The sequence below is a fragment of the Notamacropus eugenii genome, chromosome 1 (assembly GCF_028372415.1).
Source record: "Notamacropus eugenii isolate mMacEug1 chromosome 1, mMacEug1.pri_v2, whole genome shotgun sequence".
Classification (NCBI taxonomy): Eukaryota; Metazoa; Chordata; class Mammalia; order Diprotodontia; family Macropodidae; genus Notamacropus; species Notamacropus eugenii.
In genome coordinates this window covers 693,902,802-693,974,574 of record NC_092872.1, presented here as the reverse complement: position 1 = coordinate 693,974,574, position 71,773 = coordinate 693,902,802, and the positions used below count along the sequence as shown (strand labels likewise).

At 43.8% G+C, this 71,773-nt stretch overlaps 2 protein-coding genes across 4 annotated transcripts in view; both read left to right on the top strand.

Moving 5' to 3' along the window:
- Positions 1-6,173, top strand: part of RRAD (RRAD, Ras related glycolysis inhibitor and calcium channel regulator) — a 10,479-nt gene extending 4,306 nt beyond the window's left edge. For both annotated transcript variants that reach the window (XM_072635948.1, XM_072635949.1), the window contains exons 4-5: positions 1,470-1,674; positions 5,190-6,173. In XM_072635948.1, coding sequence (XP_072492049.1) covers positions 1,470-1,674; positions 5,190-5,467 — 483 coding nt within the window. In that variant the 3' untranslated portion in view covers positions 5,468-6,173. The remainder of the gene's footprint in view (positions 1-1,469; positions 1,675-5,189) is intronic.
- A 7,662-nt stretch (positions 6,174-13,835) lies between these two features.
- On the top strand, positions 13,836-59,595 carry CDH16 (cadherin 16). Of its 2 annotated transcripts, none has more exons than XM_072635947.1 (18): positions 13,836-14,173; positions 23,282-23,342; positions 25,395-25,478; positions 26,015-26,170; positions 26,593-26,731; positions 28,918-29,076; positions 29,930-30,126; positions 34,521-34,643; positions 35,425-35,575; positions 37,128-37,352; positions 39,265-39,341; positions 39,928-40,116; positions 46,712-46,953; positions 50,715-50,848; positions 52,617-52,880; positions 53,165-53,272; positions 58,124-58,240; positions 59,127-59,595. In XM_072635947.1, exons 2-18 carry the CDS (start codon positions 23,298-23,300, stop codon positions 59,219-59,221), a joined length of 2,505 nt encoding a protein of 834 aa, XP_072492048.1. In that variant the 5' UTR covers positions 13,836-14,173; positions 23,282-23,297; the 3' UTR covers positions 59,222-59,595. The 2 variants fall into 2 exon arrangements, with proteins under 2 accessions (XP_072492048.1, XP_072492047.1); XM_072635946.1 differs by lacking the exon at positions 13,836-14,173 and adding an exon at positions 15,168-15,343.
- Positions 59,596-71,773: the final 12,178 nt, after the last annotated feature.

Genomic DNA, 71,773 nt, shown 5'->3' with positions numbered 1-71,773 from the left:
GGTGTGGTCATAATGTCCCTGAGACCTGCAGTTGGAACCATAGGATTTTAGAACTGGAAGGACCTTTGAGTTCACCTTGTCTGCCCCACTCCCTCATTTTATAGATGAGAAAATTGATGCTAGAAAGAAGTGTCACATAGGTAGCAGTAGTGCTGAGATTTGAACCCTGGACTTCTAACTTCAAGCCAAGTACTTTGTGCATTAAACCATACCAATTTAAGGACTCCTGAGTTGTTTCAATGTTCTATTTCCCCTTCTTTGTCTCCTCGTACTCCCCCCTCTCCCAAGCATTTGAATCTAAGAGATGGGGGGAAAGCTTTTTTTCAAAGTTGAAACATTTCCAAGTTAGGTCAGGGAGTAGTTGGCTGGTGTGAGCTAGTTCCCCTTTGGGATACCCGAGATTCTCCTCTTCCACTTTGCCCAAAATAAATTCTGAAGCAGGGCTTTCTTGGAGTACGGAGGGGGCCACTGTCTTCACTGTAGGTCCCAACCCCTTCCTCTCTCCTTTTCTCATCCTACTTTCCTCAACGCACTGTCTGAAATTGACAATATTGATTGTGTTTGGCGAGAGAGGACCCAAAAGACTAGCCTCATGCCACTGAACAATTCACTTACTGTCTCTGGAGTTCAGTTTCCTTATCTGCAGAATAAGGGGGATATAACTTCTAGCTTTATAATTTATATGGATTTACAACAGTGCTTTGAAACCACACAGCACTTTTATATACATGACTTCAAAGTGCAAGAGCTCTGGATTTGGAATCAGGAGCCCTGGGTTCAAATCCCAGCTTTGCCACTTACTTGGCTGTGTTACGCTAGGCAAGTCTCTTCCCCTCTCTGATCCTCAATTTTCTTATCTATAAAATAGAGATAATTGCACATGGAGTCACGACCTACTTGTACTACCTACCTCAGAGTTGTTGTTAAGGAGAACATTTTTTAAAGCTAGAAATGAGATAGTAATAGTTCCTAACCAGAACCCTGGGACAGGTTGTGCAAGTAGAATTATCCCCATTTTGTGGATGAGGAAACTGAATATCAAAGAAGGAAAGTGATTTACCTGAGGTCACATAGCAGGGGGATAGAGCCAGGATAGAACAAAGACCCCTAAATTCTTTGCCAGGACTAGAAGGTCTCTAAGCTACTCAAGGATGAGAACTGGGTCTTAGCTAAATTGCTTGCACAAAGCAGATACTTTCAAAGTGTTTGTTGTATTATCCCTTATAGCATGTGACATTTTGTGTTCCAACATTCTATGTTCTAAAATCCCTCCCAGTTCTAGCGTTCTGTGATTGGATGAGATAAGCCTGATACTTGAAAAGGAAAATAGAACTGGCTGCTCATCCTCCTCCCCAGGCTGCCTGGGAGAAATTCCACGGTCTAGCAGCAGCTAAGGAAGGAGCAGACAGGTCAAGGGCAGTCAGGGAGTTGATTCTCTGACCTAAAGGGTGAATTTTCTCCCCTGTTAGGATGAGAGTCAGTGGCTGTCCAATCATTGCATGAAGATGGGCGATGCCTACGTAATTGTGTACTCAGTCACTGACAAAGTCAGTTTTGAGAAGGCTTCAGAGCTGCGCATTCAGCTTCGGCGTGCCCGCCAATCAGAGGACATCCCCATCATCCTCGTGGGCAACAAGAGTGACCTGGTCCGATCCAGAGAAGTCTCTGTGGATGGTAAGCCTGCCACTCTGAGAGGAAAGGCCCCAAGTCTGGGATTCAAACCCCAGCAATTGCATGGTTAAAATACAGTGACACCCCTCCATTCCTCCCTCCCGGGGACCCGCCAAGTTTCTAAATATAAGACAGAAAAATGCTGGCTGAAGTCAGGCTGCCTTCCTCGGCACGTCCGTTCAGAACAGTGCTCTGTGGGAGGTTGAGGGCTTGGTGGGGATGGGGGGAAACCAGAGCAAGGCTTGGGGGGTGAGGGTGGGGTTGGGTAGAGGGAGGGAGCCAGGGCAAAGCAGAAGGTGGTTTAGTTTGGTAAGCCTGATGAGACAGCTTCCTCTGAGAGGTCATAGGGTCATAGAGCTAGAAGAGACCACAGAGATCCTCTAATCCAGCTTTCTCCTTTTACAGATGAGGAAACTGAGACCTAGGGCAATTAAGTGACTTTCCTAAAGGTACACACGTAATATTAGAGTTGAGATTCAAATCCAGGTTCTCTGCTGTGAGAGACTAGTATTCATTCTCTGAGCTTGAGAGTACAAAGACATATAACAGAGACTCAGGTGCCCTCAAGGAGTTTATGTACAGTCTAAGGGGGAGAAAGGTATGTATACAAACATCTATAAAACGAAGGAGAGGGAGACAATAACAAGAACTTCTTTCTCACACCAGCTCAGGGAGATAGTCTTCATACGGTTATTTACATTTTGTTATCTCTATTTTTAAGGCTACTCAGAGAAAGAAAGTCATTTTATTTCCCTCCCTCTACCCAACCCCAAGGTCGTGTGTTTAGGAAATGTCTGTTGTGGAGACTTGAACCCAAATCTTCTGAGTGTCCATTCTAGTGTTCTTTCTATTATACCATGAGATAAATGAGAAAGACAGAGAAATAGAGACATAGAAACAGATGGATGGAGAGAGCCAGAGAGAGAGACAGAGAAGCAGACAGAGAGACAGACACAGAGACGGAGAGACAGAATCAGAGACAAAGAGATGGAGATAGAGACAGACAGAAATAGACAGTCACAGAAAGACAAACAGAGACAGGCAGAGAGAGATAGAGAAAGCACTCAGGACCTCACCATCTCCCTTCATTGCTACCAGAAGTTACTCTGCAAGTATAGGTCCAATAGGAAAGGAAGCCATCAGTCCCCAAATGCTTTTGCTTTCCAGGGAGAGTCCCAACCACAGAGTGACACAAATGTAAATGCCTTGCAACCTTTAAAGCCATATGTATGTATGTGTGCATATATATACATATGCATTTATATATATACATATATACATATTATGTGCTACTTATTAATAATCATTAATTCTTATTAATATTTAATAATTTATCGTTATCAATATGAATGTGAGAGTGACTGTGTAGAGGACCCTCTGGAAAAGCTAGAATTTGAGTTCAAACCAGAGGGTGTCTCTGAGCAAGAAGGAATTTAGGACTCCAGGAGAACAGTGGGACCCACCAGAGAGAGGAAATTGTGTCATTTGCTTATGGGCTCCTGTGAGCACTTGGTGACTTCTGCATTTCCTGTGGGACCAGATGATTGTCCTACAACTCTCCCCACTCCTAAATTCAAAACTGAGAATTTTGAGCAGCAAGACTTCACTTTCCCCTGGAAGTAAGACGGTCAGGGAAGGCTATGGAGAGAAGGCATCTAAGTGATGTCTTGAAGGAAGGGAGGACCATTAGCAGATGGAAATGGAAGGAAGGGAAATCTATTCCAACTATGGAGGGTCAAGTGAACAAAAGTATGGAGTCTGGTGAGGGCAGAATAACAGGTAGTGGAGAGCAGTTCAGTCTGACCAGAACACAAAATATTCAGAGGAGAGGAGCTTGTTGATTATAGCGCAGGGGAACCACTGAAGACACTGAAGTATTTATTTGAAATTCAAAGCAGAATCTGTCTGTCTCATCCCAGTTGTCCCACTTCCACAGAGGAGATAAGAAACATAATCCCTTTGGGAACTTTGGGCAGAAGCTGCTCCTCTGGGGTCAGCCAGACTGTGTGCAACAAGGAGAGTCTGGGGTATTAAACTGCCAGTAGGGTAGAGTTTCTTCCATCTGAGAGGTGAGAAGAAACTTCTGACCCCTGACAACACCCTGGGGGAAGGAAGGTTTGCTTTTCCTAATTCTCTCCTTGCTCTTGTTGGCCTCACAGCCTGGGATTCCCCTCTGAAGTGGCCAATACTTCCTAGGCTGAATGGGGCCAGGGTATTCCCTACCTCTACCCCTTACCATTTACCGAGATATGATGACTCCATGTGCAATAAAATTATCAGTGGGCTTGGAAACAGGTGATCTGGTTTTGGATCCTTGTCCTGACTTAACTGTGTCCCTTAGTAAATAATCCTGTCTCTTCATGGGGATGGTTTGAGGATTTCATAATAGCCAATGGTTCTGAAAAGTATAAGATATTATACAAATACAGATAATCATTTAGGGTTATTCAATCAATCAATAAACATTTATTAAGCACCTACCATGTTCCAGTCACTAAGCCAAGTGCCAGGAATACAAAAAAAGGCAAAAGACAGTCCCTGCCCTCAAGGAGGTTAGAATCTAACCTGTTGTAAGTGGAGGTGAGGGAAAGAAAGGGGAAATATAAGTAATCCCAACCCTAGGACACTCCTATGAGGGAGCTGTCTCTTGAGAAATCACCACTTGCCATGTTTCTCATGAAGATCCCAAAGCTATGCCTCCTCACTGGCCTAACCAAGGCTGGAAACATAGAATAGAGTATGTCAGAGCTGGAAAACATAGAATATTAGAACAAAGATCTGTAAGGTTGTCTTATCTCTCTCAGCCTTAGTTTCCTCATCTGTAAAGTGAAGGGATGGAACTAAATGGTCTCTAACTCCATTGGTTTCTAAGATCCCTTTTCTCTCTCTGTCCTTCTCTGTGTCTCTCTGTTTCTCACATATATTATAGTTTTTTATTTATATAAATTTTATTATAAATTATATATAAATTTTATTGTAAATATATATTATTATAAATTATATATATTTTTTTTATTGTAAATTCTATATTTTTTCTGTTTCCCTCCTGCTCTGTTTTATTTCCTGTAAATCCCTTTTAATTCTAGTGCCTTCCCCTTGTTAATTATTTAATTATTAATAGTTGTTAATTAGTTTCTATTTATTCTGTATGTAGCTTGCTATACTATTTGCCGTTGTCTCCAGCACCTTGAGAACAGGTACGAAGTGCTTAGCACTTAGCAGAGTGCTGGTATATAGTAGGTATTTAAATGTGCTTATTGACTGACTGATTCTATATCTTGGAGATCTGGTTGAATCCTTACATTTATAGATAAGGAGACTGAGGTCAAAGGAAAGTCACATAGGCTAGCTGGTGATTGGGATGATGGACTAGGCTTCTTCAGTAAGAAGTCTCTGATGGAGTCCCTGGACCCCTCACCCCCTTACCCCCTCACTCCCTCACTCCCTCACCCCTCGACCTATCCTTTCCTCTGGTGCCTCCTCCCTCATTAATTCTCAATTTCCTCTTGGATCCACAGAGGGCCGTGCCTGTGCCGTTGTGTTTGACTGCAAGTTCATTGAGACATCAGCTGCCCTTCACCACAATGTGCAAGACCTGTTTGAGGGCATCGTCCGGCAGATCCGGCTCCGAAAAGACAGCAAAGAAGACAATGCCCGGCGAATGGCCAACACCAAGAGGCGAGAGAGCATTGGCAAGAAGGCAAAACGTTTCCTGGGCCGGATTGTGGCCAAGAACAACAAAAAGATGGCTTTCAAGGCCAAATCCAAATCCTGCCATGATCTCTCTGTGCTCTAGGCAAAAGTACTATGGGGGAGGGGGAAGGGGAGCACCCCAACGGGTGGCATAGAGGTATTCTTAATAGGCACAGGGCCCCTATCCATGGTAGAGTGGAATAAGTGCTAGATTTGAAATCCCAGGACCTGGGTTCAAATCCTAGGATTCTGCCACAAACTGTGATCTTGGAAAAGTTACTCCCCCAATCTGAGATTGAATTTTTTCATCTACAAAATGAGGGAACCGGACAACTCGAAAGTCCCTGACAGCTTGAAATCCATGATGCCTTAAGAATCATTGATGATTCTGGGAAACAAGACTGGAGCCTCTGCCATGGGAGACTGGAGGTCAAAAGCAGCTGGAGCTCCAGCCCTTGCCCCTAGGGGCCTCCCCCCAGCCAAAGGGCCTGCCCCTCTGGCCTAGTTGGGCCCTGGGTGCTCCAGATGGACATGGAGAGGGTGGCTCATCGGACATGACTGCACTGCCCCAAATCACCCCCTGAGAGAGGCCCTAGGACCTGGGTACGCAGGCCCGTACTTGTTTCAGACCCCTGTGGGGACAGTCCAAACCATATCCCAGTGGGAGAAAATAAATGGGGAGGGAGGGGGGAGACTTAGTTGACTATTTTATGCAGTAAGTTAATATTGCACTTCCATTTAGGTTGTTTGATGAATTTGTTATTTGTTTACATGCAGACTTTTATAATAAAGGATTATTTCCTGTTAAAGTTCATTCCCAGACATTCTTTTCTTCAGGACCCTTGCCCCTCTGTTCAGTATTTGGCCTAGTAAGCTATGCTAGCTGCAGGAAGAACAAAGGATAAGTGTCTGGAGATGAAGGTTCCTGGTAACTAGTACCAGCTGTGCCATAATCCTATGTGTGACTTTGAACTAATCACTTCTACTCTCTACGCCTCAGTTTCCCCAACTCCATGAAATGAGATGGTTGAACTAGATTCTGAAGGCCCTGTCTAGCTTTTACCATTTTATGCTCGAGTCTCTTCCCACTCTGACATTCACTCATCCTTGCTCTGTCCGTCCAAATTTCCCTCATTTGTAAAACGGAGTAAAATAATCTCTACCTCCCTCACAGGGGTGAGAACAAGGGACTTTAACAGTCTACATTCTAAGACCCTTCTCTGGATAATCTGTGTTGTAAAGTTCATGTTCCAAGATCTCTTCCAGCTCTGACTTTCCATATTCAAGGGTCTAAGAATTATCATCTTCAGCATTTTGGTGAGATTAGTTTTTCACTTGATTCTAATGTATACCAGAGTTAGGTCAGAATATAAATCTCTCTCTCATCATTAGGGGTGACTCTTATGGGTGGCCTGTATGGGCCCCGTCCTGTGAGAAAGCATTCAGCCATTGATATACAAGAACAGACAAGAGAAATGTCAGTCTGAATCGTCATTGGGAGGTTGTCAGGAGACGTTGAGATCCCTTCCTGGACTCCCCCAGAGCCAGAGCTAGAAGGGAGTCACTAGAGATTTGCCCTAGAACAGCAATCTTCCCCTGACTTTGGCCCTGAATTCTCTGCCAAGCCCTGACTTCAGGGGCTGGGCTGGCCTCCTCTTTGGACATAATGGAAATCCCCTGGTGTCCTAGGGTGGGTTTCTTCCTCTGGCTGCACCCCCAGCCCTCCCCTCTCCTCATAGCCTTCTTCTATATCCATTTACCAGTTCTGGGGTTACCTTCCCCTGGGCCACACCCTTAGTCAGTTTCCTATGCCCCAATCCCAACCTCCCTTGTCCTTTACCCCAGGCACAGAAATTTCTAGATACATCTCTGGACTTGAACCCTGTGCTGTATTTTGGTGGGACCCTCTCTGTGGTTACTGATCACAGCTCTCTTCAGTCCAACAGGCTCAGACTCCTTTCAATGGGCTTTATCCATCTAAACCCTCAAGTTCCCTAAACAACCCTTGGCTCCTCAGAAATAGGAACAGGCTGGGGAACAGGCTGGGGACCAGGGGAGGACTCATCATTTCTCAGTTTCTGGGGAACTCTGAGGGCTTTGCCCAGGCTTGAGGGGAGCAGGAGGTGGAAAGTGGGGTGGCACCTTGAGGAAGGGAAAGGGGGTGGAGGGGCAAGTCTTTGCCAATGACACACTAAAGTTTCCAGCTACCTCAACGTGCTTCATCTCCCTCCCCTCCTCCACACTCTCCCCCTCACTGTGTCTTCAGCACCATACTCTCCCCCTTCTCCTCCTTCCCAGCTTGGCCTTATCCCCTCCCCCACAGTAATTCAGAGCCAAGCCCTCAAGGGCACTCAAGGGGTCCAGAGTGTGCTGGGAAGTGTGAGAAAAGGCTGGGACAACTTGTGCTAACCACTTTCTAATTAAATCCTAGTAAGGACAACTTGGTTTGACTCCAATCCTGTAGGGACCACCCAGGAGACCGCCTTGTGAGTGCAGTGTGGAAAGAATGATGAATTTTGAGTTACAGGGCCTGGGTTCAAATCTCAGCTCCTCTCCTTACTCTTTGTGGGCCTCAGTTTCCACTTGGATTCGATTTGATGACTGTCAGCATCCTTCCATCTCTAAATCCTATAATTCTGTGAAAAACTGTTGATGCCATAAAGAAAAGTCCAGAGAGGAGAACAGCTTAGCCGTGGTTGTTTCTTTGGGGAAAAACTGTGGGGAGGGAATGAATCTCCTGAGGGTTTTTTCTTTTGGAGGGGGCAAGGAGGTAGCTCAGTCAACCTCAGCAAGGGCCCCCATAGGCCCATTACCCTTGAATATGGAGGGGGATCAGGAAAGGCTTTTCATGAAGAAGATGGCACTTGAGATGCATCTTAATGAAACAGGGAGTCTATGAGACTCATGCTCATACAATTAATAGTAAAGAGGGAAGTCAAAATTCAAACTCAGGACCTCTTGACATCATCTTGACATTGCCTATCTTCATCCCTCCCTCTCTCCCTTCCTACTCCCCTCCTTCCATGAGAGTGAGGCTGATGACTTTGCCCAGCTCTGCCTCACTTAAATCCAATTCACTTGCAGGTCAAGATATCACCCTCCTGATGTCATTGACCCTCTGAGAACAAAGTACAAACAACAACCCTCCACCCAATCATCCATTCCCTCTCTCCCTCTTTCTCTCTCTTCACCCTTCTATCCCTCCCTCCTTCTCACCCTCCCTCCATCCATCCATCCTTTCTCTCTCTTCCTCTTTCTCTCTCTTCATCCTTCTATCCCTCCCTCCCTCTCACCCTCCATCCATCCATCCATCCATTCCATCCTGTTTCCCACCCTGTCCTGTGAGAAGACAAAAAGAAAAGATGTGGGTCCCCACCCCCAGGGAGCTTACAGTCTGGCTAGGAATGAGGACACATAGAGAATGAGAAGAGAACGAAAACCAAGCAGGACAGGCTACAATCAGACATGTGTCAGACTAGGTGAGTGTAGTGGTGACAGTGATACATTTTTAGAGAGTTTTTAACTTTTCCAAACACTTCTAAATCTGTTATATCATTTGCTTTTCACAATCACTCTGTGAGGTATCTAGGGCATGGATTTATCTCTCCCATTTAACACATGAAAATATTGAGGCACAGATTGCAGAATTGTCTAGACAAGGGGATATGAATCTAAAAATGAGATAGTTTCTGCCCTCAAGGTACTAACATTTTAGTAGGGGCAGCTAGGTGGTACAGTGGATAGAGCACCAGTGCAGGAGTCAGGAGGACTTGAGTTCAAATCTCACCTCAGACACTTGACACTTACGAGCTGAGTGATCTTGGACATATTACTTCACCCTAATTGCCTCATCCTGAGTCATCTCCAGTCATCCTGATGAATAATTGGTCACTGGATCCAGATGACTCTGGAGCAGAAGTGAGGCTGGTGACCTGCACAGCCCTCTCTCACTCAAAACAAAGTCAAGTGCAAGTCATGTCATTATTTCTCTGATGGCATGGTCTTCTTCGGCAATGAAGGACGAACACACACTAACTATAACTGTACTATAGTAGGGGTTACAAGACATTATGGGAAGTGATGACCAGGGAAGGGAAATTTGGTCTAGGTAGTCCCAGGGATTGTGAAGGGAGCCATAGGACACTAGATTGCTGTGTCCCTTCTGGTAACCATAGCAATATTGATTTGATTATTAAACAAGTGTTGTTCCCTGAGCAGAAGATGAGAAGGGTTTGGGGGATGGGGAGGTTGGGATTTCCATGTAAGTCAACAAGGCAGATTGCCAGATTCCAGAGCTGGTTGGACCCTGGTGGCAGATGACTAGTTGGCTGGGAGCCAGGACTTTCTCCATTAAACCATGTTGCCTCCATGGAATACATGTAGTGAAGAAGGCGTTAGATCTTGAGTCAGAAAGCAAGGATTCAAATTATGATTCAGTTACTTCCTGTCTAATGATAAATCTCTTCCTTTTTCTGAACTTCAGTTTCCTTATCTGTAAAATAAACTACATTGAACTAGATAATCTCTAAGTTTCCTCCCGGATCTAATTCTATGATCCTGTGGCCTGCTGCTCCCTGAGGAAGTCAAGTCAATGAGCATTTACAGCAATTAAACCCTTGCTCCTTGGTGCAGTCCCTGCTTTCCAGGAGCTTACACTCAAATGGGGAAGATAATCATAGTAGGAAAAATCTATTACTTAGAATTACGGACACCATTTTGTTTTAAGCCTCCATCTTGTGGTTGCGTTATGACTGAGTGTTATAACAGTACATAAAACGGAATGGAAAGGGGATGGGGAAGAGGAGAAAATATGACAGCAAAGTACAGATAGTCAAAAACTAGGAAGTCAAGTCATGATGCCTCTTAAAATATCTGAGCTTTACCAGCACCCTTGCTTTGTGGGTAGAGAGCTGGACTTGAAGCCAAGAAGGTCTGGCTTCATATCCTATCTTTTATCCTTTCTAGTTGTGTAGTCATGGGCCAGTCCTTTGATCTCACTTGGCCTCAGTTTCATCATCTGTAAAATGGGAATAGTGTCTGTGGTGTCTGCTGCACCTTGGGAGGTTGTTTATGAGGATCAAATGAAATATATATGAAAAGTGCTTTGCAAATTTTGAAAGGCACCTGGGTGGTTCAGTGGATAGAGCACTGGACCTCCAGTCAAGAAGACCTGAGTTCAGATGCTGCCTCAGACACTTCCTAGCCGTGTGACTTTGGGCAAGTCACTTGACTTTTACGTGCCTTGGTTTCCTCATCTGTAAAATGGGGGTAATTATAACATGTACCTCCCAGGGTTGTGATGAGGACCAAAAGATAATGTTTTCAAAGCCCTTGTAAACCTTAAAGTGCTACATAAATGTTAGCTATCATAATTTTTGTTGTTATATGCCAGCTATTATCACTAACTTATTTTGTGACGTTGAATAACTCAGAACATCTCTAAACTTCAGTTTCCTCCTCTGTAAAATGGGGTCTTTGCTCCTTGCTCTACCTCTTTCACAGAGTGATAAGAAGAGTCTTGATAATGACATTTCTTCTCCAGAAAAACAGGGTGACTGTGAGCTCCAGTCTGTTCCAGCTTGGGTAGTTGATGTCCTATGAAATAAGCTTCCTCTTTCATGATCCTAACTCCCTGAAAGGCTAATCTCTCTTCCTGGAGAATATTTTCTATTGCTTTCCCCCATTTGAATGAAGGTCAAAAGTCTGGGCCCAGACCTATTCTGTTCATCTCAGTGACACAACGCCCCCACCTCTAGTCCCCATGCAGGTCCTGAAAACCCCAGCCCTCTTCAGAGGAGGCCTCTCTGTCTGTCTTCCTCTTAGCATGGGGACTAGACCATCACCTGCTCCATCCTTCCCAGGAGGCCTTGGGCCAGGGGCCTGCAGGGGAGAACAGGAGTTCCTGAGCCACGTTCCAGGGAAGCTTTCTCAGTGTGGTCAGGTTCAAGGTCACGGACAAGGTCCTAGGCCTTTAAGCTTGGCTAGTTGTGTTCCTGCTTTGCTCACAGTACAAGGTTTAGGTGGGGTCTTGCTATACAGGTTGGATCTGGCCACATTCTCTTTGGTGTCAGAGGATCCCAGGATCATTTATTTAGGATTAGAAGGGATCTTAGGTCAGTTACTGGATTTTACAAATAACTCCCACCCCAGTACCTCAATTTTCTCAAGGTTACATGGATAGTTAGGGGAGGAACCAAAACACAACTTCAGGTTCTCTGACTTGGACTCAGGGCTTTTTCTGCAGCATCACCCTTAGATTCAGTCCAAGATTAGAATGGCAGAAGTAGAGAGGGGGTGGCGCTTGGAATGGAATGTTAGGTTGAAGGGAATCTTAAAACACAGAGCGTCAGAACTAGAAGTAAATTAGCATTTATGGAGTGCTGACTATATTCCAGGCACTGTGCTAGGCACTTTACAAATTTTATCTTATTTGACCCTCACAACAACCCTGGGAATGTAGGGGCTACTATCTTTCTCATTTTTACAGATGAGGAAATCAAGGCAGAAGTAGGTTAAATGAATTACCCAGGGTCACACAGCTAGTTAAATGGCTGAGGCTAGATTTTTAACTCATGTATTTCTGACCTTAGGCCCAGAACTCTATTCACTGCACCTCTAGGGACCCTAAGACAACATGTTAGAGCACAGAATGTCCAAAGTAGTAAAAATCTTAGAGACCATCTACCCACTCCCCCTTTCTACAGATAAGGAAATTGAGATCAACAAGAGAGGGGCCTTCTTTAAAACGTCTCCATAACCAACAGCCTTTCCCATGCACAAAGATATTTCTAACCATCTGCTCCTCAGACCCCCCCACTTTCTGTCCTAAGTCATATCCAACAACCCTTGTCAGATCCTTCTCCTTGGCTCCCAAACTTACACTTCCTTCCCAGGGATCTCCTGTTGACTAGCCATGGATAACCTCCCTTAGAACTCTGGGAGGAGAAGAAAGGCTGACCACTTTTGGGGCTGCCCTACTGGGCTGGTTCCGAGTGGAGAAACATAGATGGAACTGTCAGTGTTTTCCTTCAAGAAATAGAAGGGGAGGGTGGGAAGGGGTTACATCTCCCGTGTCTCTGGCATCTTCAGCAGCTCTCAGACGGAATTCTGCCTCTCTCCACCCCCTCAGCTACCCAGTTCCATCCAGTCCTGGCCAGACGTTATCTCTCCGTTCCAGCTGAACTCATAATTGTGTACAAGGGGAGGGAGGGAATGGGGTGGGGTGCGGTGGAGGCTCAGGGAACCAAGAAAAGGGGTGAGTGACTGAGCTGTGGAAGGCCTATGGGGAATTCTACCCAGGAAAGGGAACAGCCTAAAGCAGAGCCTAGCCCCAAGCCCCTAGTCTCAGGCACCACTACCAAAGGGCCTCCTGCTAAAGCTACACCTATCCAACCCCAGGGCCTAGGGAGCCATGGAGAGCAATTCACATTTCCTCTAGCTCTTTAAAGCATTTTCCTCACCATAGTCCTGTAAGGTAACTGGCACGGGTATTATCATCCCCAATTTTTAAAGGAAAATATTCAAATTGTGACAAAATGAAACAATTTACCCAGAAACCCACAGCAATATATGAGAGCTGGGATTTGAACCTAAATTTTCCCTGCTTCCATGTCTAGAAGCAGCTAGGTGGTTCCATGGTTAAGTTAGTCATGGAAAACCTAAGTTCAAATTCCAATTCAAATACTTCCTAGCTGTGTGACTCTGGGCAAGTCATTTAACCTCTATTTACCTCAGTTTCCCCAATTGTAAAATGAGGATAATAATAGCCCCTACCTCCCAGGGTTGTTAGAAGGGTCCAATGAGATAATATTTATATAGTGCTAAGCACAGCACATAGTAGGCACTAAACAAACTCTTGTTCTCCTCCTATCTCTTTCCAATCCAGCTTTTAACTTCAAACAGTGGCAGTCCAAGGCCTCCACCTCTCCCAGAGTCTCCTAGAAGATCTGTCTGGGAGATTCTAAGGCAGGGGTGGGGAGCCTGCAGCCTTAAGGCCACATGTGGCACCTTAACCACACTCCTGCTTGACAGTGAAAGAGACAATGGGTAAGGAATCCCCAAATTATCCAGGATTCTTCATCAAAGAAGATGGGTCAGTCTTAATCTGCCCAAGGTTAAAGGGCCTGCTGGTCCGAGGAAATTGGGGGCCTGGAGGTTGGGGGAAATTATGGGAATTGTACCCATTCTTCCCACCCTCCCCCAAAAGGGAAAACTCATATTACAGGTGGGAACACTTAGGCTGTCATTTTATGGGAAGAGAGGCTGATAGGAGGGGCAGGCGGGGAAGCAGGAGCAAGCCTAGGGACTGGGCTAAACATGGAAGAAGTTTTGTTTAGAGATCAGAGTGCTGTGACTATACTTGGCCCTGTTTTCTGTGGAATCACTTAATCTGTCCTTATCTACCTAGGGGCAGTTACAGCTGGTCTGATGATTAAGAGGTTCCAGCCAGCCACTCTAAGGACAACAATAAGGTTGGAACAATCAGAGAAAGAAGCATCATGGGTCTTTACATGTGAAGCCTCGGAGACCATCTGAAAAACCAAGCCTTTCATCTTACAGATGAGGAAACTGAGGTCCAGAAGGTAGCTGCCTAGGAGTCAGCCAGGTGGCCTTGCCAATCAAGCCTGAGACTTGGAGTCAGGCAAACCTTCCAAGGCTCTGAGACTTTCACTCTCAGGCCTGGAGCTAGACAGAAAACGGCCATCCCTGTGGAAATACCGTCACCTGGGTTGTCAGCTCCATGGAGACCAGACTTGAAAGAGTTCAGTTCAAATCCTGCTGTGGCTGCTTCCTAATTATGTGATCTGGGGTGAGTAATGTCACTTTTCTCAGCCTCATATGCCCCATCTATCAAATGGGGATAAAAAATCAGAGTACGTATGTTCTGGGATTGTTGTGAGAGTCAAATAAGGTAAAGTAGGCATATAAGGTATATAAAACATTCGGAAAACCTTAAGGCCTTATATAAGTGTTAGCTAGTATAATTAAGTGATTTGTTCAGCAGAGGTGAAAACTCTTTCAGTCTGAACCAGTGTTCTTTTCACTGTACCACATCTCCTGGACACACTTAGCAATATCCAGGGTGGGGGATTGGTTTGGAGGGTGATGCTGAGACAGACCACAGAATATCAGATCTGGGAGGTTCTCTGTCCTTAGAACACAGAACATCTATGATGGAAGAAAGCATAGCACTCATCTACCAGGGGTTCTTAACCTTGCTTGTGTCCTACACCCTTTTGGTGGCAGTCTGGAGAACCTTATGGACCCCTTCTCAGAACTGTATTTCTAAATGCATAAAATTAAATACAGAGAATTACAAAGGAAACCAGTTATATTAAAATACAGTTACCAAGATATAAAATAGGAAAGTTCACAGACCCCAGGTTAAGAATTCCTGATATTGCCATTATTTTATAGATGTGGAAAATGAGTCCCGGAGAAATGAGGAGACTTGCTGGAAGTTAAAATGCAAATAAGCAGAATTGAACCCAGGCCTTCTGACTTTATTCATGTCCTTTCCATTGTGCCTCAATGCCCCCAGTTAGAATGGTACCCAATAAGCACTATAGCCCCCAGCTTGGGCTCTAAACTACCTTGAGGCTGAGCCTTACCCTGTCCCTTGAGGTCCTGTGCTCCTACCCCAAACACACCAGTGCCACCCATCTGGAAAAACCCCAAACCAAAGCCCAGCTCCCAGTCACACGGTTGATAATCTCAGTCACTGGCTCTTCTGAGTTAGTCATTGGGACTTTTCTTAATTAGAAAGTCAATCAGTAACTAATGAGCAGTTAGGGGCAAGCTCTGGTGAGTCAGGCCTCTGTCCTTCAGGCCTAGTAGGAGGTGAACGGAGTTTTCCTAGACTGAGGCACCCTCCAGGCTGGACACCACCCCCAAGTGAGCCTTCTGTCCTGTATCTCTCCCAGAGCCTCTCTGGAGAAGGACCAGCCTGGGAATCTCTCTAGAGTGAAGGCAATAGTAGGTAAGGGTGTCTATGACCTGAGATGGGGATGCAGTCTGAGGCAGAGGTGAGAGTCAGGAGGAGCAGAAGCTGGGGGGCAAAGGAGTGCCTGAAAGGGGGCATAAACTGAGAAGGGGCAGAGGTTAGGAAGAGAGTTTGGAGAAGAGGCAAAGTCCATCAGAGGGAGCTTAGAGAAAGCACTGGGGAGGCTTTGAGGCTCAGAGAGGAATGGTCAAGGGTGGGGGGCTTTGAAGGACAGAAGTAAAGGTGAGAAGATGGAGGTTGGGGAGAGGGCTGTCACTAGGAAGGGACAGGGGCCTCAGAGAGGGATGGAGACCTGGGAGAAGGGCTAATACTGGGGGTTAGACATAACCACCATCTCCAAGGGCTCCAACCTCAAACTTTGGGTCATAAATTCTCATTGAATTGAATTGAATGAAGGTTGAGGCTTTTGACTTAGATTGGATCCCTTGTGGCTTTTGGGTGGTCCCAGATGTACACTGAAGGGAGAATAGACCCCATGGAACTTATTGCCCCTTCTAGAATCCTGATAGTGACAGAGGAGAGGGAGAGTAGATTATAGGGAGAGCAAAGAGACCAGCGACCAGGTCAGTCATTTCCTGAGCTCTCTTTGAAGGAGGCATAGAACGTTAGGGAAAGCTGGGGGCCACTGAGGCCACATTAGCAATGAAAAGCTGCTCTGAGCCAGAGATGAGTCTGGCACTGGAACTAGATACAAGGGCTGAATATGAGGTTCTAGAACCCAATTTATGGTTGTAATTCTAGAAATTTGTTCATAGAATTTAAAGTCTTAAGGGAACTTATGAAATCAAATTGTTCCTATTCCCTCATTTGACAGATGAGGAAAATTTTTAAGTTCAGGGAAGGTAAGTGATTTGCCTAAGGTCACACAGATAGTTGTGTCAGCATTTTTCTGAATTTGAACTCAGGTCTTTTGATTTCAAAAGCAGTTCTTCCTGCTAACCCCCACGCTTCCTCCCTCCCCTTGTAGTATGTGTAAAGAGGATGTCTTTGGGTCTTTTGTACTCACTTCTTAGAGTGAGGCTAGTCTCAATGACATTGTATAAATTGTACTTCTAGTCTAGGTCACGGCCACCAAAGTCACCCACTAACCGTCTGGGCTGACAAGCTGCTTTATTTCCACTTAGCACTTAGCACATTGTCTCTAACGAGCACTTCATAAATGCTCAGGGATTTGACTTGACTTTGGAACATGCTTTGTATTTCAGCAGCAGCCACTAAAAAACATTTACCAAGCAACTGTCGGGAGCAAAGCCTTCTGGGAAAGACAAAAATGGATAAGACAGTCCCTGCCCCTAGGGAGCTCCCAATCTGGTTAGGGGGCATCATACCTGTAGCACAGGAGATATGAGGGGTACAGTGATATGCCAGAGGAGGGAGACATCCTAGTGAGGGAAGAACCCCAGCAGCACCTTCCATATAGTCGTCCCTTGGACTCTATTATGTGTTAGCTCTGTGACCTTGGGCAAGGTCCTAGGATCACACATCAGAGCAGCAAGGGATCTCATAAAGTATCAGGTCTAACTCCCTCATCTTGTAGATAAGGAAAATGAGGCTGAGAGAGATCAAGTGACTCACCCAGGGTCATACAATTATTAAGTATCTGAAGCCAGGATTTGAACTTGGGGCTTCCTAACTCTAAGCCCAAAACTCTATCCACTATGCCACCTGGCCTGCAGTTTTCTTTTCTGTAAAATGAAAGGATTGTACTAGAGAATTTTTAAAGTCTCTTTCAGCTTGGAATCCTATACTGTGAATCAAACAGGAGTAAATTGAAGTGAGGTGGGGGAGTATAAGGTATGAACACAGCATGGTAGGATGGAAAGAACAATGAATTCAGAGTCAGAAAACAAAGTTTGACCTCAGCCCTGTTATCTACTTACCTTGGGCAGGTCATTTTCACCCGCTGGGTCTCAGTTTACTCCTCTGTAAAAGGAGGGATCAGATTATATAAATCTCTTAGATCCATTCCAATTCTAAATCTACAATGCTATGCAAAGCTTTAACTAGGGTGAAGTAATTAGAGTTTTGTACCAGGGTGCCAAAAATTAGAGGGTGCTCACAGTACAAGTCTGGAACTTTCTTTCCCCAGGTAGCACCACTTCCTTCCCTGATCCCACCATCTTCTGTCTCCTTAGCAATTGTGACTATTCTGGTAGCGTAGGAACTTCTGATGTACTTGTGGGGGGGGGATTCCTCCCCTGGGAAAATACACTCAGATAAGTTCTTCTGTGTTCTGCCCAGCCCTCCCCTATCACTGATCCTTTCCTTGCTCTAAGTATAAAAGTCTCTAGTTACAACTCTGATCCTATGATTGGCCTGCTTGAAGCAAAGGTTATGAGATAAGGTTGGAAGGGTGGGCTAGAACCAACATGGAAGCTGAACAGGTTAACTTTTATTCAGGTAGGCAATAGGACATCAGTGAAGGTGTTGTAGAGGGGTGACATTATCAAGACTATTCATCAGAAAGATAAACGCAGAGAAGGGCACAGGTGCCGTCAGAAAGCTCCCACCATAGTTCATCTGAGGATGATGGACTGGGCAGTGGTGAGGCAGAGAAGGAAGCACATAGATGATATATTGCTGAAATGGAAGCGCCAGAACTTGGCAGCTAATTAGATGTAGGAGAAGTCAAGGTTGGCATTAACATTGAATCGTGGCTCTACTTTGAGGAAGTCAATTTCCCACTCTGGGTCTCAGTTTCCTCTTCAGTACTTTGAGGGTGTTAAACTAGATCAGAGGTCCTTAATCGGAGATCCATGGACTGCTTTCCCTTGAGTGGGGTCCATAGATAGATTTCAGGAGGTCTTTGAATTTGAATAAGGAAAAAAATACATCTTATTTTCACTAACCTCTAACTGAGGTGTAGAAATTTCTTCAAATATTTAAAAACTTTATCCTGGAAAGGGGTGCATAGACTGCCAACGGGGTCCAGGATACAACAAAGGTTAAGAAGCCCTGCTGCACAGAATCTCTAAGAGGTCTTCCAACTCTAAATTCTGTGATTCAATGATTTTCACATCTGGAGATAATTACAAACACTGAGCTCTGGGACTTTGAACAGACCCAAGAGAATATCCAGTTAGAGCTTTGGTAGATCAGCTGGATCTATTTATGGGGCACTGTTGATTCTTACATAATTCAACAGGAAGTCATTTGGTGCTGGGGGGGTCTCCCTAGGGCTTCAAGCAAACATGGTCCTATTTACCACTACTTCCCTTCACCCATTACACAGCGACACTGTCCTGAGAACTCTCTAGACATGGTGTCTGGCTTTAATGGGCCATTTTCTAAAGCAAGGTTTTCTCAATAGAAGCAACAAAAAGAAAGGCTCTTCTAAGATATTTAAATTTCCTGAGCCTCGGTTTTCTCATCTGTTAAAAACAATTTTTTAAAAGAAAGTCATGATCTCCAATTTTTTTAAAAATTGTGCACTTATATCAATAAAAGATGTAGGAATGCGCTCCCAATGGGCAGATATTTATATGTTATATCTACGTATCACTATATTAACAATAATGTACAATATAGAAAGTGTTAAAAGAATGAGATAAAGATGTCATATTTTGAAAAGAATATTTTATTTGTTAATGATGCAAAAACATTTTGCTTTCACTGAAATGTCATTTGTAGTGATTTGCAGATATTTTAGTGAGAACATTGCAACTAAATGTTTCATTGTTCTTTTCAAATTTTGGTTTAAAACCAGGATAGTGGTGATTCCAAAGCTTGGTTTTATAAGTTCAGTCCAGTTTAAGGTTTGGTTTTCTTGGTTTTTGCAATTAAAAACAATGCTTCACAAAGATACACATCTCCAAATAAAAGAAGGGCCTCATTGGCTACTCTCACTAAGTATTGAGAATTGTTTTCTAATACCATACACCAATTCTGCAAAGGATATTTGTTGAAATTTGGCTCATAAATTTCCATCCTCCCTGATATCAATTAGTTGTCCTTCCAAATTAATCAGAAGATGTTGCATTTTTATATTTTTAACAAATAGGTTTAAAACCCATTGAAACTCACTCCATTGGAAAGGTTTTAACACAGGGGAAAAATCTTTTTCCAAGTTTTTAAGATAAGCAGATGTGAGAGTTTTTATGTGACATATTGACACTGTGACCCTAGAGAAGAAAGAATAACCAAAAGCAAAGAGTGCCAGATAGTGTCAGAGGGTGCAGAGAGGGCAAGAAGGATGGGGACTGAGAAAAAGCCATTGCATGGAAAGAAAGAGATCATTGGTAACTTTGGAGAGCAAAGTCTCATTTGAATGAAGAGATAAGAATAATGAGGGGGTCAAGAACCCAGGATTCTAAAAGGATAGTAATGTTCTTAACAGAAATAAGGAAGTTCAGAAGAAGAATGGGTTTGAGGAGGTAAGATAAAGGAGTGGAGCTGTCAATTCAGATCACTACCCATCCATGTTGGCTCACCCTATGTAGCTCACTCTATCCCACCAAAAATGAAAGTCAGAGCATCTTACCAGACACTGTCCTGTATTACAGAGCCCAACCTTTCAGGGCATGGGCTACAACCATGCTGTGGTTTTGGGGCCAGAGTATGGGTATTCCTTGGGGAGAGGGATGACTTTGCTGTAGCTACTGGGGTTGAGATTAGGTTATAACCACCCAGAGAAGCCAAAGGCTGGTAGAAGGGGAGAAGGCCTGGACACAGTGGAAGTATGTTTCTTATTAGCGGAAGAAGGAAGTGGTTAAGCTATGTTGGAGAAAAGTCCTGAGACTGGTTGTCACTGAGAGGCTGGGATGTGACCCCCATCTTTCTACATTCTGATTGCTTACCCCTTGGGATGATGCCATGGCCTACTGAAGTGGGGTAGGTGTAGTCCTCATTTTCAAGACTACTGCTCTAAGGTACCTTCCAATTCTCAAATCCTCCGTCCTTAGGACTAGCCTTATTATCCTCAGGGTGGGCCAGACTCCTGGAATACTATCCATTCTAGAAGGTCATTGATGAGCTCAAATAGGTCCAGAATACAGTGACTGAGATGTCGAGGGGATACTGAATCAAACTATATAAAGATCAGTTGAAGTAACTGGAGGCATCCAACTTGTAGAAGAGAAGTAAGGGAAGGAGGCAAGAGTGCTGACTTCAAGTCCAGTAGTAGGAGAGCTGCTATGTAAATTAGGGACTGGATTTTTTTTTCTGCTTGGCCTCAGAACTAGGAACAATGGATCCCAGTGCTTTAGAGAGAGGTTTAATTTAGGCTGGATATTGGGAACTACTTTTAACCAGCTGCCAAGCAGTGGAAGGGGCTGCCTTAGCAGGTGGCAGGTTCTTTTCTGGGAGGCATCCAGCAGGTCCTCCAGCTGACTGACCTCTTGTCAAAGCTATTGTAGAGAGGATTCCTGGTTAGCTAAGGCTGACCTGGGTAACTTCTTGGGTCCCTTCTCCCTCTGAGATTCTGCCATTTTGTGATTTCATAGATCTAGAGCCCGAAGGGATGTCAGAGACCAATCAAGTGTAATCCTTCATTTTGCAAATGAGTAAGCTGAGTCTGAGGGAGTTTAAATGGTTTCCAAAGGTCATTTAAGTGAGAAGTTTCTGAAGTGGGATTCAAACCTGGGTTAGTCAGTCAACAAACATTTGCCAAAACACTTACAATGTACCAGGTGCTATGTTAAACTCTGTAGATACAAAGTTTTAAAAAGGAAGGGAGGAAACATTTATTAAGCACCGATTGTATGCAATGCACTGGGCTAAGTGCTACAAATATCTCATTTGATCCTTCAACAACACTGAAAGGTAGGTGCTTTTATTACAGCCATTTCACAGTTCAGGAAACTGAGGTTAAGTGACTCCCTCAGGGTCACACAGCTCATAAATGTCTGAGGTGATATTTGAACTCGGATCTTCCTGTCTCCCGGTGCAGCACCCATCCACTGTGCCTCCCAACTGCCCTGCTCTCAAGGAGTGAACATTTCAATGGAATTCCCAGAATTCAAATAACTGAAAGAGAGATATAGAATAGATGGAAGGCATTGTGAAAAGGGAAGCCAGTGGCAACTGGGGGCAGTGGGGAGGGACAGGAAAGGCCTCTTGAAGCTGGTGGACTTGGAGGTGAATCTTGAAGGAAGTCAGGAAAGCCAAGACGTGGTAGCAAAGGCGCACAGCATTCCAGGCAGGGGGGCAGCCAGTGAGAAGGTCAGACACAGGTTGTGGAGCCTCCTCATAGTCCAACTGTCAATAGACGGTGGAACTGGATGGTGGAATGTGTGAAGGGCAGTGAAGGTGTAAGAGGACTGGAAAGGCAGAAGGGAGGAAGGGGCCAGGAAAGGAAGAAGCTTTCATTGGGCAACCCCCTTTAGACTGGACCTGAGAGGATGGGAACCACTGGAATCCGTTGAGCAAGGGGTGAAGGGGTCACAGGATTGGGCCAGATTTTAGAAAAATCCCCCTGGGAACAGAGCAAGGGACAGATCAGAGAGGGGAGAGACCATAGGCGAAGGATCAATTAGAAGGCCCAGGAGTGGTCCAAGGCAGAGGGGATGGCAGCCACTTCCAGCGTCAAGAGGGAGAAGGAGCCTTGGTGAGGGATCGGCTGTGTGGGGTGAGAGCAAGTAGTTGAGGATGGCACTCCCTCCTTTCACTCCATAGTACAGCAGCACCCCTGGCCTTCATGCCATCCCTGGTTTTCAAGCCTCCATCTCCTGACTCCACGACTCTTCCGTGCCCAGAATGCACCACTTAACCTCCACCCTTTGGCATCCTTCAAGTCAACTCAGATCTCACCTTCCCCTCTCTCTCTGACTCTGTGTCTCTGTGACTTCTCTGTGTCTGTCTGTCTCTCTGTCTCTTTCTCTCTCTGTCTGTCTCTGTGTGTGTGTCTCTTTCTCTCATTGAATCCCTCTTCCCTGTCCTCTCTTCCCTTCTCTTGTCTTCTCTCTCTTCCTCCCCCCTTCCTCTATCTCTGTCTCCTAGTACCCCCCTCATTCTCTTCCCCCCACACATATATACACAACTACTAATGCCTCCCTCTAGGATAACTGTCCCTCTACCCTATGTGTACACACACACACACACACACACACACACACACGTGTATAAAGAGTTGAACATGACTTAAAAACAACTGTATATACACATATGTATTATATACATAGACATATTATGTGTATGTAAGACATATTATGTGTTTACCCATATACATATGCACACATAATATATGTCTTTATGTATATAATACATATACATATATACACAGTTGTTTTTAACTCATGTCCAACTCTTTATGAACCCATTTAGCATTTTCTTGGCAAAGATACTAGAACAGTTTGCCATTTCCTTCTCCAGCTCATTTGACAGATGAGGAAACTGAGGCAAACAAGCTTAAGTGATTTGCCCAGGGTCATATAGATAGTGTCTGAGGCCAGATTTGAACTCAAGAAGATGAGCCTTCCTGACTCCAGGCCTCTCATTCTATCCCCTGTGCCACCTAACTGCCCCTATATTCATATACATGCATACATATAAAGAAAGAGACAGAGACAGAGAGAGGGAAAGAGCATGTTGTCTCCCCCATTAGATTGTGAGAACTCAGGGATCCTGTTGTTGTCTTTCTTTGTATCCCCAGTGCTTAGAACAGTGTCTAGTAAGCGCTTAATAAACGTGTGCTGACCGATGACATACAGTGAGGTCATGAGCCTGTGCAGCTGGGAAGATGGCAATATCCTCAGTAACTGGAAAGTTCAGTCTTCAGATTCTAGTCTGCATTGTACTGCATTGTACTGTGCCTCCCTTGACTGGATAATGGAAGGATAAAACCTCCAGGGGGGCAGAGCTGAGAGAGGGAGAGGGGAAAGGGACCAGGGGCTGAGATTAGTTGTGATCTTGGGTCTGGGAGGAAGGATAAGCTGACTTGGAGGCTGCTCATCTTAGACCCAGTCTCCTTTCCTTCAGTGCAAGGTCTCCCGTGATGGCTGCCATCTGGTTTGGCATCTTCTGCTCTTTCATCTGCCAGGTGAGTGATGGACATGGCTTCTCCTTGAGGCCCAGCCCAGAGAGGTGGATGTCACCTGTCTTCACTATGAGGTTATGAATGGCCAAATCAGCCACAGCTCCCCCAAAGCCTTGACCTCAGGGAGAGTGGGGAACTCTTCAAGTTTGATTTTTCTTATTCATGTGAGCTGGGCATACACTGAAGGTCAAGTTTGGCCAAACTGAGGACAAGGGTAAGTCCGAGGGAGTCACAGACACCTGTTATGGGATTACAGTTAGGAGGAAACAAGCCTATTTAGATAGGGAAAACAAGGCATAAACATATGGGAGAAATGAGGAACATTTATAAAACAGGTGCAAAGGGGTCAAGAGATCTGGCGCTCATTTCAAGTCTTCCCTGACTCACTGTGGGACCAGGGACAAGTCATTTCCTCTCTTTGGGCCTCAGTTGCCTCCTCTGTGATCTCTAAGGCTATACGGAGCATTGCATGGATAGCTAGATCTGGAGTCAGGAAACCTAGAGTCAAGTCTTGCCCCTGATTCATGCTAGTTGTATGACTTTTGCTTAACCTCTCTGTGCCCCAAGCAACTCTCTAAGTTTATAAGTTACAAATGAGTTGCCTTGCTGCATTAGTGGAGGGAATTTCCACATAAGGGAGTTCCCTATATTGATGAAATAATGGATCCTGTGGCCCAATCTCTATAGTTCCTCCAGCTTTAACTCGTAGGATTCACACTTAGAATTTACAAGAGCATGAGGCCAGGAGCAACAAGAGAAAGCCAATGTCTTTCTGGTTCTATCTCTCCCACTGCCGCCCCTTCTCAGGGAGTTATGTCCTAGTGTGCAATGAACCCTGTGCAGGGCTGCCTTGGAGCTGGTCCTCAGCACTTTGCTTGCTTGTTTGTTTGTTTTGTTTTGGAGAGTGGGGAAGGCAAGGCAATTGCAGTTAAGTAACTTGCCCAAAGTCATACAGCTAAAGTGTCTGAGCTCGGATTTGAACTCAGAGCACTTTGGGTGTTGGAGAAGAGACTAATAGCCCCACAGCCCAGAGGTCCACTGTTCCACGAGGCCAGGGAATTGAGAGCCTTGGGGATGTTGGGATATTATAAAGTCATGATGGCCTAGAAATAGACTAACAGAGTCTTTCCTTCCTATAGCACCTTAGGGTTCACAATTTAATTGAATAAATATTTATAAAGGGCCTATTTCCTGTAAGCCAAAAGGCAGCGTAGCATCATGGATGAAAGCCAACCTTTGTGCCAGCAGATCTGGTTTCAAGTTCTGATTCTGACGTTGATTAAGCACCTGCTGCATGACAGACATTGTGCTAAGCACAGTAGATACAAAAGAAAAGCAGACAGTCCCTGCTCTGGAGGATTTTATAGTCTAGTGGTGGAGACAACATGCAAGCTATATACAAACAAGCTTATACACAAGATAAACAGGAAATAATCAGTAAGCAGAAGGCATTAGTCATCCTAGTGACCCTGGGCAAGTCACTTCACCCTGTTTACTTCAGTTTCCTCACCCATAAAATGAGCTGGAGAAGGAAATGGCAAACCACTCCAGTATCTGTCAAGAAAACCCCAAATGGAGCCACCGAGAGTCAGACATGACTAAAATGACTGAACCATAAAAACGATGGAAAGGGAAAGGCTGTGAGTGGAGAAATAGATATTGTGGAGCCAGAATTGAAACACTGGAAAGCAATTCTGTATGATAAGACAGTGCAAAGATAATTGTTCCCCTTTACAGATGAGAGAAATAACATGATGTGCTCCTGGTCAGACAGTTGGTAAATGTCAGAGCTAAACTAGAGTCTTCAGACTTTAAATACACTAGCATACCTGCTATCCCTCCAGTGTACCCTGCTGATAGCATTGCCTTTAGATAAAAAGGGAAGAAACTGAGCCTTGGGGACTGGCTAGTTTGACTGCCCTGCTCAAGGCCACACACAGAATCAGTTCTTCTGACCCCAGGTCTGTCGCTCTTTTCCATTATATCCTAAAGCCATTGCCTTTTTTAATGGTTTTGGGAAGCAATAACTTCGGGTTGAAGACATCTTCCCCACAGGTTGTTCCTGAAGCTGTCACCAGTGAACTCCATGTAGAAGTTCCAGAAAATTATGCAGGAAACTTTCCTCTGTACCTGAAGAAGGTAATGATGACCTATTGCTGTAGACCTTGGCATAGAGAAAAGGTGGGGAGGGAGGAAGAGTGATATTCAGTCTTGTTTTGTATTTGTGTTTGTGGTTATAGGTGGAAGTAAGGGTTGGGATAGATTTGTGTTTTAATAGGGGATGAATCAAATTAAGAAAGGTGGGATTTCAAGCATCATTGAGCTGAGACATTTGGAGGAAGGGAAATTTTCTCAGCAGCACTGAAATCATAAGACAGTAAGCTGCCCCACCCCCCCCCGAAAAAGACATACATATACATGCCCTGGACTGTGGACCATGACACCCTGCAATCTCCCTCCTCACTGAACCAAAGAAACTCCCTTCTAAGCAGAGCACTGCTCACATACCATACCCACCCAATCCCACCAAGAACTCTCCTTTGGATCCCACCTCCCCCATCATCGTCACAAGCCAGGGTATTCAACAACCCTCACTCCCAGTCACATTTCTCCCTCTCCATTCTCCTTCGTTTCCTTCTGACTTTTCTCTGTTCCTCTGGCCCTCCTCACCTTAGCTGAAGCTGCCCACAGTGCATTCAGAAGGCCCTGCTGTGGTCCATGTGGCTGGTGATGAAATTGCTGAAGATCTTTTTGGAATAGAATCCAACTCTGGCCTCCTGTTTGTGACCAGGCCCCTGGATCGTGAGGAGCAGGCCCAGTACACCCTTCAGGTACCAACCCTGAGCCAATTCCCATGGTCCTCAGGGAAATGGGAACCCCTGTGTGCAATATTGGACAACAGCATCTGGTTTCGATTCCCAGCTCTGACACATGCTGAGTGACCCCAGACAAGTCACTTGTTAACTTTTCTGAGCCTTGGTTTCCTCTCTAAAATAAGGGTATTAACATGTGTGCTATGCTGGGAGAAAAGGGCTTAGAGTGCTTGGGTTCCTGGCTCATAGGCAATCCTGTTCATTGTTGATTTGTTGATCATGAATATGAGTTGTTATTACTGGGGGAAAGATAGCTCCTTGTCTGCTGGGGAGGTAGACCCCTTCACCCCAGGTATCCACTTGCTTGATAAAAACAAAAAACATGGTACCTCCTTCAGAAAACTAATTAATTTCCCCTGGTTCCCACGGTGACCTGCCAGGTGACAATCACTGCTGAAGACGGGAGCCTCCTTTGGGGCCCACAGCCTTTGATAGTACATGTGAAGGATGTGAATGATCATGTGCCTCAGTTTACCGAAGCTGAATACACAGGGACCCTGAGCCAGGGGACCCATGCTGGTGAGTGACTGCAGAGTTTGGAAGGGGGGAGAAGAATGGGCAATATTTCTGTTCCACTGGCAGCCCATTCCATTGTTGAGCAGCTGTTCCCTTCTGGAGATCTGTTACTACTTTGTCTAAACTCCGAGGGAGGAGTGTTCAGGGATTGAGTAAATGCAGAGGAAGCCTTGGGGGATGTAACGTTCATGTCCTCTCTGAGCTTCAATTTCCTCATCAATAAAACAGGGATAACGATTTTCGTACTACCTACCTCAAAGGAGTGCTGTGAGGCATGCTTTTAGTAAATTGTAAAGAAATAAAGGGGTTATTATTAGTCATATTTCTCCTCCACTGAAATCCTGCCCTGATGATGTGGAGGTAACACTGTGTTCTCTTTCTTAAAAAAAATTGTACTTTTTGTTTTACATCACCTTTTTTTTAATAGCCTTTCCTGGGGATGGTTTCCAAAAAACCTGGGAAGACATATATACAAAGGGAAGTGAACTGAGCTAGGAGAACATTATACATGGTAACAGCAAATTTGAATGATAATCAACTGTGAAAAACTTAACTATTCTGTTCAATACATTGATGCATGACAGTGATGAAAAATGCTGTCTACTTCCAAAGAAAGAACTGATGCAATGTAGTGTACATGGAAGCATATTTTTTTCTTTATTTTTCTTAGGTTGTGGTTTTTTTTTTTTTGCAATGTGGTTAACATGGAAATGTTTTGCATGACTTCACATGTATAATGGATATTATATTTCTTGCCTTCTCAGTGGGTGGGGGAAGAGTTGAGGGACGGAGAAAATTTGGAACTGAAAATAAAAATTGAAATTATAATATAAAAAATAGCTCTTCCTCATCCCTCTAGAGAGCTATCCATTATAACAAAGAATAGAAAAGAAAAAGAAGTGTTTGTGTTTGTGAAGTCTGACACTGTGGGTTGTGCTCCATTCTTCCCAGAGAAGAGAGGAAGGTGCATTCTCATAGTTCTTCTTGCAAGCCAATCATGGGCATTTAAATTAACATAGCTTACATTTTTAATTGCTGTTCTTTCCATTTACATTGTTGGAGCCACTGTGTATATTGTCTTGTGGATTCTTCTTACTCCACTTTGCATCCGTTCGTAAGTCTTCTCATTCCTCCCTGTACATTAAGCTTCTACTATAAGTATGGACCTGACAATGGCTAGCAACCAAGGACCAGACTATTTTGCAAAGGTTCGGAGATCAGAAAGTCTCAGGAACTCATGAAGACCATCTACCAAATTGTAAAGGACTTAAAATCTGTAGCAGTGTAATAATCACTCCAACTGATGATATCACACACACAGACTTTGAAACATTGATGATTTTCAGAGTTGGGTCAATAGACTAAGAAGTGTGTGTGTGTTGGGGGCGAGTAAATAAAGTAGGTTGGTATGAATGATCTTCCTGAATAATCAGGACCGCTATGATGATTACTAGCATTTATATAGTGTTTTAAGGCTTGTAAAGAACTTTACAAATTTAGTTTCATTTGATTCTTAGAATAATCCCATGAGGTAGGTATTATCACTGCTTCTGTTTTACAGATGATAAAACAGACACTGAAATAAGTTAAATGACTTGGCTCAGGTCACACAGCTAGTAAGTGTCTGAGTCTGGATTTGAACTCAGTTAAATCCACTACCTCTGGTTTTGTGTTTATCCTTCATTGCCAAAGAAGACCATGCCATCAGAGGAATGATGACATGACTTGCACTTGACTTTGTTTTGAGTGAGAGAGGGCTGTGCAGGTCACCAGCCTCACTTCTCCTCCAGAGCCATCTGAATCCAGTGACCTGATATTCCTCAGGATGACTGGAGATGACCTCTGGTTTATGGTATAATGGAAAGAATATTAGATTTTCAGTCAGTAGCCCTGGGTTTCAATTCTGACTCTTCTACTTACTATCTGTGTGACCTTAATCAAGTCACTTTCCCTATTTGAGTCTCAGTTTCCTCTTCCATAAAATGAAGGGGTTGAACTAGTTGATTTCAAATCAACTTTTTTAAAGTTCTGAATAATATGATCCATTGTACCTGGGAGAAGTAGGGCATGGAGGAATTTGGGATGAATGTTAAGAGAAAAGAAATCAGGAGGAAAATTGAAATGCTATGGTCCTTCTGAGAGCAATCATTCCACCCTCACCCTAATTTCTCTCCCTCTCCTCTGGCCAGGCATACCCTTCCTCTACCTCAGTGCCACAGATGGGGATGAGCCAGGCACAGCCAACTCAGATCTACGTTACCACATCCTGAGTCAGACTCCAGCCCAGCCCTCCCTGAACATGTTCCAACTAGAGGCCAGTACAGGGGGGCTTGCCCTCACTGAAAACGGTAAGTAAATCCCATATCCCTTTACTGGTCCTGGGGCCCAAGTGATCTCTACGACCCTTAGTGAGATGAGGGTCTTGGAGGAGGATGTCAAAAGTTAAGAGACAAATTTCTGAACTTTGCGGCTCTCAGGGAAGGAACCTCGAGTCCATGGATAGTATCAGTAAAGGGGCCCCTCCCTAAATTTTGATCCTAGGTGACACAACTCCCCCTTGTCTCTCATCCTTCTCCTTATAGTGAACTACAAAGAGCAATAATTTCATAGGGCAGTGATCTAGACATTAAGAGTCATCAAGGCACAGATGCTTTCCCAGATGGCAATCCCATTAACAAGAAGAAGCTCTTCCTTGTGGGACACTCAGCCTCCTTGGGCCTCATTTTCCTAATTTATAAAATGGGGGTTTGGACTCACTGGCCTCTGAGGACTGTTCCTACTCTAAATCTACTGTCTTCTAATGCTACAATTCTCAAGTCCAGATTTGTACCATTCAGGACATAAATCTCTCTGACATCCACAGCCCTGAGGAAGTTTATCCTCTCCTTTAGGTCCCAAGTCCAACTCTTGTCTTAGACCAAACAGCTTTCCTGATTGTTTCCATCTACACTCATCCATTCATTCATCCACTAATTCACCTACTCATCCTTGCAGGCAATCTATCTATCCATCCATAGATCCATCTGCATTTATACAAAGAGCTTATTGCTTGGAGAGCTATTTTCTAATACCTCTAATTCCTCCATACCACAATTCCTACCCAATGAGATTGTCAGGCTCTAGACAAAGGTTGTGAATTTCTAGTGGATTTGCCTCCATTTCTACCTACAGATAATGACATCCTTCCTCTGTACCTTGTAGGAAGCTCTGGGCTTGATCCTACTACTGTGAGCCACTACCAGTTGCTGGTGCAAGTAAAAGACCTTGGAGACCAGGACTCAGGCCACCAATCCATGGCTACTGTGAACATTGCTGTGGTGGCAAATACTTGGTTCCCCCATGACTCTATCCACCTGGCAGAAAATCTCCAGAATCTGTGCCCCAATTCCTTCACCCATGTAAGTAAGAGCATAAGCTATGCAGAGACCAAGAAACAGCAACCCAGCAGGGATCATTTTAAAATTATTTTATATAGTTGTTATTATGTTGTTTTTGTCTTCTGTTCTCAAAGAGGACCATGACATCAAGGTGATGACATGACTTGCAGCTGACTTTGATTTGAGGGAGGGAGGGCTGTGCAAGGCTGTGCACCAACTTCACTTTCTTCTCCTGAGCCATCTGGGTCCAGTGGCTTGATATTCATCAGAACGACTGGAGATGACCCAGGATGCAATGGGAGACCCTGGCCCTTTCAGGCTAAGGTCTTATCACATTCTCACTTTGAGTGAGACACACCCATTCAATGAACAGGCTTCTTTAAGTTACTCAAGGGATGATCCCTTTAATCAAAAAAAAAAAAAAAAAAAGAATCCATATAAGAAGCCACAAGTACTTTTTATGAGATTGTTTGATGGAACAGAAGGAGTACTGAAATGAAAATCAGGAGACCTGAATTTTAGTCCAGGCTCTGCCATTGACCAATCCCAAGGTCATCATCCACTATAATGACCATGGGCTAGCAACATGAGCAACAACAACTCTAATAACTAAAATTTACTTGTGCTTTAAGGTTTGCAAAGTTTATTATATATGTTAACTTATTTGATTCTCATAACCAGAGGTATCAAACATGTAGCATTCCAGAGTAAAACCCAAACCAGATTAAAATGTCTTTGGAATTTTTTTTAAATGAAAATACAATTAATGTATTAATACAAAAATTTGTATTAGTATATTAATACAAAAAATACAAATAAAAACATTACATTTTAAAACTAAGTCAATATGTGACCCACAGGGCTGGCCCAGTTTTTATGTGACTTTGATAGCACTGCTCCTAATAACCCTGAGAGAGAAGTGCTATAACCATTCCCACTTTACAGATGAGGAAACTGAGACACTGAGAGTTTAAGTGACTCAACCACATAGCTAATAAGCATCTGCCCCAAACTCTCTTCATTTAAGCACCTAGCTACTTGGAGCAGCTAGGTGGTGCAGTGGATAGAGCACTAGTGCAGGAGTCAGGAGGACCTGAGTTCAAATCTCACCTCAGACACTTGACACTCACTAGCTGTGTGACCTTGGGCAAGTCACTTAACCCCAATTGCCTCATCCTGGGTCATCTCCAGTCATCCTAATGAATATCTGGTCATTGGATTCAGATGGCTCTGGAGAAGTGAGGCTGGTGACCTGCACAGCCCTCCCTCCCTCAAAACAAAGTCAAGTGCAAGTCATGTCATCATTTCTCTGATGGCATGGTCTTCTTTGGCAATGAAGGATGAACACACATACCTAGCTATCTACCAATCCCTTCTTCTCTGATCATGAGTTTCCTCATTTGCAGAATGAGGGGATTGTGCTAGGTGATCACTAAAGGACTTTCCCGTTTTGATGTCCTACTCCACCACCAGTCTATAGTTCTATGGTGTGAGAGGGGTCTGTATTTCTGAGGATATATATGGTTCCAGAAGTTTAGGTTGCTCTGAATTGCCTTATGGCTCTGTATATCCACAGCTCCATGGGGCTAGAGTTACATAGTCCAAGAAGCCTATGGTTTTCATATGTCAATGGCAGTTCTATGATTCTGCAACTTGACTATTCTACTCAAGATCAATAGTTCTGTGACTCTATGGTTCTCTGTTGTCTCTATGGGTGTATGAGTCTAAAAGTTGAGCCTATTATTTTCATTGCCCCCATATATCTCCTCTTCTACTCCACAAGGGTGGATAGGTTAACGGCAAACGGTAAGGGTCTCAGACTTTGAGAAAAATATGATTTTTGTCCTCAAGTATTTTATAATCTCAATAGAGGATCTTTACCTTACTTGGCTATATCCATTGGAGGATCCTGAGTAGGAAACAAGAAGCCAGGATCCTAAGGTATCCCAGTCTTTCCTTCTATCTCTAAGCTTCCCTGCATAGCCCCTGCTGGCTCCCTCAAGGTGGGAAAACTCAACACCATGGCTTGGAATTCACACCCCACAGACAGGAATGCCTTTCAGAGAGTCTTAGCTTCCAGACAAGAGTCCAGAGGAGCCTAACTAAGCTCTTTCCCCTCCCCCACACTGTCCAGGCTCCCTTAGTAGCATTGGGGAATCCCCTGGAATGCCCTGGGCCAGTGGGTAACTTAAAATAGCCCATTGGGCCATATCTCAGCCTGGTAGGGGGGCCTAGGAAGGGGAGAAAAGAGAGTCCTACTCTGTGGCCACATAGTTTGAGATGTGAGTCACATAGCCCAAGAGGTCACATCCCCTCTCTTTCTCCCATGTCCCCAAACTGTCCCTTCTCTCAGAACCGCAGCAGCAGTGACCCAGACAAAGACCAGATTAATTTAGTAGGGGGAAAGGAAGGGAATACACATGTATATAATGCCTTCTGTGTGCCAACCACTATGATAAATATTATCTCATTAGATCCTCATAACAACCCTGAGAGGTAACTGCTGTTATAATCCCCATTTTAGAGTTGAAGAAACTGAAGCAAAGAGGGGTTAAGTGACTTGTCCAGAGTCACAGAGTTAGTAAGTGTCAGAGGCTGGACTTGCACTCAGGTCTTTCTAACTCCAGGCTCAGTGAGTCATCTAGCTACCTCAGATGGAAACAGTCATTCTGGGATCCACCCACAGGCCTCCTTACACCCCCTTTCCATTTACCCCCTGTCCCAGATGTCCTATCCTTATTGGTAGGAGCTGGTCAAAGGCTGTAAAAACGAGGATCTAGCCAAGACCTGCCCTTTGCCAAGGCCATGTACAATTGCCAGATCTCTGGGTCTTCAGCTGCAGCCAAGAACTGTGGCAATCTGACAGGGTAAGAGAATACTGGCTGGAGTCAGGAGACCTGGGTTTCGGTTCTTTCTAGCTCCATGGCCTTGAGTAATTCTCTTCCCTTTCCTGAGCCTTATTCTCTTTATCTATAGATAGATAGACAGACAGACAGGCAGATAGATGGATATAATGAAAGTGGAGGACAAAATGGTGCCTAAGTCCCCCAGCAGCTTTAGAAATTGAAAGGACTTTAGAGACCATCTAATCTAGACCTTTAATTTTACTGATGAAGGAACTGAGGCCTTCAGTGGATAAGTAACATGGTCAAGGTCACAAAGGTTGAGTAAATAAGAAAACTGAGGTTTGAATTCAGGTCCTCTGACTCTAGATTCAATGTTCTTTCCACTCCACCATACTGTCTCCATTTAATTCAATTAAACTAATATTTATAAAGTGTCTGCTCTACACAGAGCATTGTTTAAGGAGCTGGGGGAGATATGAAGTTCAAATTGATACAATGTCCCCCTTCATAAAACTTAAATTCTTCTAGGGAATCAGATAACCCTACCATTTGACATTATTATTATAGGGTCTATACAACAGAGAGGTATCAAATAAAGTGAGGTATGAGATCAAGTAGAAATTTATCGACAAGGGGGATCAGGGAAGGCTTCGTAGAGGAGGCTGCATAGGAGCTAGGCTTTTAAGGGTGGATAGGGTTTCAGGAAACTCAATGGCAACTTGGAATCAGGAAGACTCATCATTGTGAGTTCAAATCTGGCCTCAGACACTTACTAGCTGTGTTACCCTGGGCAAGTCATTTCAGTCTGTTTGTCTCAGTTTCCTCATCTCATGAGCTAGAGAAGGAAATGGCAAACCACTCCAGTATCTTCGTCAAGAAAACCCCAAATGGGACTATGAAGAATTTAACATGAGTCAGGGTTTCAGTGTCTTGCAAACCTAGGGAGGCAGGAGCAGGGGGTAAGGAAGTCCAGTCTGTGTAAGGGTGGACAACAGTCTAGTTTGGCTGGATGCTAGGGTCTTTAGCAGGGAACAGTATGAGATAGGACTAGAAAGCCATAATAATGATCCAAGTAGTGAACCGAGCCCAGGTTATTTTCTAAGATCAGTGAGGAGGGCTTCTCTGAGGACGCTATCATCCCCCTTCTCTGAAAGAGGCATCCCTGGCCTGAATGACCACAAGCCTGACTAGTAAACCCCTTGAGTAGCATAAAGTTCTGGATTCACCTGAGGTCACCCAGGGCCTTAGCTCAGGGAAGAGTCAAGAATCAAGCCTAGGTCTCCCAACTCATGGTTCATGCTGCTTCCTGTCCAGGAAGTAGGGTATGCAGAATGTGAATAAGCTCCATTCTCTTCAGCAGGCAGTAGGCTTAGCTAACCTTCCAATCACCTCATTCATTTCAAGAAAGGAAAGGTCTCTGACCGAGGATTCTACATATTGGGGTAAAAGAATCTGAGTCTATGATAAAGACTGGGGGTTGGCCCCTATTAGGCTCCCAGTGCAGTCTCTCCCCAGCCTCCCTTTCCTGGGTTGTTCCCTCCTCCTGTCTCTAATCTTCTCTCTACTAAGGTGCACTGGAGTGGTGGGGGTGTGGAATATCACCTGGAGAGTCAGCCCCCAGGACCCTTTAAAGTGAACGCAGAAGGAAACATCTGCATGACCCAGGAACTGGACCGGGAGATGCAAGATAAGGTGAAGAGGCTGGTGTTTGCTGGGAGGAATTTGGAATATAGATATAGATGTAGAGAGAGAGAGAGATGTATATAGATATAGATGTAGATGTATATAGAAAGATACATAGATGTGGATAGAGACGTAGATGTAGATATAGATAGAAATAGATAAAGATATAGACGATACAGATATGGATGTGGATGTGGATGTGGATGTAGATGTGGAGAGAGATAGATGTAGATATAGATATAGATGTAGATGTAGATGTGGATATAGCTGTAGATGTATATAGATATAGATGTGAATGTAGAGATAGAGACAGATGTAGATGTAGATTTATGTAGAGATGTAGATGTAGATATAGAGATGTAGATATATAGAGAGATAGATATAGATATAGATGCAGATATATTGATGTAGAGATAGAGATAGATGTAGACAGATATATGTAGATATAGGTATAGATAGATGTATATTGTATAAATGTATATGTATGTATGTACACATGTATGTACATGTATATTTCCGTGTGCTTTGAGGGGACTTGGAGGTGTTGGGGGCTAGTAACATACTACTATACTGCTTAATCTCTGGTTACACTAATTTAATGGGTAGTATTTTCACGATCAATCTCATCTTTTACTTTGAGGGGACTCAAGAGAGTGGGGTGGTACATCAGAAGTGTATGTATGTGTGTGCAAACACGTATACACATACACTCCCAGAGCTATGCACCATTACAAGTATAGTCTCTGCATCTTCCTTTTCCTCTTCTCACCTTATGATTCACTCTCTACAGTACCTACTCTCTGTGTGGGCCAGGAACATGGCGGGCCTGGCCTACAGTGAGCCCCTGGTGATAACAATCCTTGTGACGGATGAGAACGACAACCCCCCTAATTGCCCTCCTGTTGATTCCCCCTCTGAGGTCCTCGAGCTGAGTCCCCCAGGTAAACTGAAATTCTCGAACTGGTTTGGAAAAGAGAAGGAAGGGCGGATCCAGATGGGGCAGAATGTACCCAAACTGCTCATCCTAGAGGTATAGTTGTCAGAATGCTGCACTGGAAGTCAGAAGACTTGAAGCAGAGTCCCAGTTCAGCCACTTAATCATTGTGTGACCTTGGAAAAGTCACTTGACCACTGTAGGCCTCAGTTTCATCAGCTGTCTCCAACTATACTATAAAGCAACCACCATCAAAACTGTTGCTAGTTTAAAGAAAAATCATAAGGTTGATAATGAGACGTGCCCCATTGCATGCCCCAGAAGCAGTCGAATATAGTAGCGTGGTATCCTATAAACCCAAGGACGCCAGTTACTGGAGTCAGGACTCCCTTGTTTGATGGAAACTGCTGAGAAGGCCAGAATGACCTGGCAGAAGTTAGGTGTGAGATCAATTCCTCACTAGTCACATAGCACAGTAAGCTCCAGATGGATACAGAATCTAGACACGAGAGGTCATATCATAAACAAGTGAAAGCAAGGAGGAGGAAAAATCACTTTAGGATAGGAAGAGAATTCTTAACTAAACATGGGATAGAGATGATCCTGAAAGATAAAATGGGCAATTTCCATTACATAAAATCGAAAAGCTTTTGCATAAGCAAAATCCAAACAGATTTAGAAGATAAAGACTTTTAAAAGTCTTTGCAGCTAATTTCTCTGATAATGGTCTGATAATCAAGATATATAGGGAATGTATACAAACACAGAGCAATATATAAGGAAAATATATATATAAATATTTTCATATTTATATATACATACAACATAAAGATATAGCAATATTCCCCTTTGAATAAAAGGTCAAAGGATAAGAACAGTTTGCCAGTTTTCAAAAGAAGAAATGGCTAACCATTCAAAACTACATTAAGGAAGGAAGAGAGGAAAAGATGAGTGAGCAGTAAGGGGATATCTTTTGCTTGAGTTCTGGGAAATGAATAGCAGGAATGGAAGGTGGCAAAGGACAGCCTATCCTTCTCCAGCTCCAGTCACACTGGCTTGAAGTGGTTGAACATAATCAAAGGGAGGGAGTAGATGAGCTCCCAACCTGGTATTTAAGCATCAGTACAAGCAAAGCATCCCTCTAGTAAAATGGAAGTTATTTGAGCGTGTGGACTGTTGCCTTTGTATCTCCAAGTTCTAATAATTGATAATTAGATAATTAATATCTAATAATAATTGGACATAATAAGCACTTAATAAATCTTTGCCCAATTGAATATTTAATTGAGACCCTTGCAGGGAATTGTGAGTAAAAACTGGGAAAATGCTATGTGCCAGACCCTTGTTTCTGGATTGGCCAGTGGCAGGCTGTAGTCAAATCATGGTTAGGTTATGGCCAGATTGTGGTCAAACCAAGTGAATCGTGGGCAGACAGTGGTTGAGTTATGATCTGGTTAGGATCCAGTCATAACTATCCCATAGTTGGACTACAGTCAGGCTAAGGTCATGTGGTCATATTGTGCACCCCTGGTGATAGCTGCCATTTCCCTCATGTATAGGCATGGAGGTGACCAGAATTCAGGCCACAGATGCTGATGACTCCACCTCTCCTAACGGTCATGTGGTTTACAAGCTACTGAGCCAGGAGCCTGCTGGACCTGAGGAGTTCTCCTTCACTGTGGACAATGACACAGGGGCAGTAACGGTACAGGATACCCCACTCAGGGCAGGAGAACTCTACAAACTACTGGTGCTTGCTGCTGACCTAGCTGGAGGAGAAGGCGGTAATTGTCTGGATACAGGTTCCCCACCCCTGGTCTAGAAGATCTCTGTCCAAAAGAGAATCCATCATCTTTCCCCCCAAATCCTGCCCTCTAACCAATTTTCCTGTTACTATTAAGGACACTACTAACATCTGAATCACCAGCCTTGGTGTCTTCCTTAACTTCTTCTCCCTGTTCACCCTGAATATCCAGATCTTACCTCTCACCATGCCAGTGCATATTTTTATTACTTCTCACCTGCATTGCTGAAATAGACTTCTAAGTGTTTAAGTGACTTAAGGTCTGCCCTTCACTCAAACTTCAGATTTTCCTAAAGCCCAGATCTGACCATGACACCTCCCCTCCTCAATCAACTCCAATGGCTCCCTATTACCTCCAGGATCAAATAGAAAGTACTCTGTTTGACTCTGAAAGTCCTTTATAACTTAGCCCCTGCCTATATTTCTTCCCTCTTTCTCCCCTCCATACACTAAACCATCCAGCTGTTCTCCAGCAAGACACCCCATCTCCCATCTCAATGCCCTTTCAAAATTGACTTTCTCCATGCCTGGACTGCTTTCCCCTTTCACATCCCCACCCTGTCTTCCTTCAAGACTCAGCTCAAATTCCTTTTCCGCAGGAGGTCTTTCCTGGTCTCACTTAGTGCCGGTACCTTTCCTCTGAGACTATCCCCCACTTATACTGTCTGTACCTTGTATGTACATAGATATCTGCATGCTGTCTCTGCTCATTGAGTGACTGATCGAGGCCACCCACTGGGATCTGACCCCCCCTTAGGTGGCTACAGGGAGGATACTCCCCCCACTCAGACATTATGGTCCACTGGAATGCAACTGTGTTTTGTCTGTTCTTTTGTCTACTGTCTCCTTCTTAGGGATTAAGGGTCATTCTCCCCAGTCCCAGGAGGGCCTCCTAGAAGATGTGATCTGGACTTTCCCAAACACCCTCTATGCCATGCTTCCTGGAGTGGAGTGGGTACAGAGGGCAACTAGGTGATACAGGGAAGAGAATGCTAGACTTGGAGTCAGAAAGAACTGAGCCCAAATTCAGCCTCGGACCCTCATTGTATGATCTTGGAAAAGTCACTGAACTGTTACATGCCTCAGTTTCTGCACCTGTAAAATGGGGATAATATTAGCATCTACACAGTTGTTGTGAGGATCAAATGAGATAATTATATTTGTAAAGTGCTTTTTAACCTTAAAACACTATATAAATGCTAGCTATTATTAACCATAAGAGAACAAGCATTTATTAAGCACCTACTAATGTATTCTAGGCACTGCACTAAGTACTTTGTGAATATCTCATCTGATCCTCACAGTACCCATGAGAAGTAAGTGACTTGCTCAGGGTCACACAGCTGATAAGTGTCTGAGGCTGAATTTGAACTCAGGTCTTCCTAAACTTTATGGATAAGGATTCTCCTTCCCAGCCCCAGGAGGGCCCCCTGGATTATGTGACTATGAATATGAATATGATCTATTCACTGCTCCACCTAGCTGCCTCTAGGAGAGGGTTCCCCAAAGCCATATCGTAGATGGATTTGTTGGAGAGCCTGGGGATATTTAACCTGGAGAAGAAAAGATTTGGGGGGAGACACAATCTCTGCCTTCCGGCATTTGAAGGATAATCATTTGGGAGGGATTAAATGTATTCTGCTCCCTCCCACCAACCCCAACCCAGAGGGTAGAATGAGGAGCAATGAGCTGCAGAAGTGGATTTAGGTTCCTCAGAGGGGTTAGAAATGTCCAAAGGAAGAACGGGGCTGCCTGAGGAAGTAGTGAGTTCACCATGACTGGAGGTCTTCAAGCAGAGAACTGGTGATGATTTCTCAAGGATCTTGTAATGGGGACTTCTGCTCTGGTGTGGGTGTGATAAGAGGTGTTTTCAGTAATTCTGTGACTTCTAGGTCTTAGCAGCACCTGTGAAGTTGACATCAAAGTCCTGGATGTGAATGATCATGCTCCTGTGTTCACAGCCTCTCAGGTAAAGGCAGATGCTGCAAAAGAGTGGTGTAGCCAAGGGGGTGATACAGGAGGGGCAAGTAAAAGCAGCCAGAGACCCAGAGGGAAACATATCAATTCTCCCACTATGGAGAGAGCACTGGAGTCAAGAAGACCTGAGTTCAAATTCAGCCCCAGACACATACTAGCTATGTCACCATGGGCAAGTTACTTAAAAAAAAAAAAATCTCTGTTTGCCTCAATTTCCTCAACTGTAAAATAGGGATAATGATAGCACCTCCCTCTCAGGGTTGTAGTGAAGGTCAAATGCATAGCACAGGGCCTGGAACATAGTAGGTACTTAATAAATTCTAGTTTCTTTTCCTTTCTTCCATTGTGCTAAATCCCCTTCATCCTGGGGCTGATTGGAGGATTTACAGGTGGAAAGGAGCTTAGAGGTGAGCTAGTCAAATACCCTCATTCAACAAGATAAGGAAACTGAGGTCCAGAGATGAGACATAACTTTTCATGGCACAGTAAAGAGCAAAGCAGGGATTTGAACCCAGGACCTCTGATACTAGCTCAAGTGCTCTTTCCATCGTACCCTATTGCCTGTCTCTTGTTCTCAGTATGGACCAGTCAGCCTTCCTGAGGATACAGTGCCAGGGACCCGAGTAGCCACAGTCACCGCCACAGATGCTGACCTGAATCCAGAGTACACCCTTATTGACTTCTCCATTGTGGAAGGAGACCCCAATGCGACCTTTGTCCTAGACTCAGATCCACAGAGTGGCCATGCAGACATTCGACTTCAGAAGGTGAGGGGCTGGGGAGGGATGCTCGATGGGTCAAGGCACCTGGAGCTCTCCAAGGGCAGCTATACTCCCTGTCCCTGGGACTGAGAGAGATCTGGGGTGGGAGCCACAGGGAGAATTTTCTTGCTCAAGACCTAGATCAGAACTGGTCCTAGGGATTCAGGAATGGACAGTGGGGAGTGGGTGGGGGTGGCATGGGAAGACAGAGAAGGACAAATTCCCAGGGCTTGGCAGAGGGATCATTGGTCACCCATATGGGAGCCATCTCCCCTACCAGGAATGCTCTCCCCTCTCATCACCTCCCAGCTTCCCTGACTTCCCTTAAGTACCAGCTTAAATCTCACCTCCTGTAGGAAGTCTTTCTTAGTCCATTCAGCTACCACCACTACCCCTGGCCACTAATACCTTCTTCCCCTTTCAGAATACCTTCCATTTATTCCATCTAAGTTGTTAGGTGTGGTCTCCCTAACTGGATCATGAGGTCTTGAGAATGTTTAACACAGAACCTAGCACAGAGTAAGTGCTTAACTAATGCTTGTTGTCTGACTAAATGACTGTGATCAAATCAGAAATCAGTCAGACAAAGCACTGAAAGAACTGAAGATCTAGTTATTCAGTGTGTGTGTGTGTGTGTGTGTGTGTGTGTGTGTGTGTGTGTGTGTGTGTGTGTACACAACACAGCAGGGGTACAGCAGGTACATGAGTGTGGAATGCACGTCTAAATGTATCTATATACTCATGTGATATATACTAATAAATAATAATAATAACATATACTCACCCTTCATAAGATTTTGTATGTACTAGATAAAGCACTGGCCCTGGAGTCAGAAGGACCTGAGTTCAAATCCAGCCTCGGACACTTAACTAGTTGTGTAACTCTGGGCAAGTCATTTAACCACAAGGAGAGGGAGCTTGCCACCCTTTGGGGCAGCCCATCACACTTTTGATCATCTCTGATTGTTGGGAGCTTTTTCTGATATCAAGCTGAAATTTTGTCTTTTGGGGGATTTCCACCCATTGTTCCTGGTTATTCTCTCTAGTGCCAAACAGAACAGGTCTGATCCTCCCCCATGAGAGCCCTTCAAATACCTGAAGACAGCCATTATTGTATCTCTTCTGAGTTTTCTATAGGCTGGAAATTCTTCAACCAATTCTCTTATCCTGTGAGTTCAAGGTCTTGCACCATCTTGGTTATCTTCTGAATGTTACTCAGTTCAATTGTGCTGCCCAGAATTGAGCACAGTACTCAAGATGAAAAGTCTGATGAGGGCAGTGGATAACGGGTCTATCACCTCCTTATTTCTGGGAAGGATGCAGCCTAAGTTCCCATTAGCCTTTTTGGCTTACCACCTCATGCAGCAGACTCATATTAAACCTATGGTCCACTAACAACCCCAGATCTTTGTTTGGAACAACTGCTACCTAACCATGCCTTCCCTATCATGTACTTGTAATGTTGTTCTTTTTAATCTAAGTATAAAACTTTATATTTATCCTTATGAAATTCATTTTAACTAGATTCAGCCTCTTTGTACCCTCGTTATGTCATGCAGAGTATTAACTCTCTCCCCTGTTCCAATGTCATGCACAGATATGAGGAGCATGCCATCTATACCTTTATTCAAGTCACTGATAAAAAAAATCAATCAATTAAAAACCATTTACTAATCACTTCCTTTGGGCCAGGCATAGGCTAAGCACTCAAGATTCCAAGAAAGGGAAAAATAGAGCCTGCCCTCAAAGAGCTAACATTTTAATCCTGAGGCCAACATGCAAAGAACTAGGTGGAGCATGTGGGAAAATGTGGAGAGGAAGGAAACTGGAAAGCAGAATGTATCCAAATGATGAAGAATCTTAAATACCAATCAGAGGACTTCACAGTCAATCCTGGAGCTAATTATGGGCCTCTGAAGTTTATTGAGTAGGAAAGAAAGAAAGAAGCATTATTAAGCACTTACTATGTGCCAGGCACCATGCTAAGCCTTTACAAATATCTCATTTGATCCACATGACAGCCCCAGGAGGTAGGTGCTATTATCACCCCCATTATACAAATAATGAAACTGAGGCAGACAAAGATTAAGTGATTTACCCAGTGTTATCGAGATAGTAAATGTCTGAGATAGCATTTGAATGGAAAAGAAGGAAGGAAGGAAGGAAGGAAGGAAGGAAGGAAGGAAGGAAGGAAGGAAGGAAGGAAGGAAGGAAGGAAGGAAGGAAGGAAGGAAGGAAGGAAGGAAGGAAGGAAGGTATTGTGCCTTATCCCCTAGGCTACCTAGCTGTTTCGGTTATTAGACCAGTGAGGCAGTGTTCCATAATGGATAGAGTGCTAGACTCGGAATCTGGAAGCCCTATGTCCAAATCAAATCCCTGATTATTACTAGCTATATAACTGTGAGCAAATCCCTTTATCACTCCAGGCTTTAGGCAACGTTCTAAAGCTGTAAGTTATATCCAGACTGTGATCTATACTGGTAGAAGAAATTCTGACAGTGAAATCAATCATGGTATGCCACCTAAACCAATCAACAGAAGAATTGTCAATGTTGTTTACCTAAATTTTAGTGAGACATTTCACAAAGGTTCTCATGCTATCCTCATGGACAAAATATGGAGTCTCAGGATAGACAATGGTACAGTTAGTGGTTTTGGAACTGACTGAATGATTGGACCCAAAGAGTTATTAATTACTTCATGTCAGCTTGGAAGCAAGTCTGTGGTATAGTGCCCTGGGGAGCTGTCCTTCATTCCATACTGCTTAATATTTGAGTCAGACTTGAATAAAGGCATAGATAGCACATTTATTCATTTTTCTGATGACACTGGATGAGTCAGGATCCAAAAATATCCCCGACAACAAGCATGATGGGGTGAAGCAAAGGAGCCAAAATCCTCTGTAAAATGGGGATAGCACCCTCTGTAGTATTGACCTCACTGGGTGACTTCTATGCTCAGAGGAGATAATGCCTACAAAGCATCTCCAAAGTCCAAGGTACTCTCTCAATATCAGCTGTTACTCGTAGTAATAGTAAGAAGATGAAGCTTAATAGAAATAAATAGAAAATCCTACACAGGTTGAAAAAATAAATTTCAAAATCACAAGATATGGGAGGTACAACTAGTTAACAATCAGTCTGAAGAAGATGGTGTGGGGTTGTTGTATCATCTGAGATAACAAGCAAAATGCTTAGAAAATCTTAAAGTCCTTTATAAATGCTGTTATTATCATGACTACAGAAATACATAGCTAGGTGCAGATACAGACAAAGACAAATACACAGACTTAAACAGGTATGTTTTGTGTTATTGAGAAAGGATCAATGCCTCTTCTTCCCCTGGCACCCAAGACTAGACCCTGTTAGTTGCTCAGAAATCACAAGTTTCACAGGAAACTCTACCCCTACATTAGATTGTCTCACAGTGTGAGCCTGGGGAGTGAGTTCCAATTTCCCCTTGGTAACTACATTAGGCAGTTTCCTCCGATGCTGATGGAGAGGTGGGGGAAGGAGTCAGGGCAGCAGAATGATGGACTCTGGGAAAGAAGCCCAGAGCCCACAGTTCTAACTTCCTCCCCTACAGCCCCTCACTCAGCTCACTAACCCTATTGGTTTGCCCATGTGGAAGCTACTTCCTCCCCAGATCCCTCCCACTCTGTTTTGGGATTTCCTTATCTCTGTAGTGAGGCTCTGGGCTTCCTGAAAAAAAAAACTGTACTTGAAGTGACAAAAAGTGTTTGGGTTTGGGTTTTTTTGTTTGTTTGTTTTTACTTAACTATCAATATGACTTTCAGCAAGGAATTTTAACCTCTCTGAGCCTCTGTTTCCTGATATGTAAAAAAGAGACACTTCACACAGCTATGGGAAGAAATTTGAATTGTAAGTCTTGAAGTGCTATAGAAATGTGAATTGTTATTATTAGTGTCCCGTTCTGTTCCCCGCCTCCCCCTCCCCACCCCACTGTGCCTAGGACAGAGTTATGAACGTTGTATATTTGCCCTCACTGGGTGGAAGAAAGGATGATCTGGGAACTGAGGCAATAAAGGAAAGCTTGGGATAGAGAAGTTAACCTAGGTAGCTTAGTGGTTAGAGTGCTGAAGTTAGAATCAAGAAAACATGAGTTCAAATCCTGCTTCAGATTCTTACAAGCTGAGTGACTCTTAGCCAGCCACTTAACCTTGGTCTGCCTCAGTTTCCTTATCTAGAAAATGGAACTTTAATAATAATATGATAACTTTAATTACATACTAATATATAATATAACAGATATAATAATAATCTGCCAAGATTGTTCTGAGGGTCCAATGAGATGACATTTGCAGAAGACGTGTGCAAACTTTAAATTGCTGTAGAAATGCTGGCTATCATTATTATTATTCCCCCACCCTGACCCTCTTTTCCGTCCAGACCCCTTCCTCCCTCCCCTCGCCAAAGCCCAGAGCAGAGTAGGAAGCACAGGGAGAACTTATGCCCTTTATCTCCCTGTGGCTATACCCCAAGCCCACTCATTTCCCCAGTCATTCCAATTACTCCATATCCACAAGGCCCACTGCGCCCCATTCAGCAGGGGTGGTTCAGTAGCAGAAGTGGTCAAAAGACTTTGCCCCTGACTAGTGATGGATCCTCTGCCACGTCACTTGGCCTCTCAGTGACTCGGTTTCCTCATCTGTCAATGAGGGAGTGGGACCCAATGGCCTCTGAGTTCCCCTCTTGATTTAAATACTATACTCTGATACACAAATCTCCTATCATAAATCCTGGGGGAACTCTAATGATCTGATCCCCTTGCTAGGTGTTTAGGGCCTGGGGAAGGGCCCAGTCTCAAATGTTCATCCTCTCCTCCCCTCCCCTTCCCCTTCCCTGGTTGGAGGCGGGGAGGGGGGGAGTGGGAGAAAGCAGTAGGAGTCTCTAGAAACATGTTTGGCCAAATAAGGCAAAAACTGGCTTTCTCCTCCTGGCACATCCTGGGCCCACCCCAAGGTTGGCAGCTGCTCCTCTACAGGCCTTCCACATAGGGGCAGGGAGGGGTGGTAATAGGGGAGGCATCAGGTGCTGTGGGTCTTGGTCATTTCAGAATGAAGTGGAGAAAAGAACTTTTGTGGGGAATCTTTTCAGCCTGGAAGACCGAAAGATGTCTAGCACAGAGGTGATCATTAACTGAAGGGGGTATGGGCTGGTTAGAAGGTAAAGAAAGTTCTTGAGGAGTCAGATTTACACAGAGAAAAAGCTCTATTTCCCTGCCCAAGTCCTAATCATGGGCCTCCTGAATGTGTGCTACAGGTCACAAGGAAGACCTGCTAGAGATTGGGAATGGTCTTACATCGCCATTACTGCAGGCACAACTCAGGGGACCCATCCCAGGGTTTTCCTTTATAAAGAACTATACTCTTCTTTCCTCCATCACCCCCAGCCTTAGGGAATAGTGACTGACTTTTCCTCCAGCTGCCCTGGGGAGAGGGAGTTTTTTAGACTGTAACAAGAGGCATGGTGTTCAGACACAAAGAAAAACTGGGAACTTGGCTTTGTTGGCAATATTTGAGGAGAAAGTAATCTCTTGCTGCTGAACTTTCGGGACTGGTATACTTAGGTAAAGTAATCACAGCTGACTTGAATTTAGCACGTTAAGTTTTGCAAAGCTCTTGATAGATATTACTTCATTCTATCCTCAAATCATCCCAGTTAGGTAGATACTATGGGTATTATTATCCTCATTTTTCAACTAAGGCCCAGAGAAGTCAACATTACTTGCCCATGGTCAAAAAGATTCATAAAAAGCAGAGCTGGGACTAGACCCATTTCTTCGGACTTCAGACAATACTCTTTCTGGGACATGTGGCCACTTTCAACATGTCAATAAAACTCAGAGAGAGGGACAAAATAGCTTAACCCTTAGCATGGAGTACCATATCTCCAGCTGTCCTGATGAATGTCAGGCCACTGGACCCAGATGGCTCAGGAGAAGAAAGTGAGGTTGGTGACCTTGCACAGCCCTCCCTCACTCAAATCAAAGTCAACCACAAGTCATGTCGTCTTCGAGAATGAAGGACAAATACAACAACAAGGTATATGACAATGGTTGTCATTTATTAATTCCATTCAATTCCATTCAACAAGCCTTTATTAAGTACCTACTAGGTGCCAGGTGGGATGCCAGAGACTGGGCATACAAAGACAAAAATGACAACAGGCTCTGCCCTCAAGAAGTTTACATTTCACTGGGGGAAAAACAACATGTCACAGGTAAGTCAATAGTAAATGTACACAAAGTGTAATAGTGAGGAGGCACAGGTGAAGAACTCACAGTTGCTGGAATCTGTGAGGGCATAATGTATAAGGAAGCAAGTCAGCTGAGCCCTAGAGACCTAAGAGTCCAAAGAGGTGGAGATGAGGAGGGAGAGCATCCCAGGTTTGGAGCCCAATCTGTACAAAGTCAGAAGACATTACATATGGTGAATGGCAAATAGGCCAGTTTGACTGGAAAGGTCAAGGAAGGTTTCCCATAACATTTGGTGAAATTTAATGAATGGGCAGGAAATCTCAGGATCCCTAGGGAGAGAGAAAAAGGATCTCATGGTGACCCCCAACTCCTCTAATCCCAGAAACTGGATTACACTTCAGCCCCAAGCTATGAACTGGTGATCGTGGCAAAGAACCTGGCAGACCTCGTGGTGTCAGGGATGGACCCTGCAGTCACAGCCACTGTAACCGTGTTAGTGGAGGAACCCATATGGCCCCCCGTTCTAAGCCAGGAGAGCTATGAGGTCACCATCCCTGACAGTACCCCACCAGGCACCATCCTGCTGACCATCGGACCTGAAGATCCCCAGAGCCCACCACTCAGGTAACAGCCTGTTCTTGTCTTCTCTTCAACCAGGGGGCCCAAGGATGGCCCAGCCCATCAGCACCACGATCCCTAGTAGAAATCTGGAGAGCCTTCTGCTCTCCATTACCAGATTTGTGGATTATCCATCACCTAAATTATGGAGACCCCCTACATTTAGAACTGGGGGGAAACTGAAGAGATCATCTAGGTCAACACACTTATTATCCAGAGATGGAAAAATTATATGCCCAATGCCACACAGTTAAGTGTCACAGACAAGATTGAAATCTTGGTCCCCTGATTCCAAATTGAGCACTGTTGCCACTAAGTTGTATATGATAATGTGCAATGGCGTGGATGGTCTCAAAACTCAGATAATCCTCAAATCATTTCTTTTCATCTTTGGAATGTTTTCTCTCATATTCTGCATCAGAGTCTAGGCCAGGAATGGTCTAAGGTTATGTGGCCCTCTAGATTCTCAGGTATGACCCTTTGACTGAATCTGAATTTCACAGAACTTATCTCCTTCATAAAAGGATTTGTTCGTAAAATTTGGATTCAGGCTGCCCCTAAGACCCTAGAAAGCCCCATGTAGCTTCAAGGCCAGTGGTACCCCACCCCTAGTCTAGGTGCTCAGGATGGTATTAGAACATATATATAGATATAGATATAGATATGTGTGTGTGTATGTATATGTGTGTGCATCTACATATATTCTAATTTATATTTCTATACATTTAAGTATTCTATTATAAAGTCCATTTATATACATTGGGTTGGGGCCATCCAGCCAAAGATAGATTAAGAAGGAATTGGCTGTGGACACTAGCAAACGGATTGGTGGCTGGGGGTGACAGGTAGGGTTAGAAGAAGGGGTGAAAAATCTTCTGATGCTCTGATAAAAACAAAAACAAAAAACTCCTAGTCTTGAATTTTTGAAAATTGAGTTCAACTTGTACCCCTAGTGATGTAGTCTACAGCTATCTTGCGTGTAGTAGGCATTTAATAAATGTTTATCAAATTGAGGGGGAAAGATTGGCTTCAAGTCAAGAGACAGAGCACTAGATTGAGGTTAGGAAAAATCTAGATTTGAATACTGTCTCAAATACTTACTAGCTGTGTGACCCTGGGCAAGTCACTTAACCTCCACCTGCCTTGGTTCCCTCATTTGTAAAATGAGAAGAGTGGACTTGATGACTTCTAACATTCCTTCTAGTTCTAAACCCAATGATCCTTTGATAAATTCTTACTAGCTGTGGGATTGTGGGCAAGTCACTTTCTCTGAACCTCAGTTTCCTCATTTGTAAAATAAGAATAATAATACTATTTATCCCATAGGATAGTAAGGAACATGTTTGTACATCTCAAAAGTGTAGAAATGTAAGCTTTTATTATGATTATTCTCTTTGTTTCATTGCCATCCACTCCCCCACCCACCCAGTGGCATTCCCCCAGGTGGGACAATGTCCTGGTAGACTGGATTGATCCCTCCTGATTGGGGGAAAGAAGATTCTGATGGTCTAAGAATGACAGAATTCCAGGATTCAGAGCCAGAAGAAACCTTGCAAATGATTGTCCAAGTCTCTCATTTCACAGATGAAGAATACGAAGGCCAGATGTGACTTGCCCCCAGGCTCAGCTCTGACTTCATACGATCAGCTCCCTTCTCCCATTCTCAGCCTCCTGTTGCCTTTGGCCCATCCCCAGACCCTGTCTGACAGAACAATATTCAAGTCAAGCCAACTAACATTTATTAAATGCCTACTATGTGCCTATGCTAGGTACCGAGGATTCTAAGAAAGGCAAAAAACAACCCAAAAAGTCTTTGCTTTCAAGGAGTTCACAGTCTGAAAACTAAAGTTTATTTAACTTTATGGTTTGCAAAAAACTTTACATACATTATCTTCTTTGATTCTCATAACTGCCTGTAAGTGACACTATTATCCCCATTTCACAGATGAGGAAACTAAGGACCAGAGAGAGGAAGAGGCTTGCCCTGGGTCACACAGCCAGTGCATGTGGGGCAGGATTTAACCCAGAACTTCTTGATTCCAGGTTCTATTGTACATCCCCTATGCCATGCTGTCTCTCACTTTATCCCCATGTTGAGCCATCTCTGCCCTCTAGTTGATGAGCCTTTCTAAGCCCCAAAGCATTCATGTCCCAGAGGCCTTAACTATAGTCAAATGATCCCTTTGGGGTTGTTCCAACCTCTCCCATTCCACCCTCCATTGCCCCGACCCCAAACACACAGGCCCAGACCACCACTCAGTGATGGTCTCTCTGGTGCATTGTCCCAGAAATGGTGGAGGGGCCACAAACCTCCTCCCTTCTCCAGGCCCACACATCTAGGGTTGGATGCTTGACGTGGCACATGAATGAATAACAGATCCCTTTGTTTGTTCTCTGTCCCCACTTCATCCCTCTCAGATCCCCCTCTGTTGCCCTTCATGGAAACACAGAATCTCAGAGTTAGAAGGAATCTCAGAGAGAATCTAGTCCAAACTAGACCTCTACAGGAATCCCTTTTGGAACAACCAGATGAGTGGCCATTTGGCATTCATTGGAAGGCCTCCAGAGAAGGGGAGCTCACTACCTGCCCATGTGGCCATTCACCTCTAAACAACTCCCATCATTAGGAAGTCTTGTTTTGTACTGAGGGGCACTTGGCCTTTGGGCAGCAACTAGTTTACTGTTCTGTCCTTATTCTCCAGGCCTGCTCCATTCCCTTCTTTGCCTTCTTCTCTGGCCTGTGGGAGTGGCCACCTCCCCCACTCCAAGATTCCTTGGGGGAGAGGGCTTGGGTCTGAGAGAGGGTGGTCGTAAGCGCTGCTGCTTGCTATCTTCTAGACTTTAGGCAAGTATTTTAACTTATCCTGGCTTCATCCTCCCTCTGTGTAAAATGAGAGGGTTGGACCAGATGGGCCATCCACCCCTTGGCCACTTCCTTAAAGCAGCTAGGTGTTGCAACAGATTTGGAAGACCTGAATTCAAATCCTCCTTCTACCACTTACTAGCTGTGTGACTCTGGGCAAGTCTCTTAATCTCTCTTAGCCAAGGTTTCCTCATCTATAAAATGGGGAGAATAATACCACCTACTTCACAAGGTTGTTGTGAGAATCAAAAGAGCTAGCAGTCCAATAGAGAAGGAAACAGACATACAAGATATAAACCGTATAAATTGGAGGTAATTGCAAATAGGAAAACAGAGGCCCAAAGAAGGGAAGAGACTTTCCCAAGGCCACATATAACAAGTGATAGAACCTGGGTTTGGGACTGAAGTGTTATAGCTCCAGAACCAGACTATGTTGACATACTACCAGGATGATATGTAAGGGAAGAAGCATGACTCAGGGGAAAGAGGTCTGGATTTAGAGTCAGGCAGATTTGGGTTCAAATCCCAGCCCTTCAAATTCCTAATTGTGGTGACTTTGGGCAAGCCACAACTTCTCTATGACTCAGTTTCTTCATCTGTAAAATGGGATTGAACCAGATGACTTCTACCATCTCTTCCAGCTCTAAATGTGTGATCTTGTGAAACTTCCAGCTCTAGATATCGTGAAACTATGATAGTCCCACTGTAAAACTAGGAAAACTGAGGCACAGAGAAGTTATGTGATTTTTGTCAGAGGACACACTTTCCTGAGAGAAAAGAGGTTTGCCTAGAAGTTCTTTCCCCCATTCTCTCCACCCAGAATCCACCCAGATTCTAGGTATCTCCTTCTTTCTTCCAGTCTGTCTCCTGTCACCTCCCCACCTTCATGCTAATGTGTCCATAGGTTCTCAATGATGAATGACTCTGAAGGGTGGCTGTCCATTGAAGAACATTCTGGGGAAGTCCGAACAGCTTCGAAACTGGGATCAGGACAGCCTAAGGAGACGTATACTGTGCAAGTAGTGGCTGAGATCTTGGGTAAGGAAGAAACTGGAAGGGGCTGCCCCACACTCTGAAAGACCCAGAGTCAGACAGAGAGATTCTAAGAAAAAAGAGTGAGAAGAAGACAGACAGAAAGAGAATGATCATAGCCAAGAAGTGTGTGAAGCCCAGAATCACAGTCTGATGGGAAAGGACTTCAGAGAACGCCCCACACCCAAGCAGCCAACCTCCTTCAATATCCCCAACAAGTGATCATCCATCCAGTTGACTTCCAAGACAGAAAGTGATGGAAAATTCATCATATCCCAAGGCAGTTCATTCCACTCTGGGATAGCTCTGTCTAAACCAGAGTCTCCACCCACAACCTAGGTCCATGATGTATCTTTAGGGATATTCCCAAAGGCACCCAACTCCATGAACAGGGTTCCATGGCACTTACATGGACAAAGAGTTTTCCCCCACCCCCTCCCAGCACTCTCTGCCATGACCATCTGACTCAACCAGATGAAGGTGGCCAATTGTTGACCAAGAGATTTGGTGGGAAGGTGCTCTCTCTTAAAGAGCTACTGGCCTTTTTGTGTCCCTACTACTCTTATACTCTCTATACCCTGTCAATAAATAAGATATCTCTCCAAGGCCCAAAGTGAAAAAAATAACCCCATCACTCCCACCCCCACTTAGGTAGAAGACCCCAGTCAGAGCTCCTGGCATACACACACACACACACACACACACACACACACACACACACACACACACACACACACACACACACACACATATAAGCTATTTACCACCAGTCTGGTTACTATAAACTGGTTACCACTGCTTCCCTGGTGATCTAGGATATCTGGGTAGTGGTAGGAACAGGCAGGATTCTTGAGGGGGAAGAGAACTCTGGTGAAGAGTATTTGATTAGAATCTCCTACTTAGCACCTATGTGGCCATGGGCTCTGAGCCTCAGTTCTCTTATATGTACAATGAGGAGGGGGGAGGTTGGATTTGGCCCACAGTTCTTAACCTGTGTGTGCATCATAGATTCTTTGCCAGTCCTGTGAAGTCTACAGACCCCTTCTCGGGATAATGTCTTTGCAAGCATAAAGCAAAACTTATAGGTTGATGAAAAGAATGATATTAAAATATGGTTACTAAAACAATTTTGTATGTCACAGATCCCAAGTCAAGAATCCCTGGATTAGATCTCTAAGGCCTTCCCCAAATATAAGGACTTGGGGGTAGATTGGGGGGAGGGGGCATGTTTTCCTGTGCCCTGACTAGGAATTAGAGATTAGAGCTGAAAGGGATCACAAAAAGGAAACATAATTTAGCAATTAAGTGCTAGATTTATAGACAAGAATCACCTGGGTTTAAGGCCACCTTTGACACTTACTAGCTATATGACCTTGGAGAAGTCACTTAAGCACTTATGAAATAAGGGAAGTAAACTAGATGTCTTCTAAAGTCTCTCCCAGCTCTAAAGTCAAGAGATCATGCCATCCACTCCCTGTTTTAGAGATGAGAAAATGGAGTCCCCGAGTTCAAGGTTACATGGGTAGTAAACGATGGAGCTGGGATTCAAAACCAGTTCTTCTGATTCCAAACCACTGCTCTCTTCACACAAGCCTTCCTCCCCCCAAAGAAGAAACAGAAGCCAGAGATGAGGAGGATGTCCCCAAATTCCCAAACCCTAGTTGGCTTACTTCCTGGATAATTCACTCCCTACAGAATCAATCCTTGCCACTTCCCCCTACCCACTCCAAATAGGAGGGAAGGTCCTTGACCTTTGTCTTTGGTTCTTTTGCAGACCATCCCAGTCTGACGACCACTGCAGCCCTGGTGCTTTATATTGTGCAAGATCTCCCACCCCCTGCTCCAAAATCCCCCTCCCTCCCTGTGCCTGTCCCCTCCACCCTCCAGATCCTCTGCACTCCCCAGGATGGGCCACAGGGAGTGGTCATCAGTGGACTACAGCAGGGCAGCGACCATGCTGCTGACCATGACTCCTATTCCTTCACTCTGAGTGAGGATCCCACAATACGGCGAGAGTGGAGACTTCAGGCACTCAATGGTGAGGCTAGGCTTGGGTAGAGAATCAGAAATAAGTGTCTGAATGATTAGGTAGTTCTTCAGGAGAGGCAGTGGGAGTTGAGGGAAGAACACTGGATTTGGAACTGGAGAGCCTGGGTGACCTCATGGAAGATCATTTCCCCTCTCTGAGTCTCAGTTTTCCTGTTTGGAAAAATGAAAAAGATGGACGCCTTCTAGCTCTCCATCTTGTGATCCATTCCACACTGCTCCCTGGCCACCTTCTGTCTATCCCAGTGTCCCACACTTTCCCTTCTCCCATCCTAGGCACCCACGCCTATCTCACTATGGCCCTCAGCTGGTTGGAGCCCCAAGAATACTTCATCCCGGTTTTCCTGACACACTCGGCCCAGACCCAGAAACTCCGAATACGCGGTAAGGCCTGCTCATCTCCCGAGGAGCAGGGACCATAGAGGAGAACAATCAATGATTTGCTGTGCTAAGGGGCAGGGATGATTTGAAAAAGAAGTACAAGACGCAGTCCTTGTTTGCTGAAAGCTCAGCAGTTCAGTGGATGGAGTCATTCAAGGCTCCATCTTCCTCTCTTCCTTCCCCAGTAGATCTCTCACCCTACTTCCAGAACTAATTTTTTCATGCAGATATAGCTCTGGTCCCTAACCTCTGCTATACCTAGATCTAGACATGTTATTTCTCTAATCAAATTAAGTCAGCGAGCATTTATTAAGTGCCTTCAATGTTCCAGACTCTGGGGATATATAAAGCAAGGCAAAAACACTCCCTGCCCTGAAAGAGCTCACATCCTGCCCCAGTATAGGGGGACAATATACAAACCACATATAAAGCCTTCCCTAGCTCTCTATAGCCCCTTAAGTGAAGCCCAAATTCACCTGCCTGGCAATCAGGGCCTCCTGCCACCATTACCGCCTTGCCTTGATAACATCTTATCCTGGTGTTGAGCCAAAGTGGATGGCTCATCATAACCTGCACTCCTACATCTTCATGCCCACAATGCCCTACCCACTTTTCCATATATTGAATTCATGCCAAGCCTAATTCAAATGTCACTTCCTTCAGAAAGCCTACCCTGATGCCCTTACTTGGTAACTATCTTCCTCTAAACTTCCAGTAACATTTTAAACTCAAGTAAGAATTTTTAACTAAACTTCTCACTTCTCTAATTCAATTACCAAGCACCTAAAATGGGGCAGTGGATAGAGCACTAGGGCATGGAGTTGGGAAAACCTGAGTTCTAATCCAGCCTCAGACACTGACTAGCTGTGTGACCCTGGAAAAGTCACTTAACCCTGTTTGCCTCAATTTCCTCATCTGTAAAATAAGCAGGAAAAGGAAATGTCAAATCACTCCTGTATCTTTGCCAAGAAGACCCCAAATGTGGTCACAAAGAGTCGAACATGACTAAAAATAACTAAACAACAATTCAATTATCATGTGATACAGCATACTATAGCTATTTGTATTTGTGTCATCTCTGTACTAGACCATATGCTTCTTGAGGATAAAAACTATGCCTTATCTAAAATCTACATCTTCACCTGCCCCTGCACCCTATATGGTTCTCAATGTAAGAGACATCCTATTGTCTCTCACATGTGACAGGATATTCCCACAGATGTAACAGGCCCCCTTAATATGTGGGACCCCAGAAGATAACCTCTGATTTGAGGAACCCTGTGATGTTATATCACAGGCCCTACATCTAGGGTTGCTCATCAGCCAATGGTTGTTTCATACACACACTCCCAACATCCTCCTGGCAAGAGGTTGTTAACATTTAGACAGACAACTTACAGTTTAATTGGATTAGTAAATTCTGGGAAAATTTAGAAGTATTAGGCATATAAATATCTTAAGTACCCCCAAAGTTAATACTACATAGGTGTCCCCTCATTGTCATAAGTCTAATGACAACAAGTGGTAGGGGAGAGATGTTGTCACCCCAGATGCCATTTTCTCCTTCTCGTTTAATATCCTGTCTGCGTTCAAACTAACCTGGGAGGCAGGTGTGATATATTCCTGTTATCCTTGCTACTGGGGAAGGTGGAGGCTGGTGGGTCACTTGACATCAGGAACTCAGAATAAAGTAAGGCTGAAGTCAATTGGCTGTCCTCAATAAGTCCCTTTCCAATGTGAGAAGTCTTTGGGATGGGATGCTGCTGCATCTGTGCTGATCAGCAAGGAGACCAGGCTGGGAGTGGCCACTACATTTCTGGCCAAGCTAAGATAAAGGCCCAGTCTTCAAACAAACCAACCCTAACCTGGGTTTATTTGGCACTGAAGCTGACCTGCAAATATTCTAATTAGATGGTGAGCACCTTGAGGACAAGGAATATCTTATGTCTCTTTTTGTATCCCCAGTACTTAACACAGTTCCTGGCACATGGGAGATACTTGATAGTTGTTTATTGACTAACTGACTAATATTGGCAATCCCTATGGAAATGCCATCTCCTAGTTCTGAGCCTGTATCCCAAAAGACACATTCCTTATGGCTTCATTCAGTAAGCATTTAATAAATGTTGGTTGTTGAATTGAATCGACATGCCATACTGTCCTAAAATAGATCACACCTGAAAATCAACTCCACTCCTAAAATGAGATCTCTTAGAAAAGAAAACAATATATAAGTACTTCCATGTTGTTGTTCAGTCATTTCAATCATGTCTGATTCTCTGTGACCCCATTTGGGGTTTTCTTGGCAAGGGTACTGGAGTGGCTTCCTCTCCAGTTCATTTTACACATGAGGAAATGAAGGGTTAAGTGATGTGCCTAAGGGGTCACACAGCTAGCAATCATCAAGCTGGATTGGAACTCAGGTTTATCCCAACTCAAGGCCTGGTGTGTTATCCACTGAGTCACTGAGTGGCCCGTCCTTCTAGTTTCATCCTTAAATGTCCTTATGATGGATGATATGGCTTCATAGGGTCCCTTGCCAAGCTTTCTACAAATTTGTTTTACCCCTCTACTGCTTCTCACTGTTTTAGAAGGGGTTACTGTTTATAATTCTCTACTACCCTTCCCCATTAGACTTTGCAAACAAGTTTATATTCTAAATCAGTGTTGGCCTTGGTTGCCATATCTCTCCTCTTGGCAAGAAAATCGAGTGTTTGCTGGCTAACACTATTTCTAAATTTTTAGACTTCTCTTTATGGTGATGAATTTACCTCAATTAAACTCTCTTAGAAAATGTTGATAATCTGTTTAGATATTCGGCTTTCTCTTTTTGGTGATGGATTTACATCATTTAAACTTCCTTTGGAAATGTTGATAGTCTGTAGAAAAAGATCTTTTATGTATTTCCTATTTTTCAGCATCAACATCTTGCTTGAGTTGCCTCGGTTACCTGACATATCTACATACTTTCTTCTCATTTTTATTATTTCTTCTAATTTGGAATTGATTTTGATCTTTGTTCTAACAAGTCAGGAATCTGACTGTATATACACAGCTAATTCTGAAAAAATCTCCCTCATAACTCCCCATTTCCTCTCTGTCAAAATTCAATCAGTCTAACTTTTTCATGATGTAACTTGGTACTTTGTCTAAAATTTCCTTCTCCTGTTTTTTTAAGTGGGATGATCCTTACAAGAGGTGATTTGTCTTCTTTTAACTGATGCTTTAAAAAACACACATAGGTCATTTTCAATTTCACTCTCTTCCCTGAAGTGAACCTTACCTTATAACAATGAAAAAGTAATTCAGCATAACCAACGGACAAAGCAGCCACATTTGATGGTGTATGTAATTTTTTTTCAGCTATAAACACGTACTTTTTCAAGAGGAGGGATCTCTTTTATCTTCTGTTTTCTAGAACCAAGATTATGAATTTCTATTTTGATTTCTGTTGCCTTAGTGTTGTTTTCTTTCTTCTCTTGTTTCTTCTTTCACTTGCCTAACTCAATAAAATAATCTTCCTATGTTGCCCAGAATTGTTTTTTTATAGTCCTATAATATTCCATTGCATCCACAGACTACCATTTGTTTAGCCATTCCTTAATCAATGGACACTTTGTTTTCAGCTTTTTATTCTTTGGCATATATAAACAAGAAATTTATAAACAAATAGTACTTTTCCTCCTGTTATTGACGTCCATGGATCTATACCTCATGATGGAATAGCCGGGTCAAAAGTTAGTGGTTTGCCAAGAATAGCTGACCAATTCAAAGTTCCACCAACAATGTATCTACCTATCTTTCAGCAGCTGGGCAGATGATGCGAATGAGGTGTGCAAGTCCAGAAGGAGTGATCATTGTGACCCAGATAGTATTTGGATAACAGAAAAGGAGTCAGAAGAACTTAGAAATATGGATTCAGGGCAGACTGGTCAATTCCCTTTCCTCCAGCTCCCAGTTCTTCAGAGAATCTCAGAGTCAGAGGGATATGAGAGGCCATCTAATCTACCCTATATTGGCTGAGAAATCCCTCTTCATGAATGGTTTTCAAGCTTTTTTGTATCTTGGACTCTTTGGCAGTCTGGTGATGCTATGGACCCCTCTTCTGAAAAAACATTTTAAAATTCATAATCAAAGAAAATACTAAATTTTAGTTAGAGGTTAGTGAAAGTAAAGATGTAATTTTTCCTGTAACAATAATAACTGGCATTTATAAAGTACCTATTGTATGCCAGGTAGTATACTGAACATTTTACAAAAATTACCTCATTTGATTTTCACAACAACCCTGGGAGATAGGTGCTATTATTATTCTTGCTCTATAGATGAGGACACTGAGGCAAACAGAGGTTAAGTGACTTGCCCAGGGTCATATAGCTAGTGTTTGAGTCCAGATTTAAACTCAGATCTCCTTGATTCAAGGCCTAGTGCACTATCCACAGTGCCACCTAGCTGCTTCATTCCTTCCAAATTCATGGGTCCTCTGAAATCTATCTGCAGACCCACAGACCCCAGTTGAAGAGCCCCAGCTCTATATTTTCAATTACCCTCTACAGTATCAGCCCTGGACGCAATGGGATACAGTGATGAGAATACTTGATTTGAAGTCAGGTGCCTAGAGTTCAAATCCTAGCTCTGATATTCCCTATTTGTGTCACCCTGGGCGAGTCATTTCTACTCTCCAAGTCTCAGTTTCCCCCTCTATAAAACAAAAGGATTGAACATGATGGCCAATGAGAATGTATAAGAGCAGCATGATCCTCCCAACTCTGACATTCTGTGTCCTAAGGTCCCTCCAACTCTGATGTTCTGTGTTCCCAGCTCTAAATCTTATTTCCCTCCCTTTGTTCACAGTGATGGTCTGTCTGTGTAACTCGGAGAGGCAATGCTTTCTCAAAGTGGGTCGGATGAAGGGAATGCCCACACTGCTTTCTGCTGTTGGCATCATGGTGGGCACCCTTGTAGCAATAGGTAAGTCAAGTCTTGGTCTTACTTGGGACCTGAGTGAGACCCAACAAAATGGGGGGGAAAGCCTGTGGCTATTTATAGATTAAGAGGGTTATCAGCCTTAGAACTAGAATGGACCATAGCAATCACGTAGTCTAGCCCTCTCATCCTACCAAGGAGAAACTGAGGCCCACAGAAGGGAAATGACCTACCCACAATCACCCAGGTAGTCAGTATCAAAGCACTTTCACTATACTCACCTCCTGGTAGTCCAAAGTCTAGTTGATTCTTCTTGAATAAATGTGAGCTTCCAAATACTTCTAAAAGTATGATCCTTAATAAGCACTCCAAGTTTTGTATTTACAGTACAAGCTAAGGATATTCTATTTCATAAGTATTATGAGTTTGTCACCCACGCAGAAAGACTCAGATGAAGGAGACAGAGAGAGAGGATAGAGAGGACTAGCTCTGACAGAGGGGTGGGGGGAAGAAAGGGAATAAGCTACTAATATAGAACCTACTATGTTTTGGGCTATGAATGCACTGTGACAAATATATAGAACCTACTATGTACAAGGCACTTGTTATGAACTACTACAAATTATTTCATTTGAGGGAAATAGGCTTGCAATTTGAGAAATGACCAAAAGTTAGACAATAGTGAGGAGCAGTGGTTTATGAGCCAGCTGGCTAGATTCCCAAACTGTCCCCTCAAAAAACTATGAAAGCAGAAATTGACACATGACATAATAATTTTATGTTTTCCATAAAAAATAATTCAATTAAAATAACAGCAAATATATTAACCTACCTTTAGTTACTATCAAATTGGATTGCCCAAGATCAAGGAAAAGCCCCCTGGGTCCAATATTCTTGCCTGGAACTGACTGACTCTCTCTTTGATACCCAGGTTTCTTCTTAGTCTTGATCTTCAGCCACTTGGCCCTAGCAAGGAAGAATGTGGCACAGCCTCCAGACAGCATCCCCCTGAAGGCTTCTGTCTGATGGGGCTAGGCATGGTTGGATCTCCTGCCTTCCTTAACCCAAAGTTTCTATAACTCCAACAACAAGGACTTGGATTCTGGACTGAGTTGGGTGAGATCAGCCCCAGAGTTAGAAGATCTCAGGAACGAGCCTTTGCCCTCTCATTCTCAGTGGGCAGAAGGCACGAGCAGAGGGGCCAGACGAAGCCTGCATCTGTCCCAACATGGACAGATAATCTCTTCCTTCTCTAGAGTTCTCCTCTGAAACTTGGGGCCCGTGTTCCCATCAGTAAAAGTTACAGCTTTCTCTAATGTGACTAATTTCTCTCATAAACGTCTCCTGATAAAGTGTCCCCCACAGCCACCATGGAATAATAAAACCTGGTAAGAAACTGAGCCAGAGTTCTTGAATTCCCATGTCTTCTTTCCAATGATTTGTCTGTCTGTCTCTCTTTTCATCCCTCTGTCTTTAAGCTGAGAGAAGTAGGTCAGTCAAAATTGAGTGTCTGGAAGGCCTATTCAATCAACTAATATTTGTTAAGCACCTACTATGTTCAGAGTTCAGTGCTAGGCACTGGGGGAAAGATAGAATTTGGAAAAGACTCTTGTGCGTCTTAAAGGGCCTGCCTCACTAGTCATGTTGCTCCAGGATCATGAGAGAGGAAAAGGGTCAAAGAAATTCTCTGTGAGCCTCATGGGTTGGTGTTTCCATAAGTGAACTTCATCCCCCTTCTCCCCAGTCCCTCTGATTTAATTAACAGGCTGAATGAATATAATGTGTGTGTTATAGGGGATAGGAGGTTCAGGTCCTCAGATAGGGTTTATAGCTACATAGGCAGTCATTTCTGTAGTGAGTGTGTGTGAGTACATATGCCAAAATGTATTCATCCAAATGGAAGGACCCTTGATCCTGATCACACATTGAACCCCAAACCTGACTGAAAACTGATCCTTAATCCCTATCACAAACAAAGCTCTACCAAGCCCTCTCCCCACACCCATCCCAACAGCTACAGGGACAGGTTAGAAAGGGTCATGGTCTAAAATCCCAGCCCCTGTGAACTGCTGAGTTTCAAATATTCTGGAATTAGGGAAAACATCCTTTCCTGGTTACCTGATCCTGTTTCTAGAATCATGAATGTAGAGCCAGAAAGTACTTGAGCGACTGGCAAGAGGAGATGATGTTTCTTTCTTTTGGGCAGAGACTTTGGGGATATTCTTGAGTAGGAATAGACTCCCTTCTTTTATAGATAATGTGAGATATTGCTCATACAGACTCAAACCCAGGTCCTAGAATTTAGCATCCAATGTCCTTTCATCACACCAAGCCCTCCTCCATCTCTTTGCACTCCCTCTGGCTCAGAGGACATCTTCTACAATTCAGCCCATCAGGTCACAGAACACTGGAACTGAAAAAGACCTCTGCTGATAGAACATAACACACGAGAGATGCAAGAGGTCTTACTTAGAACATGATTCTCATACAAACTCACATTTGCCACATGCTTTTTAGCTATGTAGTGGAGGGAGACAGAGCCCTGGTCTTGGAGTCACCAAGACCTGAGTTCAAAATCTGACCTCAGACATTTACTAGATATGTGTCCCTGGGCAAGCCTCTTAACTTCTGCCTGCCTCAGTTTCCTCATCTGTAAAATGGAGATAATAATAATAGCTCCCTCACAGAGTGTTGTAAGAATCAAATGAGATAATATTTTTAAAATACTAAATAAATGCTAGCTGCTAACATTATCATCATCCTCACTCTACTCACAACAGCCTTGTTGGCTAAATAGAGTGTGAGAGCTGGAAGGCTGAAAATGTAGACCGTCAGAACACAGAATGTCAGAACAGAGCAGGTTTTAACGGGTCTTACATCAGCCTTTCTTACGCTGTGGGTCGAAACCCCATATTGTGTTATGAAAAAATTGGCAGCACTAAAAGGTTTCTGAATGCACAATGACCAAAAATTAATTAAAAATCAAATGCCTGACTCCAAGGTGTTTCAGGCAGCGCTTGCCAATATTACATCACATAACTTCACCACAGTCTTGGTTCTGAACACAAAGCATGTGCACTTTGCACTGTGCATGCCCTCAGGCTACACAACACCAACTAACTCCTTCAAAAAGGGGTCACAAGTAGAAAAAAAATTTAAGAAGCCCTGATTTAAATGACAAACAGAAGATTTTCTATTCGATCCTGGAGGTAATAGGGAGCCATTGAACTTTGCTGAGGAAGGAAATAACCCAGTTAAATCTGAGCTTTGGGAAAAATCACTTTGGCAGCTGAATGGAGAATGGCCCGAAATAGGGAGAGACTTGTTGCAAATGGTGTCAGTATGGCGTGATGAGGGCTTGTTCCATGGTGGCGTCAGGAGAGAAGGAGAGGTATATCATAGATGTGATGAAGGAATTAAATGACAAGATTCAGCAACAGACTGGATATGAGAGTGGGGATAGGGGGAGTGGTGTTCTAACACTTTGCATTCTAAGGTAACTTTCAGGATATTCTACATTCTAATATCCCTTTCAGCTCTGATATTTTATGTTATTGGTTGTAACATTCTACATTTTAAGGTCCCATCCAGCTCTCACTTCCAATTAATATCTCTGGCTCCAAGTTGACTATGCATTGACTATGCATATACATATATACGTATAGTCATATACACGTATAGTCATATATATGTATACACACATACATACACACACATCCTATCCTTATGGTTCAAGATGTAGGAACCATCTCCAGTTGTCCTGACCTATATCTAACCACTTGACCCAGATGGTTCCAGAGGAGAAAGTGAGGGTGATGACTTTGTACAGCCCTGTCTCACTTAAATCCAATTCACTTGCTAGTCATGATATCATTTTCCTGATGTCATTATCCTCTTTGACAAACAACAATGGTTCAAGATATGCTCAGAACATTATCTTCATACATGAGGTTTGGATAATTTTTGAAATGAAAGAAAAGTTAGCTAATTAGCTAAATATGTGGTTATCCCCTGCCTTATAACAGATTGGGGATGGAGGGATACTCACTAAATACAGGGATCAGATATTGGGTCTCTACTATGCCGTCTGTTCCTTTGAAGGAGTCAAGAAAAAGAGAAGACATGGTTCTTGCCTTCCAGGAACCTGCCTTCTACTTTGTCTCTCTGGGCCTCAGTTTTCCCACCTGTAAACTAAAGAAAACCCCAGATGGGGTCATGAAGAGAGGGACACAACTGAAAACAACTGAACAGCCTCTGACAACAGAATTACTATTCTTTCCACTTTCACAGCACTGCTTCTCATACCTTCAGGTCCTCCAGAAATGGGAGCTATTAATATAAAGTGCCAAAAAAATGTGAGCCATTATTATTGTTATTATTAATCACAAGAAGATGACAGGCCTAAAGGGTCTGGCCACTGTCCAGGGAAGGACACCCTGTTGGGTGAGAGTCTAGGCTAGTGGCACCACGTCTTAGCCTTTGCCCCTGCCTCTCAGCACCCCCTCAAAGACTGTGGCAGGCTTGGGGGCAGGGAGGACTCGGGGATGTGACTGGGGCCTCCGGGGGGCCAAGTAGGGGGCCGAGCTGGGCCTGTGTCCAATACCAAAGACACTTCCCAATCAGCAGGCACCGATCAAAGGGCCAAACTGCAGTGAGAACAGAGAAGCTCATGTGGAAGGAATGTAAACATCTGGGGGTATTTTTAAACTTTTTTTCCAGTTCAAGTGATTAGAGCACTTCAAGTAAGAGAGACTCTCTCAACTCTCTCAGGACTCAGGCGACAAGCAAAGGGAGGAAAAGAAACGAAAACCTATCCATGAGCCAGGCAGCCACTTCAGGAGCCATCTCGTCTCTCCTCCTGCCCTACCCAAAGGCGTTGCCTTGCTTTGTTCTGGGGGAGCAGAAGCAGGAGAACCCTCTTTTGTTCATAGCCTCATGTCCCTCAGAGTCAGTGCCAACACCCCAACAAGTCTTTCCCAGCCAATATGGCAGCCACACGCTGGCTGGGGACATGGGGACTGGGCAAGAAGGGGAAACCACCTCCTTAGTTGGGGGTTTTCTTAGCCATTGTATCAGAGGTCAGCAAAACAGGATGAGCTGGGTAGGGGGAAACTCCAAATGAGTAGGAAACAGAAGACTGAAAGCAAGTGTGCATGGGGGTAAGGCTCAGATCATGGGAGAGTGAGAAGAGGGCTCCATTTGGACATGGAGCTCCAGGATTTGAATCCTATTTTGCTGCTTAGCTTGGATAAGTCCTGTCTGATCCCTGAAAGCCTCTTTTCTTCATCTATGACCTCTAAGACTCGGTTCTACATCTTCGGCCTTACAGCATAAAACTAGAAGGACCCATGGACATTGGGCCACAAGGTGGCACCAGTATAAATGCTACTATCACTTTTTATAATAGGATAATTTTTTTACATTTTTATTTAGAGTTTTGAAGTCCAAATTCTATCCCTTCCTCCCTCCTTCCCCTCCCCATTCCCTGACATAGTGAGCCATCAGATATAGGTTGTATATGTAATGTTATTATTATTAACTTAGAATATCAGAGACATAAGAAAGAATTTCGGAACATAGACTATAGGATGTCAGAGCAAGAAAGGATCATAGATTAGGGAATGTTAGACTATAAAACGTAGAATGTTCGAGATAGAAGAGATTTGGTGTAATCAAGTCCATCCCTCCACTTTACAGATGAGGAAATTGAATTCCAAAGTTGGGATGGGACTTGCCCAAGGTCACAGAACTTACATGGGGCAAAGTTGAACCCAAGGCCAAAAATACCTCTTCTTCATTGTTCTTGTTCAGTCTTTGCTCTCAAAGAGGACCAGTGACATCACAAGAGGATGTCTTGACTTGCATGTGAATTGAGGCAGTTGTGCAAAGTCATGAGCCTCACTGTCTCCTCCAGAGTCATCAAGCTCCAGTGGCAAGAAAAAAGTCAAGATGATGGATGATGGCCTAGGATGCAAAGGAAGACTTTGGCTTTTATTTTCTTTTTGTTAGAATGGTGAACTTGGAGTGAGAAAGACCTGAATTCAAGTCCTCAAGCACCCTACCACCTGTGTAAACCTGGACAAGTCACTTAAAAAAAAAAAAAATCTCGATCTGCCTCGGTTTCCCCATTTGTAAGATGGGGATAATAATAGCCCACCTCTCACAGGATTGGTGTAAAGATTAAATGAGTAATATATATATATATATATATATATATATATATATATATATATATATATATATATATATATATATATATATATATATATATATATATATATATATATATATAAAGTGCTGTATAAACATTAGCTCTTATTAGGGGGAAATAGAGAATAAGTATTTCTATAGTGCCTACTGTGCACTAGGCATTGTGCTAAACACTTTGCAAATATCTAATTTGATATCTCACAACAATCTTCAGAGGTAGGTGCTATTATCCCTATTTTATAATTGGGAAAACTGAGGCAAAGAGAGGGTGAGTGACATGCTTAGGGTCACAGAATTAGTAAGAGCCTGAGGACAGATTTGAACTCGGATCTTCCTGACCCCAGATCCAACACTCTATCCACTGTGCTCCCCAGCTGCACATCTTATCACCAACGTCATCATTTGGCTTTGCTTTTTCTTCCAGATGACTTGGTCCTTACCCCCCCAAAAGGAAACTTTCTCTGTAACAAATAAATACAAACGAAACAAATCAACACCTGCAGTCTACGCCTCCCTCCGTATCTCTGACCCAACACCTCTCTTGAGAGGCAGCAAGCACACTTCGCATCAGTCTCCTAAGGCCATGCCTGGAACTGCTCTGTTTAGAGTGAGATTTTTCTCAGTGCTTCTTTTTACATTTTGGAGATCGTTGTGTAAAGAGTTCTTCTGGTTCTGTTTACTTCTATCTATAGCTGTTCAAAGAAGTCTTCCCCAGTTTTCTGAGCTCTTCCCATTCATTATTTCTTAATGAAAACAAAGACCTCTTCCTCATCAACGATTCCAACCTCCCTCCCCTCAGCAGTTCCTGCATTTTGTTGTGGACAGGTAGGGAAACTTATCAGGTAGGGAAACCTACCCATGTAGGCAATGGATACAGCCTGCCCACTCCAGGCACCCCAAACTCCCAAGTCAGGACCCAGGGCTGAGCCTCTTTGTCCCCATCATGTATCTCCTTCTTTGGCTCTATCCCTTCGTCTCCAGGCCCCTCTGCTCTATTCACTGAAAGGGTCAATAAAACAAACCAATGTCAAACACACTGGCTTCTTCTGAAGCCAACTCAGGCCCCTCTGGGAATGGGAATCCCTAGAAAGCCCACTTGGGTCCTGCTGGGACCTGGCAGTGTAGCTCAAGGCCCCTCTGGGGTTTGTGTGTGTGTGTGTGTGTGTGTGTGTGTGTGTGTGTGTGTGTGTGTGTGTGTGTGTGTGTGTGTGTAAGGGGGAGAAGGAGGACAGAAGATGTGAAATGGTCTTTTTTTAAACACTTTCTTTGAATGATCCTCAAGAGACAAAGCCCTACCCCTTTCCCCACAATTTGTCTGCTTTATCCCTGTTACAAGACTGTTAGCTCCAGGAGCGCAGGGCATTGGTTCTTTGTATAAGAGGAATCAGGGAGTAAGGGAGCTCACATGGAATGCAGCTACCCAAGAAAGGAAGAATTGCCTTGACATTGAAGAACCTGCTACAAAGTCAGATTTGGGGCCTCTAGGCTGTGGCTAACAGGGGTAAGAACAACCTTCCAGAGCAATGCAAGGTCTTTATGCTGCTAAAGGGGAAGGGAATCATTATTTATACAGTATTTCTTATGTAATTGCTAAAGGACTGGCCACTACTAGGGGAAATAGAGTACAAAGGCCAGACACTCATGGAGGAGAAAGAAACCGTCTTCCATTTTTCCTACCTGGGCTCTCTAAATTTTGACACCCTGAGACAAAGCTCTAGTCACCCCACTGAAGTTACAGTTCTGTTTCATTATCCTTCTCTCCCCTCCCTGTGTGTTCTTAGACAAGTCATTTCCCTCATAACAATAATATCTTACATTTAGCTTGATATATATTTTCTTATTAGAAACTCACAACAACAATATGGGGTAAGTAATGAAACCATCTTCCCTATTTTACAGATGAGGAGACATGGATTCAGTTTCAGTGACTTGCACAAATTTCCTCATCTGTAAAATGAAGGATATATCAGATGATCTCTCAGTTTCTTTTAGCTCTAACATTCGATGTTTCCTTCCACCTGTTACATTTTTCATTCTAATTTCCCTTCTAACTGTCTAATTTGTGCATTTTCACAGGACCACCCTTTGGTGTCCAATACTGAGAGAGTAATGCTCACTGAAAATTTCTAGATTGATAGGGTTTTCCATCCAAAGAAGAATACAGGTAGAGAAAGTTAGGGGCAGGCAGAGACTTGAGTGCCTCTCACGTGGCTCCTGGGTGCACCCTCCTCAATCCCCAAACAAGCTTACTCTGAGTTCAAGTTACTCTATAGGTCCATATTCACTTTAAATCATAACTAGCAAGCCCCTACCAATGTGCATACTGTTTTTAGTCATTCAGAGGACCCAATTAGTTTAAAGAAAATGTATTTCATGAAACACCATAGTAAAAAAAAAGTAGCAGTAAAACATTTCTCCATAAACCTGGGATATATCATCCCTCAAACACACAGACCATCTCTGGAAAAGACAACTCAAACTTCTAATGCTGCAGGGCTACCTCTGCTTCAAGCAATGTCATCTCATTTCTCCCACTAGGTTTACCCACAGCTGGTCTCTTGTGACCCCTGCTTGATAACATCACATTAGTTCTGAAATCTCCATTAATCATTGCTAAGTATTACTTCAGTGGGTATGAAGTTGCTAAGCTTTCCTTTCAGCTTCTGGTGTCACCTGGAGTCTTCAGCAGAAGCACTACCTCTGAAGTGAGCTCTAACTTAATTCTTTTACCTTAAGTCTCTGAGGTTTTTTTAAAAAAACTACAGCTCTTTTAGAACAGCAGGCATCTCCAGCACTCAGGCCCTGAGCTAGGAAAAATCCTCAGTGACTTTTCTTCCAATGAAAGGATTCCATCTACTTCTTCAGGTCTTGACTAGAATTAGCATTTCCTGTTCAAAAGGAAATTCCTCACACCAGATGCCAAGTTCTTTGGAACACAGCTGCCCCAGTTAGCAAGGGTCTTCAAGTTTGGGCAGAATGTCTTCCAGAGGCCTCCTCTGACTTAAAGTTAGAAATTTCTTGTGGCTCTCAGCTTAATTTCTGATAGCTAAACTGTACCTAGTCAGCATCAATTTAGAGGGTGCTCTTCCAGAAAACTGCCAGAGGCTCTCTAGGTTTGGTATCCTTCAATTTCCCAGTCCCAAGACTCTTTTGATCTCTCATGAAAATGAATTGAGGAGTTAGGGTGGACACAGGAACAGAATCGAGTCCAGGGACCAAGGTCATTGTATTCCTCCTTCCCATCTGCATTCCTTCCTTAAATGTGTATAGGTAACCAAGAACAAGTTGCCCAGTGTCCTAAGGCCCTATCTTCCTTAGAGGTTTCCTTTGTCATTGTCTCAGAGGTCAGCAAAACTAAAGAAGTGGGGTAAGGAGAACCACAAAGCAGTAAGAAACAGAGGGTCAAAAGCAAGTAGGGATAGGGGCAAAGTCATAGAATCAGAATCATGGTAGAGTGAGAAGGAAGGAAAGGAGGAAGGGAGGGAAAGAGAGAGGAAGAGAGGAAGAAAAGAAAAGATGGGAGGGAAGAACAAAGGAAAGAAGGACGAGAAGAGTGGGAGGAAAAGAGGAAGGAGGGAGGGAAGGAGGAAGAGAGAGAGAGGAAGGGAGGGAGGAAGGAAGAGAGGGAGGGAGGAAGGAAGGAAGGAAGAAAGGAAGGAAGGAAGGAAGGGAGGGAGGGAAAGAGTAAGGAGGTGTTTATTAAGCGACTATGCTAAGTGCTGTACAAAAATGATCTCATTTGTTCCTCACAACAGCCCTGTGAGATAGGTGCCAAGGTAGGAAAGAGTACTCCATTTGGAGTCAGAGAACCATGGTTTGAATTCTTGTTTTGCTACGTACTTACCTTGACCTTCACAAGTCATCGATAAGAGACTTGGGCAAGTCATTTCTGCCCAAGGAGACCAACCTGCAAGAGTGAGAAAGCAGAAGTGCCTGTTAGCCCTCATACAACCGGCAGAAGGGGCAATGACTGAAATGCTGAAAAGTGGGAATGGGCCAGGGACCGCGGTAGGATATGGGAGGGAAAGATTATAAGCAGCTGCTGAGCTCCAGGCAGGGGCAAGCTGGGCCAGGGTGGTAGCAGAGCTCTTGGTCTCCAGGATACTTATGGAGTGTAATGTTATGACTTAAATGTCCAAACAGCTCTGGTTCTAAACTCCTTCAGTATGAAGGGGGAGGACCTCCCAGGGGAAAGGCCTTTGGAAGAAGAGGCCATCAGGAAGGGAGATGGATGGTGTCTCCAAAGGACCTGCTTTCACGAAACTGGAAGCTGCGGATATAAACCAAGCAAATCCTTAAGAAACTGAGAGCTTTTGGAACCAGTACAACAGGTACATGCTGTGGAGGGTGAACCCTCTAGGAGCGGACTTCTGAGGACCCTGTGACATGAGAGGTAGCAGGCTGTGGTAGAAAGAGCACTAGGTTTAGAAGCAAAGACCTGGGCTTGGGTGCTCTTCTAACTAACTAGCCATGTGATCTTGGACAAGTCCTTATCTTCTCAGTGCCTCAGTTTCCTCACCTGTAAAATGAGGCAATAATACTTCCACTATTCAAACTCATGTTTGCTATGAGGAAAACATATTGTGGGTCATAAAGTCAATCAATAAGCATTTTTAAGTACCTACTACATGCCAGGCTCTGTACTAAGCAGTGGGGATTCAAACAAAGACAAAAGACAGTCCCTGCCTCCTAGGAGTTTCATTCTAATGGGGGAGACACCTTGAAAACAGTCATGAACAAATAAGTTGGAGTTGGGGTAAACAATCACAGAGGGGAGGCACTAGCATTAGGGGCAGGGAATGAGGAAAGTCTTCTGATAGAAGGTGAGATTTTAGCTGGGACTAGATGGAAATCAAGGAGGCCAAGATGAACTGCTCTGAGAGGGGCAGTGTGGCCTGAGCGATAAAGAGCCAGCCTCAGGGTCCAGAAAACCTGAGTTCAAACCCTGCCTCTCACCCCACTGACTGGGTGACTCTGAATAAGCCATCTAATTTCTCAATGCTCCATGAGACTTTCTAAGACTGGAAGGTGGAGATCTGCATTGGTGAAGGGATTGTCTCATGGAAGTTCTCCACACCAATAATAGGTAGATAAATAGACAGGCAGGCAGACAGACAGACAGACAGACAGACAGATAAATAGATTGATAGATAGATAGATAGATAGATAGATAGATAGATAGATAGATAGATAGATAGATAGATAGATAGATGGATGAGAGAGGCAGGGGGGAGAGAGAGCAGGAGGGAGAAGAAGAGACAGAGAGATTGATAGAGAGATGAGAGAAAGGAATTGAAAGAGAGTGAGAAAGAAAGAGAGGTAGAGCAGGAGGGAGAAGAGAGAGATGGATAGAGAGATGACAGAGAAATAGAGACTAAGAGAGAGAGGGAGGACAGGAAAGAGAAAGAGGAGGAAGAGGAGGAGGAGGAGAGAGAGAGAGAGAGAGAGAGAAGACTGAAGATAGAAACACAGACCAGACAGTTCCTGCACTAACAGGGCTCACACTCTAACAGCGAAAGACAATACATAGAGGGGTGCCAGAAAGTGGGGAGGGGTAAGCCATGGTGGGTGTAGAGGCCTGGGTGCCAGCAAGATAATGCTAAATATCACCGTTAGCTCCCCCTCAAAAGAAAACGATTATATAGATATGGTCCACTGTTACACATGCTTGCCGTGCCAACAAGTATGTAATTGCTTCCCACTACCTGTACAGAGTATCAATAACCTCACCTCAACAACCCTCCCAGATCTGTTTCTTCTTTGCCTCACCACACTTCTCTCCTAAAAGGTGATGTAATGAATAAAGATCTGAGTTCAAACCCAGACTCAGAAACATACTAGCTGTGTGATCCTGAGCAAGTCACTTAACACTGATTGCCTCAGTTTCCTCATCTATGAAATGAGCTGAAGAAGGAAATGACAAACTGCACCAGTATCTGTGCCAAGAAAACCCCAAATGGGGTCAGAGAGAGTCCGACACAACTGAACAAATGATGGGAGTGATTACTGCACCTCTCAGTGCTTCCAGCCAGGCTTATCTCCTCATTGTCTTCCATTCCTTTCCAACCAACCAAAACCTACTAATTCTTCAAGACTAAGTTCTCTCCTCCTCTAGGAAGCCTTTTCTGATCACCTAAGCGCTCAATGATCTTTCCTTTGTATAATCTTACACGTATTTGGGCTACTTGCCAGCTCAGTTCTGCATATGCTTCTTCTCAGCTGAGGTTCCTGTTCTGAGTAGATCAGCTACCTCTCTGGACTAGGCAGGAATTATATTTCATGCTTCCACTCTGAAGGGTGAGTGAGAGAAGAACATGGACTAGCACAGAGGGTATTACCAGCCATTTCCAGAAGAGCCTAGGTCAATATAGGAAAGAATATGGGTCAGCATAGAGAAAACACCAGGTCAGAATAGAGGAGAGCCTAGAGAGGGGTGCAGAACACTTTTGTCTCTTCCCATTAGATTATAAGCTCCTTGAGAGCAGGGATCACCATTTTCCCTTTCTTTATATCCTCAGCACTTGGCACAGTCCCTGATACATAGCAAATGCTTAATAAGTGCTTATTGAGCAATATTGTAACGCTGGCCAACTGTGAAAGATTTAACTTCTCTGATCAATACAGTGATACAAGACAATTCCAAAGCCCCCATGATGAAAAATGATGTCCATCTTCAGAGAGAAAACTGATGAACCCTGAATGCAATGCATATTTTTTTTCACTTCCTTTTTCTTGCTTTTTCTCACAATTTGGCTAGTAGAGAAATATATTTTTCATATATAAGTGATATTATATTGTTTGCATGAGTAAAAAGGAGGTTGAAGGAAAGGAAAAAATTTGGAACTCAAAAATTTTTTAAGAATGAATGTTAAAAAAAATAAATAAGTTACTTTTTAAAAATGCTTGTTGACTAACAAAGAACAATATAAAAGAGAGCATGGACCAAAACAGATGGGAGGAAAGGCCAAAATAAAAGGAAATAGGACTTAGGTAGAGAGGAGCATAGGTCAGTATAAAAGGAAATGATTCAATGTGAGGAACGTGTGATCTAGGGTGTGAGCCCATCAGTCAGTGTAGATGGGAACATAAACTTGTGTAGGTGAGACTATAAACTAGAGTGGAAAATAACACAGACCAATGCAGAAGGGGGCATGGATCAGTTTGAGTAGCTGAGTTACCTGCTTCTTGGAGCTAACTCTTACCCTGCAAGTGCTCTCAAAAGAATGAGATTGGTCCAAGAAAGCCTGAGGTTGAAGAAGGTGACTAGAGGTGGGAAAGACAGAAATGGGCAAGTGAAGGCAACAGGCTCCAAAGACTTTGAGGTTTTCTCTCCTTTCTGCCATGAATCACCAGTTTTGGGGCCCCTCT

Excerpts from the sequence above, each read along its gene's own strand:
- CDH16 (XM_072635947.1), top strand. The coding sequence starts at position 23,298 with ATGGCTGCCATCTGGTTTGGCATCTTCTGCTCTTTCATCTGCCAG. Across the intron at positions 23,343-25,394 it reads TCTGCTCTTTCATCTGCCAG|GTTGTTCCTGAAGCTGTCAC; the intron begins GTGAGTGATGGA and ends TCTTCCCCACAG. Across the intron at positions 34,644-35,424 it reads ACCGGGAGATGCAAGATAAG|TACCTACTCTCTGTGTGGGC; the intron begins GTGAAGAGGCTG and ends CACTCTCTACAG.